At 43.6% G+C, this 72,089-nt stretch overlaps 1 protein-coding gene and 1 pseudogene across 1 annotated transcript; one reads left to right on the top strand and one right to left on the bottom strand.

The window, feature by feature from the left end:
* Positions 1-25,260: 25,260 nt before the first annotated feature.
* Positions 25,261-47,935, top strand: Impact (impact RWD domain protein). The gene is made up of 11 exons (XM_052156037.1): positions 25,261-25,628; positions 26,998-27,126; positions 28,261-28,313; positions 28,753-28,815; positions 34,587-34,672; positions 38,087-38,212; positions 39,307-39,404; positions 41,338-41,411; positions 43,309-43,399; positions 44,795-44,929; positions 45,528-47,935. Exons 1-11 carry the CDS (start codon positions 25,593-25,595, stop codon positions 45,591-45,593), a joined length of 957 nt encoding a protein of 318 aa, XP_052011997.1. The 5' UTR covers positions 25,261-25,592; the 3' UTR covers positions 45,594-47,935.
* A 15,015-nt stretch (positions 47,936-62,950) lies between these two features.
* On the bottom strand, positions 62,951-63,412 carry LOC127664045 (40S ribosomal protein S11-like; annotated as a pseudogene).
* Positions 63,413-72,089: the final 8,677 nt, after the last annotated feature.

Raw genomic sequence — 72,089 nt, 5'->3', positions numbered from 1 at the left:
AGGGGCGGCGTGGATCCTGAGCAAAATAATACTGACTTAATACTGTGAGGAGTCCTTATGAAACAGAAACATTGTCTGGAAGTCCAAAGCTACATTTTTTTAATTTTTACTTTGGTTGCTACCACACTCATGTTAACTTACTTGGCAATTTAAAATTTGCCACACGTACCTCATTTTGTTCTCACACTTCAGAGACTAGCCTTAACACACACAACAGATGTGACCATGGTAAGGTTAACATGTAAAGGTTGCATAGAAATAAGATTTTACAAATTTCCCTCCACTGCTTCTCCACGAAACAATCTCAGATAAAGAACCTACCTTTTCACACTAGTGTGTCTGACCAGTCTAGCCAGAGGAGTTACCACAGTCTATAACACCAAGGTTCAAACTCATATAATTGCATCTTTAAAAAAGGATTTATATGCATACTCAAAGAACAGGAAATTACAAGCCTGTTAACATTTCAACTTTCAAAAGATTGCAAAGGAACTTAACAAAAAATTGTTGTGGCGAAAACTTAACAAGCATCATTTTAAATCCTGAAAGGGCTGAAGTTCTTGAAGTCTGTTCAGGTTTAGAAATTTGTACTGAGTCCCAGTTACAGGCAAGTTGCTCACTAGACTCATTAGAGCGTGACACATCTCATGTGCCTGCCACATATGACAGGTCTTTACCAATGAGGTCTTTGGAGAACTCGAGTTTCAGGCTGACACCTTTTCCTAGTAAAACAGACACTTAAGTAATGCAATGTCTCAATTGCGAAATCTAGTATAACTTCTGCAGTTATATTTGTCTAGAAGAAGCCCTGGGGCTTAAAAAATGCTGAACCATCTTACATAAACATTTTATGGGGAAACTTAAACATATTCACTGCAGCTAAGACATTAACATCAGACCAAAGCAATAATTCTATCAAAGTCCAGCTCCGTGAACTTGACTTGGACTTACAGGAGCAGGAGTTAGGGCTTTAATGACACAAATGTGAATGCCCACAAAGCAGCTACATCACTAAAACCTTCAAGCCAGCATAGATAATACATTCCTCTGTAGTACATAAATCAGTGGTTCTCAACCTGTGGGTCATGACCCCTGAGGAAAACCTCTCTCTTCAAAAATATTTACATTATGATTAAAAACAGGAACCAAAGTGCACTTATGAAGTAGCAACGAAAATAATTTTATAGTTGGGGGGGGTCATCACAACACGAGGAACTGTATTAAAGGGTCACAGCCTCAGGAAGGCTGAGAACCACCAGCACAGACTGACTTGGACACTTGGACAACAATTGATCTTTTTTTTCTCTGTATAGCCCTGGCTGTCCTGGAACTCACTCTGTAGACCAGGCTGGCCGAGGTCTCAGATATCTGCCTCCCAGAGTGTGGGATTACAGGCCTGCGCCGCTACCTCCCGGCTTCTACATATTCTAGCAACATTTGAAAGTACATGTGGCTGGGGCAGAATCACCCACAGCTAGGAGAGAAACGTAGGAAAGAGAGGCAGGGCCTCAGATGAGCATCTGACGGCTGTTCCCGTATCCTGCTCCTGGGGCTGGTTCCAGCTACCAGGATGGTAATGACTGTTGTAAAGACGCTATCTAAAACACAACTTCACAGCCAAAATAAAAGGTAACTTGAAATAATTTCTCACACAATTCCATGAGCATTTCATTTACTGTGATGCTCTGGTGCCTGGAGCACACCGGTGGTCATGTGTAGTCCCTCCTTCACTCTAAATGAACGACCATCTCTAGACCAGGGCAGGGTGAGGCATTCTCTTCTTGATAGGATTACTAACTGTACTGTATCCTCCCATAAAGAATAAGAAAGGGCAAACTTGTTACCTATGTTAGTTACTTTTCTATGGCTGTGATAAGACACCACGGCTAAGGCAACTTATAGAAGAAGGATTTATTTGGAGCTATGGGCCCGGAGTCCAGGGCCGCAGGGAAGTGTGGCAGCGAGAGGTAAGCGTGGTGGCTGGGGCGCAGGTCGAGAGCTCCTATCTCGAACCACAAGCATGAAGCAGGTGGAACAACTGGAAATGGGGGGAATCTCTCTCTCTCTCTCTCTCTCTCTCTCTCTCTCTCTCTCTCTCTCTCTCTGGTTTTTGGATTTGGTTTTTTTGAGACAGGGTTTCTCTGTATAGCTCTGGCTGTCCTGGAACTCACTCTGTAGACCAGGCTGGCCTCGAACTCAGAAATCCACCTGCCTCTGCCTCCCAGAGTACTGGAATTATAGGCGTGCACCACCACTGCCTGGCTGGGGGGGGGGGATCTCTTAATCCCTAAATCCTGCCTTTAGTGACACAGACCTTACTTCCTACTTACTTACTTCCAAACACTGCCACAAACTGGGGACCAAATATATGACCTCTTAGGTGATGCCATCACTTAAACCAACACACTCACTACTCTTCCAGAGGACTCAGGTTCTATTCCCAGCACCCATGTCAGCTGACTCACAACCACCCACAATACCAACTCCAGGGGACTTGAGGCTCTTCTGACTTTGTGGTCACATAAGCTCTCTTGTGAGTTTACACACCCACATACCTGTACCATATACACATTCAAACATAATCTTAAGAAAACAAATATTTTTAAAAGGCTAGGGAAAGATATGCCTTATCATTTTCTTTCTTTCTTTCTTTTTTTATGGAATGTAATCTTCATTCACATCTCAAAAGCTAAAACCTTTCCCAGTTTTCTTCCTCCCCAAAAACCTCCAACCCCTCCTTCCACCCCCTGCCTCCAAGTATATGCCCCTCCACCCGACCCACTCCTATCTCTCCCCACCATTTCCCTTTGTTGGGGCATCTATTGAGCCTTCACTGGACCAAGGACCTCTCCTCCCACTGATGCCCAACAAGGCATTCCTCTGCCACATTTTTGGCTAGATCCATGTACCCCTTGGTTGATGCTTTAGTCCCTGGGAGTCCTGGGGCATCTGGGTGGCTGACATCCTTGTTCTTCTCATGGGGCTGTAAACCCCTTCAGCTCCTCCGGACCACCCTCCAGCTCCTCCACTGGGGACCCCAGGCTCAGTCCAATGGTCTTATCATTTTCTTTATTGGACAGATTTTTAAAACTCAGAATGTTAATATAATAGAATTAATTATTCTAAATCATTGCTTGCTCTGTAACATTTAGAATAATTCTGTTTTGTCTAGTCATGAGCCACCAGCCATATGCAGCTATACAACCCTTGAAATGCAGCTTGTGTAATAAATTTTTAATTTTAGCTTTAAATGTAAGCAGGCTGTTAGGGCTCTAACAGAGAAATTCTCAGAGAAGTTCCACAAGCACAACCACTACGTTGTCCCCAGTTGTCACAAACTCTATTTTGAGAAGCATTTGCCAGATACACACCCTCTCAGCAATGTATGTTAGAATGGAGGAGATGCAGCATATGGGAGAACTGGAAGTTCTGGAGAGATGGATAAAGGACCAGAGAGTAGCTACTCATGGCCATGCCATTCCCAAGCCTACCTGTCCCAGACTGAAAAGTCAACCAGAGAACTCGAGATATCATCATCACCACCATCTCTGCCATCAGCACCAGCACCAACCACCATCAGGGTGGATTTTATGAGAACTGGCATTACCTGTTTCAGACAGGACTCAACTTGAATTCTTCCTTTTGACCCAAGCCACTTGGAAACCATGCTTCTCTACCACTCCCTTTGCTCCCACGTCCCCGTGAGTCTTTCCAGGATAGCCTCCTCAGATCCGGTCCCCACGTCTGAGTCCTTCTGTTCGGCCTTAAATGCTGCAGAATGTCCCTGGTGTGCTGCGTGGTTTTAGAATGAGCCCCTGATGCCAATGTGAAACTTTCCAGAAACATGCCGAAGGCTTCTGAAGTCTTATTAAAAAGAAAGCATTACAGCCCAAGACCTCAGGGGAGGCTGTAGGCCATCAGGGGCCGGAATGCGGAAAAGTAGGTCAGAGGTCCTCAGGGAAATCGGATCAATTGTTGACTTGGAGGAAATTAAGCACCCAGATGCCTCATACAAAAAACTTTTTAGCTAACATTTACTTCTGACTATCAAAATTATGAGGTCTTGGGGGACAGGGAGACTTTTTCTTTTAAAAGGTGATAATTAATTTGGCTTTTTTCCTTACTTTTGCTATTGTCCCAGTTTATTTACTAATTGGAGGAAGCTAGTATGTTTTATAATACTAATTTATTTACGCCAGGTGTAATGGTACATGCCTTTACCTCCAGTACTCTGGAGAGAGAGACCAATACCTCTATGAATGTTAGGCCAGCCTGGTCTATATAGTTATTTTTCAAGCCACCCAGGGCTGCACAGTGAGATCCTATTTTTTTTTAAAGATTTATTTATTATTATATCTAAGTAGACTGTAGCTGTCTTCAGACACACCAGAAGAGGGGATCAGATCTCGTTATGGATGGGTTGTGAGCCACCATGTGGTTGCTGGGATTTGAATTCAGGACCTTTGGAAACATAGTCAGTGCTCTTAACTGCTGAGCCATCTCTCCAGCCTGAGACCCTATTTTTAAAAAGAAATATTAAATAGATATTGAATTGTTTGGATCTGTACTAGATTCTGTACCTGTCTCTTTTCTTGGACTTCTGTCACAGACGTCTCAGCAAAGACCTTTCCAACAATGAGCCACATCGCTGGCTCTCAACGTGAAGAGGCTAGACAGGATCCTCCATCTCTGGCTGATGTGACGAGGCTGAGCTGGGGTGCTTCTTCCGATCTGAGAAAGAGCGAGTGTGCAGGTTTCTGTGGGGACACTGCTAAGGAAAATGCGATCTCTCTGCCTTGCTTCTCATGTTTACTTTCATTCATCACAAGTCTGCCTGGCTTTTCCGGCCATGACCGTCCAGCAAGCAGTGTGCCTAATGGCTTGGCTGGCCCTCAGAAAATCTGCCTGATCACTGTTCTTATTCCTCTGTTCCTTTTTTGACTCAGGATCTCATATAGGCCACTCACCATGTAGCTGAGGACGATCTTAATCCTACTGCCAGCCACGCATGTGCCACCATATCTAGTTTATGCAGTGCTGGGTATTGAAGACAGAGCTTTATGAATGCTGGGCACTCCTCTGCTGACTGGCCGCCATCCACAGCGGCATGACTCCCTTTTGAAGGCTTCCTTATGGGATCTCCTATTCTTAGCCTAGCAGAAGGGGCAGGATTAGGGACTGTCAAAATGTTCCCTTCTTATTAGTCTTAAAGAAGAAGTGTTTGATGTCTGAGTGCCCACCATAAAAGTTCACTGTGGAATAGTGGTGAGTCACCTAGACATATTGGACATATTTGGTTGTGGTCCTCGAGGTATGGAGTGAGGTCATTATCCAGAGCAAATGTGCAAAGGCACAGAGAGAGAGATTGGTGGGAGCAGAGAAAGCAGAGGCACCGGACAGCAGAAGGAATAGGTGATCAGGGCAGCAAAAGTGAGAGCAGGAACAGTGGCTGAGACGCCATGGTGTGGAAACTCTAGGACAGAGAGCTGAGAGGGACACTCACGGGCCAAAGAGTCAAGTGTGGCAGCCACCGCTACACCTCACAACCTGCCACAGCGGCTGCCTGCTCTTGCTCAGTTCTCTGTAGCTTGTAGTAGTCGACACAGGTATAACATGAGTGTTTTTCAACTCCCCAAGCCAAGAAACAGCTTAACACACCACTTTTAACCTGCTTTGTCCTTCTCACCTACCCTATTTTTAATTTCTAACAGACAGACCTGTCAAAACCTCTCTTTTCAGGCACCATCTTGTGATGGTGGATCTTGTTAACTTGCTGGGGTTAGAATCACCTAGAAGAACAACCTCGGGAAAGATGATTACAGCAAGGTTTAACTGAAGAGACCTGCCCTCAGTGTGACCAGCGCTACACGTGGACTGGGAGTCTGGGATGGACAGAGAGGACAAAGTAAGAAGGGTATCAGATCTACGTCTCCTCTTCCTGGCTGTGGATGCAGCGTGACCATCTGCCTCCTGCACCTACCACTATGCTTCCCCTGTAAGGTGATCTCAACCTCGATCGGTGAGGCAAAATAAATCCACCTCAAGTGCGTTGTCACAGAATCAAGAGGGGGCTGAAGAAATGACTCAGTGGGTGAAGGTATGTTGCTACCCAGCCTGTCAAGCTGCATCCAATCCCTGGAACACACATGTTGGATGGAGAGAATCAACTTCCGCAACTTGCCCTGTAATATCCACACATGCTCAGTGGCATACACATACACATTCATACATCCACACTAAATGAGTAATTTTTTAAAACACAAAAAGTAACTTATGCATTCAATTTTCTCAATTGTCTCTGCTATACTCTGTCCTTCTGTGGCTTCTAAAACAAACGTCTTTTCCAGTTCTCAGCTTACACGCACCATCTATTCCTGAGTCATGCAGTAGCTCCGATATAGCCAGGTCAAAGGCGTCACTCTGGGTGAGTTACCACAGTATATGATTTCATTTCATCCACTGAAATCACAATGACCTAAAGAAGAGAGTGTCATGAACCAGTCTTTGGGCCTGGATATAGAGGGTGAGTCAGTCACACATTCCTGGATCTCAGAACTTGCCAATCCAACCTCAACCCAGACAATCCTCAACCACATTCTGAAGAGGTCTCCCCAAGGCTGGGGCTGGGAAGTTTCAAAGTCGCCAGGTCAACTGTTGCAAACAGAAGGAGTCTTAGAATCATTCCTGTTAGAAGTTCCCTTCAGTGGGTTGGGGAAGATGGCTGAGTCGGTGTCTTGCTTACCTCCCAAGCAGGACACCTGAGTTCGGTCCCTGGCACCCATGTAAAAATCTGAATGTTGGGTGCACACGTGCAACACAAGCACTGGGAAGGCTTAGGCAGGAAGTTCTCCGGAACTCACTGACCAGAAAGCACAGCCTAATCAGAGAGCTCCAGGTTTAGTGAGAGGCTGGCTCAAAAGCTAGGGTGGAGAATAATAGAGAAAGACACCCAAACGTCACATGCTCGTTCACACACCTGCACACGTGAGAAAATGTTAAAAAGAAAATGAAGTTCCTCTTACTGAGGTAAGTGCTCATTCCACAGGCCTCTCCCCAGGAGCCTTCACTATACAAATAAAATCGCGATCCCCCATCCACAGGCAATTCTAAGAATTTAACAATAATTAGCCTAAGATATCGTATGGCATTGTCTAAAACTTTCCCTTGTGAGCTTCTGAAAGTAAACAAGACGTCCCATGTCTGGGAAAATTAAAACTTGAAAAATTCCTGAGCGTTGGGAGTTTCTCCTAATCGTTGATTGGCTAATAAAGATGGCAGAAGCCAATCACGGGGTGCAGATATGAAGGCGGGATTTCCGGTCAGGACAGGAAGGGAGGATTGAGGAGATTGAGAGACTAGGCTGGGCAGTGGGTTTGAGTTCCCGATGGGTGGGTTTCTCGGAGCACTGATTGTTTGACAACTGCGGAAGCCAAAGAGGATGGGACAGCAGAATATTCTTCTTCCAGCCTTTAAGTTATCTGGTCATTTTTAAAATATAAAAGTCTAAGTCTCTAGCGTTTTTCTTTCACGGGTCTAAAGGAGGCTGGGTGAGACTGGGACGGTCATTCGTGGTCCGCATGGCCAGCCCCGGGGGTCGGGGGGAAGGGCCAGACGATGGAGCACAAGTAGTGGCTCTGGGCATTCACAGGAGGGACAGCTCGGAGTGGCTTGCCTGAGCCGGCCGGAAGAGTGGGGCACACACACTGGGTAACTAGCTCCAGGGGAGGGGTGTGTGTGTAACAAGAGGCAGAAACTCTGGGCTCCCTCTGTAGAAGGGAAGACACTGAAGCTCTCAGGAGGCCACGTAGAAATGCTCAGTGGGAAAACATGCGGAGTATCAGGAAGGAGTTCCCTCCATCCTCCTAGCGTCCCTGCTATGTACAAAATAAAACAAAGACAGGTTGGTGGGAGAAAGGCATGCTAAATTTATTTAATGAAAAAATTTACAGTGCATAGCAACTTTCAGAAATGCAGACCTACTCAGTGAAACGTGTTTATGTGCTTAGCTTCTCTTCTGTTCCTGTTGTTTTGCGTGGGTGTGATATTAGAAACTGAGCTGAAGCCAGGCCGTGGTAGAGCACGCCTTTAATCCCAGCACTCTGGGAGGCAGACGCAGGCGTATTTCTGAGTTCGAGGCCAGCCTGGTCTACAGAGTGAGTTCTAGGACAGCCAGGGCTACACAGAGAAACCCTGTCTTGGGGGGAGAGGGAAGGAATCAAAAAAAAAAAAAAAAAGAAGAAGAAGAAAAGAAATTGAGCTGAAGGTTTCGCACAACTAGACATTTTGTCTCCCAGCTACACCCCCAGCCCTTCTGCTTATAAGTTCCACAACAAATGACTAGTGAGGCTGGATAAACAAGGCTGATCCAAAATCAAAACAACACTGAGATTCCACCTCCCACCAGTCAGAATGGCTAAGAACAAAAACTTGAGACAGTAGATGCTGGAGAGGATGTGGGGAAAAAGGAACACTTCTCCATTGTTGGTGGTTTTGCAAGCTGGTAAAACCACTCTGGAATTCAGTTTGGCAGTTTCTCAGAAAATTAGACATAGTACTGCCTGAGGACCCAGCTATACTACTCCTGGGCATATACCCAGAAGATGCTCCAACATGCAATAAGGACACATGCTCCACTATGTTCATATCAGCCTTATTTATAATAGCCAGAAACTGGAAAGAACCCAGATGTCCCTCAACAGAGGAATGGATACAGAAACTGTGGCAAATATACACAATCGAGGACTATTCCACTATTAAAAGAAATGAATTCATGAAATTCTTAGACAAATGGATGGAACTAGAAAGTGTCATCCTGAGCGAGGTAACCCAATTGCAAAAGAACGCACATGGTATGCACTCACTGATAAGTGGATGTTAGCCCAAAAGCTCAAAAATAAGTTACAATTCACAGACTACAGGAAGCTCTCGAAGAAGGAGGACTGATATGGGTGTGGTTTGGTTCCTCTGAGAAAGGGAACAAAATGCAGGCACATAAAGGAGACAAAGTATGGAGCAGAGACTGAAGGAAAGGTCATGCAGAGACTGTCCTACCTAGGGATTCATTCTATAAACAGCCACCAAACCCCTACACTATTATGGTTGATAAGAAGTGCATACCAAGCCGGGCGGTGGTGGTGCACACCTGTAATCCCAGCACTCTGGGAGGCAGAGGCAGGCAGATTTCTGAGTTCGAGGCCAGCCTGGTCTACAGAGTGAGTTCCAGGACAGCCAGGGCTATACAGAGAAAACTTGTCTCAAAAAAAACCAAAAATAAAAACAAAAACAAAAAAACAAAAACAAAAACAAAAAAGAACTGCATACCAAACGAAGCATGCCATGGTTGTCTCCAGAGGGGCCCTGTCAGAGCCTTACACATACAGAGGCAGATGCTGCAGCTAACCATTGGACTGGGCGTGGGATCCCCAATGGAGGAGCTGGAGGGTGGTCCAGAGGAGCTGAAGGGGTTTACAGCCCTATGGAAAGAACAATGTCGGCCACCCAGACGCCCAGGGCCAAACCATCAACCAAAGGGTACACAAGGTTCCAGGCAAAAATGTGGCAGAGGACTGTCTTGTCTAGCATCAGTGGGAGGAGTGGTCCTTGGTCAGGTGAAGGCTCAATAGATGCCCCAACAAAGGGAAATTGATGGATGGGGGGGAGGTGGAAGTGCATATACTTGGAGGCAGGGGGTAGGAGGAAGGGGAGAAACAGGGAAAGGTTTCAGCATTTGAAATGTTAATGAAGATTATCACCAATTAAAAAATAAAAATAAGCCGGGCAGTGGTGGCACACGCCTGTAATTCCAGCACTCTGGGAGGCAAAGGCAGGCGGATTTCTGAGTTCGAGGCCAGCCTGGTCTACAGAGTGAGTTCCAGGAGAGCCAGAGCTATACAGAGAAACCCTGTCTCGAAAAAACCAAAAAAAAAAAAAAAAAAAAAAAAGCCAAGGCTGATGCTATGGTGACAGACTAAGTGGAGACCCAGCATGGCCATTGTGTTGAGGTTCCCCTCAATCTGTCTGGATGACAGTCCCCTTTCCTGGGTATAGGATCAGGCTCCATATAGATCAGGGGTCTTATGACCAGTCATAGACAATGATCAGAAAACAGCTCATTTCTACACAGAAAGGCAAGAAAAAATAAATACTATTTCTACATTTTATATCTGCCTTTGGGGAGGAAGGTTCTAGCTTGTGTGTTCTGCCTTCAGGAGGAAATGGGCAGGAGACAGGAGAGTATGGAAAGTCTTGCTTCAGATCCCTTTTCTTCAGGTCATAGTACCCCACAGGCCCGAGTTCTCACAGAAGCAAGTGAAAGGGGGGGACACAAAGAGACAAGGGCGAAGGAGTGGGGAGGGGGCACAAAGAGACAAGGGAGAAGGAGTGGGGAGGGGGCACAAAGAGACAAGGGAGAAGGAGTGGGGAGGGGGCACAAAGAGACAAGGGCATCATGAACTTGTTTGACCAGCAAGATGGTGCAGTTGTCCTTGAATGGCTGGACCCAGACAACTGTCTCCTTACAAGTTGTGTCTGGGATGTCTGGACTCAGTCACCTGTTTACAACTGAAGCTGCTCAGCTATAGGGATATGCCTAGGTCCCCTGTGGTCTGGGACCTTGACTTTAGTTTCTCCCTATGATTAAATGGAGTCGGAAAATGAACCGGTAGTACTTAGAATACGTTTCTTTTGCTTGTTGCCAACAGGTCAAAGGGCACTAAAAACTACCCTAATTACCGACGATGAAAGAGAGAAAAGATACAGGATTTTGGAAATTTGTATGTGAAAAAGAGGTTGTAGGGAACAAAACCATTGTTGAACAAAAGAAACGTCGGGGCTGAACGCTGCGGAAGAACAAAATTCATAACCAGGGGTGTAAAAAGCAGTATTGAATTTTATGACATCGTCCAATTCAAGATTTTTATTTTTATTTATTTATTTTTTTTTTGCACAACCAATCAATGAACTAGGTAGGTGTACGCTGATTAGAATAATTAGTGTCTCACAGGAAAAGTGTACCCGGACGCGTAGTATCGTATGACAACAGCCAAAGAATAAAGCTTCTCATTTTCCAAATTATCTACCCTCTCCAGCTCTCGTTCTTTTTGTAAAGGAAACTGCTCGCCCAAACCGATCTAAATACCTTCAAAAATATTTAAAATCCAAACCAACGCAAACCAACAGAGAACACTTTTGAAACCGCCGCCCTGGCAGACGGTTACGGGAGTTCCGGGAGTTCCGGCAAGGTGAAGAATGTCCCCGCCCCGCGACATTCTAGCCCAGATGTCGCAGCGGCTGTGCAAGCCGGCTTCCTCCCGGTCGCCTAGAGGCCCCAGCAAACGAGTGAGCCTTTCTAGGAGACACTCGAGACACCCTTGCAGCCCCGAGGCGCAGGTAATGGAAGAAGTAACTCGGAAGTAGCCGTCCATGGGTGGATCTGGACTTTTAGTTCCGGAGCAGCGCAGGTCCCTGCTTCCGGCTGTCTTTCCAGACCCGGGCTCTCAGAGGGGGTCTGCCTACTGTCCCCAGGGCTGCAGGGGACCGAAGAGCGACGTTCAGGATGGTTTAGAGAAGTGCCGTTTGCGGATCGTAAGGTTTCAGAAGTTGGAGATTCTTTTGAATGAAGACTCCTTGTGGGCTGACGTATTAGCAGGTAGGAGGACAGATAAAAGTAAAATCCAGAAGTTAGGGAAACCAGCTAGCAAGTTACTGCTGTATTTAAGGGTGAGACAGTGGGGATTGAACTGAGCAGCTGGATGGGTCCAAGGTTACAGGTGAGGTGAGCACACGTGTGCACATGCCTACTGAAGGCAGAGCCGGTGTCGGATCCACGGAACTGGGGAGGATTTGGTGCCAACAGGAGACTGCCAACAGGAAAGAGGATGTGGTTAATAGCGCCCGATCCCTCTATCCCACACTCTGTAGTCTTTCTCACAATCCCACACCCCTACCCTCATTAACCCTTTAAAGGTCTCGTATTTCTGTCCGTGTATTCAGTGGTCTTTGATGACTGTTTCTCTTTGGTAGTTCCTATTGTATGGCCTTGGCTGGCATGTCAGTACCCTAATCTCTTTAATTTTGGGAGCCTTAACAGCTTTCTGAAATTTGAAGAGTTTCTTGGCTGCTTTTCTGTCTCTTGCAGGGTCCCGGAGCCTTGCCTGTCCTTTGGTAAAACCTCTCTTCCTTAAACGCTCCTCAGTTAAATCCTTTGAGCGTGTCGTTGGGTTCTTCTGAAATCTTGATCCAACCAGATAGTCCAGATACGGAGACTGAGAATCCCCCTTTCCTGTCCATGTCCCTATCCCCCCAGTCCCCACCCCCTTACTACATTTGTTAGGGGAACCACGCGAAGACAAGCTGCACATTTGCTACAAATGACTAGGAGTCTAGGTCCAACTCTTTTACTTCTCTGGTTGGTGGCCCAGGAGCTGTGAGTCTCCGCGGTCCCAGGACTGTTGACTCTGTGGGTCTTCAGCCGGGTCCTCAACCCTCCCACTTTCCTCTATCCTCAGCTCTTCCACAAGACCCTCCCAGGCTAAGCCTGATGTTTCACTGTGGTTCTCTGCATCTGCCTCCATCTGCTGCTGGACGAGGCCTCTCAGGAGACAGTTATGCTAGATTGCTGTCTACAACCATGTCAGAGTATTATTAACAGTGTCAGAATGGGTCTCAAGTTGGAGCAGTCATTGATTGGCTGTTCCTTCAGTCTCTGCTCCATCTTTATCCATTGTACATCTTGTAAGCCAGACAAATTTTGAGTTGACAATTTTGTGGTGGGTGGAATGATGTCACTGTTCCTCCTCTGGAAGTCCTGCTTGGCTACAGGAAGTGGCTACTTCAGTCTCTATATCCCCCTCTGGTGGGAATCTCAGCTAAGGTCACCCTTAGAGAGCCCGGTGCTCTCTTCCATCCCAGTCCTCCAGCTAGTCACTGGAGATGCACCCCCTCACAGATTTCCATTCTCACTCCCAGCCCTCTCCTGCCCCTTCTCTCCCCACACCTGACAGCCATCCCAATACCTCCTTACCTCCTCCCCACACAGTTTCCTCTCCATCCACATCCAATGACTATTTAGTTTCCTTTTCTGAGAGAGATCTGCACATCTACCTTTGGTGCCTCCTTATTTCCCAGTTTCTTTGTGTCTGTGGACTGTAGCATGGTTGTCCTGCACTTTACAGCTAGTGTTCATTTATAAGTAAGTACATCCCTGTGGTGGTTTGAATATGCTTGGCCCATGGGAAATGGCACCCTGAGGAGATGTGGCAATGTTGGAGCAGATTTGACCTTGTTGGAAGAAGTGTGTCACTGTGGGGCGGGCTTTGAAATCCTCCTCCTAGCTGCCTGGAAGACAGTCTTCTGGCTGCTTTCCCAATCAAGATGTGGAACTCTGAGCCCCTGCTCCAGCACCATCTGCCTGCATGCTGCAATGCTTTCCCCCTTGATGAGAATGGACCGAACCTCTGAACCTGTAAGCCAGTCTTAATTAAGTGTTGTCCTTTATAAGGGTTGCCTTGGTCATGGTGTCTCTTCATAGCAATAGAAACCCTAACTAAGACTGTAGCTATGACAGGGACTGTGAGCTGTGATAGGCCTGACCATGTTTTTGTTTGGAGAAATATGGACTTTGGGATACTGAACAATAACATACGTGTTTCTGGCTCTAAGCTCCTCACTCAGGGTAATATTCTCAAGTTCTATCCGTTTCCCTGCAAAATTCATGATGTCTTTGTTTTTAATATTCCATTGTGTAGATGTACCAACATTTTTTTTAATTCATTCTTCAGTTGAGGGACATATAGTTTGTTTCGAGATGAATAAAGCTGCTGTGAACATAGTTGAACAAGTATCCGTGTAGCATAGTGGGGCATCTTTTGGGTACATGTCTAGGAGCGGCATAGCTGGTTCTTGAGGTAAAACTGTTGTGAGTTTTCTGAGAAACTGCCGATTTGATTTCCAAAGTGGTTGTACAAGTGTGCACTCCCACCAGCAATGGAGGAGTGTTTCCTTGCTGCACACCCTCGCCAGCACACGCTGTCGTTTTGGGTTCTGGATCTTAGCCATTCTGGTGGGTGTAAGACAGAACCTCAGAGTTGTTTTGATTGCATTTCCCTGATGAATAAGGACACCAATCATTTCTTAAGTACTTCTTGGCTTCTGTGAGAATTCTCCTGTTAGCTCTATGCTCCATTTTTCAATTGTATTATTTGAATTGTTGGTGTCTAGTTTCCTGAGTTTTTATAAATTTTGGATATTAGCCTTCTGTCGGATATAGGGTTGGTGAAGATCCTTTCCCAATCTGTAGGCTGATGTTTTATCTGTTGACCGTGTCTTTTGCCGTACAAAAGCTTTGCAGTTTCATGAGGTGCCATTTGTCAATCGTTGATCTTAGAGCCTGAGCCATTGGTGTTCCGTTAAGGAAGTTGGTTCCTGTACCAATGCACTCAAGGCTATTCCCCACTTTCGCCTGTATCAGACCTCGTGTGTCTGGTGTTATGTTGAGGTGAAGCTGCAGTGTTTTAATACCACATCTTGGAAGCTCTCTGACGGTTTCATCAGCTCAATTTCAGAAATGACTATTCATCATTGCTGGTGTTTGTCCACTGCCATAGATGCTCATGACGTAGTTTGGACCACTCTACCCTCTTTATGAGTGGGTTTCTCTTACCTTTTCTTTTGGAGCCCATGTCCAATAATTCACCTAATAGATGTATTTTCAGTATTTTTTTTCTCAAAACAGAAAAATTTTCTGTTTTGTCCAGGCTGATTTCAGACTCTTGGCTCAAGTGATCACCCCATTTCAACATCCCAGAAAGCTAGACATTTTCAGTCACAGTGGTTGTTAGCATATATTTCTGTAATGGTGTGTCTACATGCACCATGAGTACTGATGTGTGAGGTTCATCCTTCTTTGCCCTCTCTGCTGCTTTTCCCTCCAGTGCCCAACAGCAGTAGCGAGTGGCTTGCTGTAATGCAACATTCCCTCTACAGGCTGTGGTCTTGTGTGAGCAGCCAGCCTGAGGCCTGTGATCTGAGATGTTGCAACTCTTTGGAACTCTTCTGGGGACCAGGACCTGAAGCTCCATCCTCTGGCTCCTCACAGCCTCTTACCAGTGCTCTCCTCTCCGCCCTTCCTGCTTCCATTCCTTTCCTCTGTTCGGCAGCTCCTGTTGGTACCAGTAGCTGCTGCTAGGACATTTTGGGTTACCTGCCTCTCTTGGAATAGCAAAGGAGAGTATGGGATGCCCAAGTACTATTCAGAAACTGAGCAGGGAGTCAGCCGGGCAGTGGTGGTGCATGCCTTTAATCCCAGCACTTAGGAGGCAGAGGCAGGTGGAGTACTGAGTTCAAGGCTGGCCTGGTCTACAGAGTAAGTTCCAAGACAGCCAGGGATACACAGAGAAACCCTATCTTGAAAAAAACCAAACCAAACCAAACCAAACCAAACCAAACCAAAACCAAATAAAAAACAAAACAAAACGAAACCAGAAAGTGAGCAGGGATCAGAATGGCTTAGGGTAGGCAGTATTCTCACTGGCACAGGACGTTCAGAGTGAATGGGATCTCCAGGCCACGTGGGTGTTGGTTTATGGGAGCCACAGATGCACCCAGGCTGCCAGGTCTTTGGCTGCCCAGCTGCAGTTGCTGGAACTTTGTGCCAGAAAGCCAAGAGTTTAGAAATACACACAAGAAACTGGAAACTTGGTGGTGTCTGCCCTGGGGACAGCCCAGGTAGTATCTACTTCAGTGGCACAGGGCTCTGTGACCCCTGAGGTGCCCATAGATCCTCAGTTATCAAGTTGTTCTCCTGTCTGGATGAGTCTCTGTGGCACCTGTGGATCGAGCCATCTCCAGGACGTATGTCAGCTCCCGTGGCTGTGCTTGTGCAGCGTCAGGGTCCTCAGGCTGCTTCATGCCGCCTGTGTTTTCTGAGCTTATTTCCTTGAATTCCAAGCAGGCTTATCCAGCATTACTGAGAATAGTCAAGAAAAGAAAAGGCCACCGGAGTAGTCTTCGACTTGCTGTTGCTATGCCAGGAAAGGTAACACTGGTGAGTTTCCCCAGTAGATTTACTGAGCACCCTTGAGCAGCCTGCTTGCAGTCCCCTAAGGACATTTGGACCTTTCAAAGCCATTGGCCAATCAGAGTCAGGAAGGCTTATGCTTTAGATAAACCACAGCCTTCCTACCAGTCATGATAGTTCCTCACAGGGAATATATGTGTTTGGGAAGACAAAAGCACATCAAAGACATGTATGTTACATAACTATTAATTTATGCAAAGAAAATCACACATGCTGTGGCTGTGAGTAGTGTTGAGGGTATCATCCTTAATGATGAAAAGTCCTTGGTAATGTGTATCTTTGTCCTGAGACCTGAAACATAAGACAGCTACCAGACCTAGGGACAGAAATTCCACTCTGAGGAAAAAGATCACTTTTTTACAATTAACACTTTTATATGCATCGCCCTGAATGCTAAGATTGAAGGGGAAACTAATCCTGTTCTCTTTTTCTTAGTCAACAGAAGCCTTTAGAAGAAGCAAAGGAAAGCTGAGCAAAGAGGCAGAGAAGTCCACCCTGGGAGAACATTGTGGAGTGTGTGTGTGTGTGTGTGTGTGTGTGTGTGTGTGATGCTGAGAAAGGTTTGATCCACGCCCACCCCAGATTGGATACGTGCAATCTGTGTTACAGATCAACAGATAAGTAAAAACAGAATTTTTCTTAGAGAAGTACATTTATTAAGAATAGGTTTTGTAGAAATCTGAAAAAGTTTTAAAATGACATTTTAATTGTGCGGAGGAATGTACTTATGAGCACAGATGTGCACAGGGACGGGGAGGTGGCACATCCCGCAGCCAGAGGTCCAGGTTTTTGGTGGATGCCAGGAACAGAACCCAGGTCCTTTATTAGAACATTGAGCATTTAAAGCACGTAGCCATTTCTCTAGCTCTGTATGTTACAGAAGATTAGATTATTGGAAACCCAGGTCCTCCTTAATGATGAACCCAAAATAGCTCTAACATAGACCTTGATGCGTCATCGCCAGGAGAAGAGGAACACTGACGGAACCTGTGCAAACATGATCTGGCTCGGATATGTTACCCATTGATTGGGGATTGATTGGTGATCTGGCTGGCCAGGCAGGTGCTGCTTTTGCTCCCTCTCTCCACTCCACATGAGTCCCATACTTGCTCAAAGGGGAGACAGAGGCGGAACATTCTTGAGGGAAGGGTAAAGGACTAGCAGTGCTTCCCTATGAGGACCTCCCAACAAGCTTGCAATATCTATTTCAAGAGAATGTAGCTCAGTTTTCAGGAACCCAGGCACATCTAGATGAGTTACTACATGTAGAAGTGTGCCTTTCAATAAACAAACAAGCAAACGAACATCTTCATGCTTAGAAAAGACATTTTACTTATTCTGTAGTTTGAAGCATTTTGGGATAGGAGAAGATTCTGTAGTTAAGGCCTTTTCACAGAGAAAAATGCCATTAATCTCTGATAGATTTATAATATGATATATTAGATTATAAATCACTCTAAAAATTCTGATTGTGTTCAATGTAGTGATCATGAACTTGAGTGACCAGAGAACACCTCTCAATTTCTCTATGTGTTGAGGGACTACTTTCTTTGGAAGTTAGAGTTTTAAGGTAAAAATTACAAAGACTATAATTTAAGTCATACTTAGATGAGGTTCAGTTTAACCTTAAACATCGATTCCTGGCAGAGCATAGTAATTGTTTGAGACATTACATGCCAACTTTTTGACATATCTTTTGAGGTTATTTTAGTTTTCTTTCATTATTTTGGTTAATACATCAGGACCATGGTCAAGGCCATGGAAATCTCAAAACTTCCTGTGAAAGCAGGCTTAACTGTTGGTGGGAGGAGAGTCGGGGAGGGTGGGGAATTGTCTTCAAACACAAATGACATAGTCATGTCATAACGATCTGCTCTCCATGCACTGGACAGCACGTGATCTCGGACAGGTTTGTGTGCCACCAAGAGGGGACATCTCATTGGTTATAGTGGGAAGGCTCTTATTGGAGGTTAGTTAGCAACATCTAGCATACTCTGTCAGGTGGTAGTTTCTAATTGGTTAAGTTTACATTGAGCTGGTCTCAGTTGCTTCTAAAGGAGCATGAGACACTAGATCTGTGCTCTGTAGTTTTATGTCACCATGATACAACCTAGAGTCATCTGAGATGAGGGAGCCTCAATGTTAAAAAAAAAACAAAATGCCAGACGGGTTGTAGACAGGCCTGTGGCACATTTTCTTATTTAGTAATTGAAGGGGAAGACCCCAGACTGTTGTGGTTCTTGCCTTCCCTGAGCTGATGGTCCTGGACTCTGTAAGAAAGCAGGTCGAACAAGCCACAAGTCATATAGAGCATGCCAGTAAGCAGCACCCCTTCGTGGCCTCTGCACCAACTCCCCCTCTAGGATCCTACCCTGTTTGAGTTTCTGTTCAGACTTCCTCTGATGAGGAACAGTGAAAATGGAAGTGTAAGCCAAATAGACCCTTTCCTTCCCAAGCTGCTTTTGGTCCTGGTGTTTCATCACAGCCATAGTAACCCTAACTAAGACAAGGTGTGCATGGCTGTGACAGACCTGACTGCGTTGTTTTGGGAGGACTATGGAAGGACTTTGGAACTTTGGGCTAGAAGAGCCATTACATGTTGGGAGCTCAGAGAGCTGTTTTGTAGGAGCTTGGAAGATAAGAATGTTGAGATCACTGTAGACGGTGGAGGCTGGCTTGTGAAGGTTCAGAGGAAGCAAAGACTGCCAGATTATTTATGTGAAGAACCTGTGGCATCAAGTTAGCTGGGGCTGAAGAGTCAGCCATAATCAAGAAGAGCCCGGCACCACTGAAGTGAGACGTTTGAGTTACTGGGACAATTCATGCTGGTTTGATGGGGCTGAAAGTTTAGCGGTGATTAAGAAGATAGCAGATCATGTGTCAAATTCTTCTGGGAAGTGTTTTCTGTTTCCTGATAGTCAGCACACGTAAGCTGTGTTCCAGGTTAAGGTTGTACCTCGTGCTGTTATCTGAGCTTGGTAGTTAAGAGTCACCCAGGTGGAACTGGTTTTGAGGCATGAAGGGGTCATGAAGAGTGGCTGAGGCGTGTAGCTGCATTGCAGGGCTGGAGTTCCTGAGGAGAGCCCAGCAGAGGCCATTGGTAAGAGTGCAGCCCACTTGCAGCAGAGAGCTCTGCATTGTGGAGATGCAGGTACTCTGGGATGACCTCAAAGGACAGCAGCAACAGTGGAGTGGAGGCAGCTGGAGCTCAGATCACAAGCTGTGTGTGCTGCAGAGTGTAGAGCTGGAGAAGTGACCCAAGCCCTTGGAATATCCCAGAAGATTGTGAGTGGATCCAAGACAATTGCACATTGAGTTGGAGTAAACTATTTATTTTGTATTTTGTAAGAGTCCACAGTTGAAAGACTTTGAATTTGCTGGCCATTTCAAAGGGATTCAACTTATTTTTTTTAAAGATTTATTTACTTTATTTATCTGAGTAGACTGTAGCCGCCTTCAGACACACCAGAAGAGGGCATTGAATCCCATTACAGATGGTTGTGAGCCACCATTTTGAATGTGAGATCTCAGGGGTGAACAAGAAAGGAAAGGTTTTAATAGTGATGTGTTTGTCAAGTTGACCATGGGTCAGTTGTGCTGAAGTTTTATGAATTTCTGAAGATTCCTGTAAGCCATATTCTTAGCAATGGAAGAGAGAGGAGCAACTCAGCGTGGTTTATGCCCACTGGGGGCTGGTGGTCCTGGGCTCTATTAGAAAACATAGTGAGTGAGCCGTGGGGAGCAAGCCAGTAAGCAGCAGCCCTCCCTGGCCTCGGCAGCTCCGGCCTCCTGTCCCTGTGCTGTTGGAGCTCCTGTCTCACCTTCAGTGAGGCACAGGATGTGGAAGAGTGACCCAAGTAAGCCTTCTTTCCCAGGCCGCTGCGGTCCTCACGTCTCAGCAGCAGTGAGTGTAAGGTAAGAGCCACCTGCGCCCAGCGGCCTCCCAGGGAGATAGTTTAATTACAAGAATAGAATTGACCTGCTACTGTGTGTTCTGCAGTGGGCTCTAGATGAGTGGCTCTTAGCCTGCGGGTCAGCGTGGGGCCTCACCAACCCTCCCACAGGACTCCCCCAAGACCACTGGAAAACACAGGTATTTACAGGATGATTCATAACAGTTATAAAGTTACATTTACAAAGCAGCAATGAAAATAATTTTATGGTTGGAGGTCACCACAACATGAGGAACTATATTAAAGGGTCACAGCGTTAGGAAGACTGTGAACTACTATTCTAGATGAAGACTCCAAAATAAATTTGAATGTGTTAAGCATTTTATTAGAGGAAGAAGTATCTGTGAAAAAAATAGTAAACAGCTCTGAAATAGCCCAGAGACAAAGAAAAAGGGGGGGGTGGGTGGGTGGGAATTAAAAGGAAACTGATATACCAAATGGATACGTATATCACAGTGAATAATGCGGAAACAAGAAAGATGATGTTTGTGTAATGTCTACGGGAAGTGCAGCAAGGCCAGAATCCCCAGTCCCCAATCAGAGAAGGTTTATATCTCCCCAAAACAAATTCACCTGTGCGTAGATCCATGATCTTGCGTGAGAGCAGCCCTTGAGAAAGCACAGTGCAGGCACAGTGCAGCCACAGTGAGATCTCAGAGCCCAGTGCATATGGTTGGCCCTTAGTCTATTACCCTCCTTGTCTAAGACCAAAGGGGGACTTTTCCTTGGTCAGCACACAGGGTTCTAAGATTGTAATGTGCATAAACATCTCTGAAAATCTTAAATACAAATCAACAGGGCCTAAGTTTCAGTATTTCTAACAAACTTTCTTAGATGAGATGATGTTCTTGGTTTTTAGACCTTACTTTGTATGAAAGGGGCATAGAGGGACTGGAGATATGGCTCAGCAGTTTAGAATATTTGCTGTTCTTTCAGAGGACCCAGGTTCAGTTTCTAGCATCCGTATGGTAGCTCCCAGCCATCTCCAGTTCCACAGCAACTCTTTGCCCTCCTGTAGGCATGTGGTACATATGCATTAGCACACATTTATACATATACACATGCATAAAGAAGGAACACTTTTAAAGGGCATAGACTCGGTCACACAAACACAAATGCTCAGAATAGGGTCACAGAGCACGCTTCATGGCTTTCATGCCCCACCCACCGGGTTCTCCCCAGCCTGCTGCAGTGGCACAGCACAATTTCAGGCTCTCTGTTTATGTCAATGATTTTCAGTCCCTTGCCTTTAATAACCACAACTAGGGACTCCTTGTTCCAATACTTGCCTGTCCCTTGTTGAGTTCAACAAAGCTGAAAGGAGTTGGATAGCCAACGCGGTCTTTGGCATTAGGCATGGAGATTCAATGTGGACTTTGCCCAGCTAGTTTTTGGTCTTGCTGTGTTCCAATATTTGCTCATAATGCTCTTTCCCTCCTTTTTGGAATGGTAATGTATATACTGTGACACTGCATGTAGGAAGTATGTGATCTGCTTTTTGATTTTTTTTCAGGGGGTTACAGTTAAGAGATTGCCTTGAGTCTCAGAAGAGAGTTTGAACTTGAAACAGTGTTGAGACTTGCAATAGATGCTGAGGACTTTTGAAGTTAGACTGTATCCATTTTTTGCATTATGAAATGGCAACAAGCCCCTGGGGACCAGGGAGTGGAATGTGGTGGTCTGAATAAAAATGGCCCCTTATAGGCTCAGTGTATCTAAAAGTTTAGTTATCAGAGAGTGGCACTACTTAACAAGGAGTAGGAGTTGTGGCCTTGTTGGAGAAACTCACTGGGGTAGACTTTTAGGGTTTAAAAGCTGAAGCCGGGCCCAGTTGCTTTCTCTTCTTGAGTCCTGCCGATCTGGATCTAGAACTTGTAGCTCTTCTTCTCCATGATGATAATAAGCTCAACCTCTGAACCATTCTTGGTGCAGGCTGTTCTTTTTTGTTTTGTTTAACACAGTATGTGCTGCTTGTTTCTCAATCTTAAGTAAAAAAATTTAAGCCACTCATAACAATGCCAGTCTCCAAAGTCCTTCGTCCTGAGACTTTCAGGTACAGTCCGCCATCGTCTTTGATGGAGTTGGCTGTGTGCATCTTAGGACTTCTGAGCTACTACTGTAACTACATGGATGTCAATTTATGTTTAAACAGATCACCTGTCCTTGACTCTAGCCGTATCTTGGTTCAATTTCCTTCAAGTGTCTATTGTGTAAAATAACAGCATTTATGTTTTTCTGAAGATAGAGTTCTAGAAATAACCTAAAAGAAAGTGTTGTAGCTGAAACTTTGGGAGATGAAATTAGAGAGTTGGCTATAAATATCTCTAGTGAGTTAAGGTGTTTAAATATGAACGTGAAAGCTTGGGATAGTAAAGGGCTTCAAAGAGAGAAAGACAAGATCAGAATGACTACATTGGATGAGTCCAGATGGCATCAGACATTAGGAAGGTGGATAATAACTGAACATGAGCCACACTAGTGACTAAGCGTCATCGGGACTTGTTACCTTGTTATACAGAGGTGAGAAAAGAGAAAGAAGAGGGGCATGCTAGTCCTCAAGTTTCAAGCTTACAGCAATGTTTAAGGTTTTTTTCCTTCCTTCCTTCCTTCCTTCCTTCCTTCCTTCCTTCCTTCCTTCCTTCCTTCCTTCCTTCCTTCCTTCCTTTCGAGACAGGGTTTCTCCGTGTAGCCCTGGCTGTCCTGGAACTCACTCTGTAGACCAGGATGGCCTCGAACTCAGAAATCTGCCTGCCTCTGCTTCCCAAGTGCTGGGATTAAAGGCGTGCACCACCACTGGCCAGCAATGTTTAAGGTTTTCAACGTGGCTTTGTATTGAGTTGGAAAGGTTAGGAGGAGTACTAAGATTGAAAAGGGTATTCAGATTGGCTTTATATACATTAAGGGGAGACCCTACAATCCTTTGAGTAAACAGGTGTAGAAATCAGCAGACCCAGGCTTACAAACCCTGCCTGTGTCTAGGATTGCCTTCAGAACCTCGAAAGGCTCTGCTTAGGCCTTTGTTTGAAGTATTTCTTCCAACTAATTATTTACAGGTCTTCAGGTAGTGTTATGTCCAATACTGAAAATTTGCCAAATTGATTTCCAGAGTGGTTGTACCAACTTGTAATCCCACCAACAATGGAGGAGTGTTCCTCTTTCTTCACATCTTCACCAGCATCTGCTGCAACCTGAATTTTTGATCTTAGCCATTCTGACTGGTGTAAGGTAGAAGGAATCTCAAAGTTGTTTTGATTTGTATTTCCCTGATGACTAAGGAACTATACAAAGAATCAACAAAACCAGAAGCTGGTTCTTTGAGAAAATCAACAAGATAGATAAACTCTTAGCCAGACTAACCAGAGGGCACAGAGACAGTATCCAGATTGACAAAATTAGAAATGAAAAGGGAGACATAACAACAGAAACTGAGGAAATTCAAAATGTCATCAGCTCCTACTACAAAAGCCTATATTCAACAAAATTGGAAAACTTGGATTAAATGGATAATTTTCTAGGCGGATACCAGGTACCAAAGTTAAATCAGGATCAGATAAACCATCTAAACAGTCCCATAACACCTAAATAATTAGAAGCAGTCATTAAAAGTCTCCCAACCAAAAAAAGCCCAAGGCCAGATGGGTTTTAGTATAGAATTCTATCAGACCTTCAAAGGAGACCTAATACCAATATTCTTCAAACTATTCCACAAATAGAAACAGAAGGAACACTGCCCAATTCGTTCTATGAAGCCACAGTTATACTTATACTTAAACCACATGAAGACCCAACAAAGAAAGAGAATATCAGACGAATTTCCCTTATGAATATCAATGCAAATATACTCAATAAAATTCTCACAAACTGAATCCAAGAACACATCAAAATGATCATTCACCACGATCAAGTAGATTCATCCCAGGGATGCAGGGATGGTTCCTCAGAAGCTAGAAAGATCTCCCATGCTGATGGATTAGGAGGATTAATATAGTAAAAATGGCATCTTGCTGAAAGTAATCTATAGATTTATTGTAATCCCCATCAAAATTCCAAGTCAATTCTTCAGAATTAGATAGAGCAATGTGAAAATTCACTTGGAATAACCCAAAACCCAGGCTATCAAAAACTATTTTCATCAATAAAAAGAATTTCTGGGGGAATTAGCATCCTGATCCTCAAGCTGTGCTACAGAGCAATAGTGATAAAAAAAAAAAAAACAAAAAAAAAAAAAACAAAAAACCAAAAAAAAAAAAAAACTTCAAGGTATGGGTACAGAGACAAGCAGATAGACCAGTGGAACAGAATTGAAGACTCAGAAATGAACTCACACACCTATGGTCACTTGACCTTTGACAAAGAGGCTAAAACCATCCGGCATTTTCAACAAATGGTGCTGGTTCAACTGGAGGTCAGCATATAGAAGAATGCAAATCGATCCATTCTTAGCCCCTTGTACAAAGCTCAAGCCAAGTGGATCAAGGACCTCCACATAAAACCAGATATAGTGAATCTAATAGCGGAGAAAGTGGGGAAGAGCCTTGAACACGGGCACAGGGGAAATTTCCTGAACAGAACACCAATGGCTTAAGATCTTAATGAGCCTAAGACTCTAAGATCAACAGTTCAGCCTCTTAAATGAAGTGCTCTCCATTTGGTTTTGCATGCCAGTATAGGGTACAATAAGAGTTTTGTAAATTCTGGTTCAATTAATAGCTGCAGGCATTTTAGCAGTGCATGCTTCCTTACACAAGGAAAAACTACCATCATTACGGATGGCAGAAGAGAGAAAAGATACAGTATTATGGAGATTTGAATGTGAGAAATAGGTGGCAGGAGACAAATACATTTTTGTGAACAAAAGAATTGTCTGGGCTGAATGCTTCTGAAGAACAGAATTCATAACCAATGCTGTAGAAAGCAGCATTAAATTTAGAATGATACCATCAAATTCAAAATTTTTTTACACAACGGATCAATGAACTAGGGCTACACTAATTGTAATAATTAGTGTGAGAAAATTGTGCCCAAACACAACCTTGGGTGTATCACTGGACAAAAGTGAAAAAAAGTCTCATATTTTTCAACCCTCTCCAGCTCTTGTTTTTTTGTAAATGAAATTACACATTGAAATCTATCGATTTGCTTTCAAAAATATTTAAAAAACAAAATAGAGTACACAAATGAAAACTGCTCCGAAGGATGGGTATGAGAGTTCCGACTTGGTTCCAATCCAAGCTCTCCCATGGTTTCTGATGGCCTTGAAGCCTCAGTGGGCCTTGCGAAAGGCCTTAGCCCCATGACTTTGCTAGAAACATAATCTGGAGGAAGCCCAGCAGCAGCAAGGGCAAGCTAGCTTCCCTTACGTCACTCCCTACCCTTTCAGAAAGCCTATAGCTTCGGGCCTCAGGCTACACGCTGGTTTGTTGACCCGGAAGCAATTCACGAAGTGGGTGGTGTTACTATACCAGTTCCGGTGCATCTGCATCGCAGTTGCGTTCATTCGTCGCTTGCCAGTCGTCTCTTTCGGACTTGGGCATCTGGAGGTGGCATAGCTGTTCCAGGGCACCATGGCTGAAGAGGAATCAGATAGCAAGGAGAGGCAGGTAAGGTCCCAGCAGGGGTCATCCTTTCCCTATCTTTCCATTCGATTCTTTTTGTTAGCAATTTTGAGCCAGTGCCTCTAGTGTCCATGGATTTCTTGGCGTCACTCCTTGGGGCTGGCTTTGGACTCGTAACCATGCCTGCTGCCTCTGGTGTGCTGGCATTAAAGGCATGGGCTTTCAAATCTAGTCTCCATTTTATATTAATTGTAAACTAAAATAAATTCTTAAGTGGTATGAAATGGGGAAAAAAGTGGGAAAAGGGGAAAAAAAAGGAAAAGAAAAGCTACTGTTCCCGAATTAATAACAACAAAAGAATCTAAAACGGATCCGCTAAGAACTTGTCATTTGGTGTGGGGCTGACCGGTGTTTAAGATGTGTCCTTCCTTGTGTTTGTGTTCGGGCACAGGCATCATAAATGTGGTGCGTAGTTTTGTTCACACAAGCGTGTGTTTATATTCGGGCACGCGAAGTGTGTGTGTTCATGGATACAGTGCTTATTTTCGTTCACACAAGTGTGTGTGGGTGTGTGTGTGTGTTCGCCTGTTCGCCTGTAGTGGGTGTGGCCTCTTTTGCATTAAGGGTGCCAGCTCAGCTGCATTGTCTTAGGAGCAAGCGGGCTTGGGCGCAGCATCACACGAACATCACTAGCTTTGCCGCATTTTCTCAGTGTAGGCAGGTTCTGCTCAGCTAGCCTCGGCTTGGCTGCGTTTTCACATGAGCAAGCCAGGCTAGGCCGCAGCGACATAGGAGCAGGCCCAGTTCTGTCGCAGCACTAGGATTGCTGCATTGTCACATGAACAGGCCCGGCCCAATCGGCTCGGCTGCTGCGTCACATGATCTGGCTCTCTGTGGCTTTGCCGCATTGTCACATGACCAGGCCCTGCCCATTCGGCTTTGCTGATGCGTCTTAGGTTCGGCTGCATTATCACGTGAACAAGCCCGGCTCGGCTCGGCTGCTGCGTCACACGATCTGGCTCTTTGCCACATTGTCACCTGAGCAGGCCCGGCCCATTCGGCTTGGCTCGGCTGTGTTATCACATGAGCAAGCTCGGCTCAGCTCGGCTCAGCTCGGCTCAGCTCGGCTCAGCTCGGCTCAGCTCGGCTCAGCTCGGCTGCAGCGTCACACGAGCTTGCTCGGCTCGGCTCGGCTCGGCTCGGGTCCGCTCGGCTGTTGCGTCCGTGGACACATGGGTGTGTGTTAGCGCACCTTGAGTTCATGACGTTTGCACGGGCGCTCCTAGAGCAGACACTCCAAAGACTCATTTTTGTTCTGGTTAACTATGTTAATTATTAATGCTATAAAAGGTAGCTTGAACAGGCCTTTCCTTCAATGTTTATTTGTTGACTTTATTTTAAAATAAACTTTCAGAGTGAAGAAATCGAAGCAATGGCAGCCATTTATGGCGAGGAGTGGTGTGTCATTGATGAGCAAGCCAAAATATTTTGTATTAGAGTTACTGACTTCATGGATGACCCCAAATGGACTCTTTGTTTACAGGTAATTTATTTTTACATATTTTTTGCAACCACATTCCAGTCATTAGAACTTAATATATAATTGATTCCATTGTCTGTTATGATTATTCCAGTATGAATTGGTTTTTGGATTGCTTTTCTTGATTATTGTGATTATGCAAACATGGGTATTTAATCGCAGATCACCCTCAGATCATGCTTTTGTTGATGGTTGTAATCTTTCTTGTCATAATTCTAATTATTAAACATGTTAATGTTTTGTTTACAGACTTGAGTTACCGCTTTTTGTCACTCTAACCATTAAAAGAAAGCTTAGACCTAGAGATGTCACTGACAATTAAAATGAAGAAGTTACGAGGAAAATTCGTAGAGCAGATACTTGTTTCTTTGTTGAGATTCAATGGTGCTTAGAGTAAATAAGATACATGAAAAAGATGAGTTGTGGTTTTCTGTCTTATTAGTTGTGGCATATTCCACGACTGGTATATTTTCAAATAAAGGATGCTGAGTTGTGGAAATTGCAGTATATTTCATAATATCGATTTTTTTTCAAAAGTTGATTAATTTTATTTATTTGTTGGTTGGTTTACCTTTGTTTTTCAAGCTAGAGTTTCTCTGAGAGGTCTTGGCTGTCCTTGAACTCTCCCTGTATACCAAGCTAGACTTGAATTCAGTGATCCACCTCAAGGCCTGGGATTAAAGGTGCATACTAACCAGCACTGCCAACCCTGGCCTCATGATACAGATTTTAAAAGAGATATGTCTTTTGCAGAGTATCTTTAATGGTATTTCATAGGATAGCTTAAGTATTCAGAAAAATATTTGTAAAATGAAAGATAGTATCAGCATTCATTGGAATCAGGAGACAGGGCTCCTGTGCCCATTTCCTTTTCCTCTTCAGGCTTCTTTATCTGAACGTTCATTCTGTCATAGCTTCAGCCTGCCATCAGCTTCCAGACCACAGCCGCCTCTCTGACAGTGTAGTTTTGTAGAGCTGTAAATATGGAGGAGGGGTTTTTCATCTGTTAATAAATAAAACAATGGTTTGTCTTTTGTCTAGATGAGTTAGAAAGTTGTTCGTTGTCTGGCTTTATAAATGTAGCTGCTTTTCAGCTGTAATCAGTATAAATGGATTTGTTTGAAAATTTTCTTGTAGGTGATATTACCAAGTGAGTACCCCGGTACAGCCCCGCCTGTTTATCAGTTGAAGTAAGTCTTCTCGTATATATATATATATAGTTGTATATATATGTGTGTGTATATATATATTTACTTTATGTATGTGAGTACAGTGTCACACCAGAAGAGACACACCAGAAGAGGGCATCAGATACCATTACAGATGGTTGTGAGCCACTGTGTGGTTGCTGAGACTTGAACTCAGGACTTTTGGAAGAGCAGTCAGTGCTCTTAACCGATAAGCCATCTCTCTAGCCCCTGCCTTTATATTTTATAAAAATATTTTACTGTCGAAGATAATCTTCTATATAGTCATTGTGTTAAATACTTTGTTTAAAATGCATATAGAAATTAAAACCATCTTTTACATTGGCTTAGAGCATTTTACAGAATGATGTGAAACTAATGACTATTTGGAATATATACCTAGTTCGTGAATAATTTTCTTCTATGTTTTATTCAATCTTAGTGCTCCTTGGCTGAAAGGGCAAGAGCGTGCAGAGTTGTCAAACAGCCTTGAGGATATCTACGTGTAAGTGACAGGGAACTTTTCATAAATATTTTCCTATTGCTTTTGCTCTGAGTTTTTCTTAACAGATGCTCGTCCTTCTCCTCGATCTTTTGTTATTTAGCAAAAACATTCACTTTAAGCAAACTTAAAAGGTAAGTTGCTTAACTTTATGTGTATTTGATAGAAAAATATGGAAATATTTAACGTTAGACATAACAATACTTATTAGGCTTCTGAAGTCAAATTTAGAAATGCTGTTCTTCTGTATTCTCATAGAATATGGAGGATAAAATGGTAATGGAAGAATTTCAGCCATAATTATTTGTTATACTTTGATAGTTCTCTTGTATTAATCTAAAAGACCAAGATCCTGCAGAGGCACTGTTCTCCATCCATCCATCCGTCCGTCCATCCATCCATCCATCCATCCTTCCTTCCATCAAACCCTACATGACAGGCAGTATATTAGATCCTAGATATACATGGTTTAGCAAAGCTAGAGATTATCCCTTTCTGTAGCCTTTAGAATTTTCCAGAAGTCCTTACAGCACTGTAAAAGTGAACACAGCTCTGCAGCTGTGATAACTTGTCAGAACAAAGCTGGACAGTGTGGTGGTAATTAACTTTGAAAGGTTTATTCTAATCTGGCTTGCTTGACGAAGAGCTGAGTTAATTAGCTCACACTAATTTTGATGAGAGGCCAGAACATAGTAATGGTGACATGAAATGGGACAGTAAGAGACAGATCAGCATGGCAGGGAAAAGACCAGGAAAGGTGGACAGAAGAATCTGAGTTCTGTAGGCACAGGACTTAACTATGAGAACTGTTGGAAGCTCAAATTTAAGTTGTGGGATAAAAAGTGAGCCTGCTTCTCTGTGGAGATTGACTACAAAGTAACAAGGACTGACGAAAGAAATTTGTTGGGACACTGATTAACTAATGATCTTGTCATTAGTCAAGAGAAAATATGGTTAATTTGGATTTACAAAATATATGATTTATTAAGCCAAGTAGTATTCTGGATTATCAGTTTGTTTTTTCTGAATCCAGGAATTAGTAAGCATTCTATTATATGTTCTAGGTGTCCACCCTGTTTGGTACTATGAGAGTACCCCCTTTATGCATAACCCAGGGATCAAGGCCAGGTTTCTTTTCCTCCCAAAATATTTAATTAGAAAATGGTAAGTCATCATGGAATCCTTATCACTTGTCCTTCCTAAGACACTGTTCTTGGTCCCTGCTTAGTGATTCTTATCCTCAATACACAATTATTTTTAATCACGTAAATGTTTTTGATGCCTGTTTTAACATCACTGGCCATTCCAACGTTGTGTTTCCAACATGTTTCTTTGTATAATCCAATGGCTTTTAGTCACCAACCTGTCTTCACCACTTGCTTACAATTATACATATATACATTATATGTGTATACATGTACATATGCAGTTGTATGTACGTGTATGAAGGTCTACAGTTATATATGTATAGTATGTGATGCATAAAACTATGCTGCTGGTGATCACGTTTAGCTCATCTTTTTTTACTTTTTATTTTTTTAAATCTTTCCACGCTTGATTTCCATCATGTTACCATACTTGTGCCTGCCCGCAGCAGTGCCGAGACCATGCAGAGGCTTCCCACCCACCTGTACATGAGCTCTGTGTACTAAGAGCAGCTTCTTATAGGACAAAGCTTGCCTCTTCAACCTCAGTCAGAGATTTTTTTTTTAAAGCAATTTTCTCTAGAACAGGAGAGAGGGCATCATGCTTCGATTAGGGAAAGTGCTTGAGTAGCAGTTACAGCCTAATGACGGTATTTTCATATTGATAAATAGCAATATGAATTGATGGTTTTTTTTAAAGTTTTATGTCACAACTTTTACTAATTTTATATATCCTAGTCACGGGCATTAAGAGAAAAATTTTACCAACTTTAAAAAATCAGATATAAATGTATCAATATAGTTCTTTTATTAGATATATTTATTTACATGTCAAATGTTGTCCCCTTTCCTGGTTCCCCCAAATATAGTTTTTAATGTTTATATTTTCATAATATTATAGGATCATTGAGTTGTACATGGTATAATTTTGAATGGTAAATTTAATATTTGTCTATTATATAAGAAGATAAACTATATGACTAGTGGTCACTTAGGTAAAAAATATGAATCTTTTGGTAAACATTTTTTATATTCTATGTACTGTTTTTTTGCTAGGAATTAGAGATTTAAAAACAAAGATGAGGAGCTAGGTGTGATGTTACACACCTTTGATCCCAGCACTTGGAAGGCAGAGGTATATAAAGCTTTGTGTGCTCAAGGTTAGGCCAGTATACATATTAAGGACTGCATAGTAAAACTACCTCCGAACAGAATAAGTTAAGGAGTGGTCCAGGATATAGTTCAGTGCAAACACTCTTGCCTGGAATGTGGGTTTAGCCCCCAGCCGCATGCACAAACACACAAATCAAGATGAATGAGATACTAGGTTTGGTTTCCAGCAACACACACATAATGCACACATATATGTATGCACGAACGAATGAAAAAGCAAACACACACATACACATACACACATATACACATGCACACACATGTGCTCTCCCGCACACAGACACACACACACACAATGTGTACCTATAAAATATTAGTAGCCTGGGAGCTTAGTTAGGCTGTATTAAGGCTGTTTTGGTCAGGCCTCTGGAATCAGCTTGTGAACACTATGACTTTCCTGTGTTTATTTTCAGCACAGTAGAATGAGGATAGTATCTTTGTGAGGATTAAATGGCATCATATAATATACTTTATTTAGCACACAGTAGTAGTTTGTTAGCTTTGAGCCATTTTAAACTGTTCTTGAGGTAACTTGCGGAGAAGAGGTTTATTTCAGGATAGAGTTTTGGAGACGCCCATGTATCCTCCCTGCTGCTTCCAACCTGTGGTGAGTTAGCTTGTCATGAAGTTTTCAAAACAAACTCCTGGGATACTGAGAGCATAAACAAAAAGGAAGATGCAGGGACTTAATGGACGAGACTTGAAACTTTTGTCAGTTAATTAGCTTCTGATTCTATAAAGGCTTAAAATTAGAGCAATGAAGAGCAAAATTTGGAAGACCAGGTTTTTTTGTTTTTTAATAAGAGTCATACTAAATGCTAGTTGATAATTAAAACATAGAATTTAATTTTTTTTTTTTGTTTGTTTGTTTTGTTTTTTTCGAGACAGGGTTTCTCTGTATAGTCCTGACTGTCCTAGAACTCACTCTGTAGACCAGGCTGGCCTCGAACTCAGAAATCCGCCTGCCTCTGCCTCCCAAGTGCTGGGATTACAGGTGTGCGCCATCACTGCCCAGTGGTAGAATTTAATTCTTATTGCAAGAGAAAACAAATACATAATAATTAATAAAAATATGTTTTAATGGTAGACTTTGGGGTCAGGTGTAGAATGATTTCTACTTTACCCAGAAAGCTTCGCGTGCACTGTGTCTCCTTGTGGTGCGTTCTCAAGGAACTATCCTGTTAGCTAGAGCAGGTTGGAGCAGGGATGCCGGAAGCACAGAAGTGCTCTCATCTGCTTGCTCATGGGAAGCCATGGTGAGAAGACATTGAAGTGAAGACTGACATTCCTCTTTTGCTGTAGGAAATTACTAATTGTAGAAATTCTTCTAAGATTTTTTTTCAAATGCTGAGTGTGGAGTCAGGTGTGGTGACCCTTTCTCTAAGCCTAGTACTGAAACTGAGGTAGAAAGAACATAGATTCAAGGACTTGGACTACATAGTGAGTTACAAACTATCTTGTGCTACATACAGTAAGACCCTGTCTTAGAGAACAAACTGAAATGTGGATTTGTTGTTAAAAAGGATGACTCTTAGATTTTGAAGGGAAACTAGTGAGTGCTAAGTCAGCATTTTGTACCTCTTGTATACAGTAGTTCAGTCTGAGTGTCACTAAGGTGATGGTGACATGAAGAATTCAGTAGAGTAAGAGTAGGACATAGACTCTCTATAAAGCTCTGATGTTGTTCAGATGATGGTCACCAACACTGTGAAAGGGGTGATGTTACTTGACTCTACCATAGCCCCAGGACCTCAGGCCGTATGTCCTATATGCTGGAGGCCAGAGAGGCATCCAGGTCACTGAGTTTTGCTTGTTTTTTGTTTTTTGTTTGGTTTTTTTTTGTTTTGTTTTGTTTTGTTTTTTTTGAGACAGGGTTTCTCTGTGTAGCCCTGGCTGACCTGGAGCTCACTCTGTAGATCAGGCTGGCCTCGAACTCAGCAATCTGCCTGACTCTGCCTCCCAGAGTGCTAGGATTACAGGCGTGCGCCACCAAGCCCGGCTGAGTTTTGCTTTTTCTTAAGCCTCCTAGATTGAAGATTCAGCTAGGACAGACAAGCCTTAAGCAGCATGTGCATTTGGATTCATACAAATCTATCTCAAAGACTACTACTAAAGTGCCCTCATCATTAGCTGTTTGGAAGGGGAGCAAAATGCAGTTGCTTTGAGCTTTGAACTCAGTTCTTAGTTTTTATTGCAGTGTGAGCCTTCCTAGTCACTAGCAAAGCTGTCAGACAAGCTACCTGGTCTCTGTAAACTTGTTTTCTCAGCTCTACAACGGGACATCATAATGACATGTTTCAAATGTAGTGAGGGTCAGCTCTGCTGGTGTATATAAGTCCTCGAGACTTAGTATATATAGCCATTGGATCTTGCACTGTCCAAAGCAAAGAAGAGTGGATATTGTTTAAAAAAAAATTTTGTCTTTACAAACCTTTCCCATTATCTTCTGTGCTAAAAGGAATGCAGTCTTAGTGCTCAGTTCTACCGACGAGAAGGGCGGGCTGGGGGCCTAAGGGGAGGCAGGGCGTCTCTGCCCTTTGCTCACTTTCCTTCCTTCTCCTTTGTAGAGATGTACTTGTGTATTTATGTACTAAGTGCACTGCCTCTCTTCAGAGACACCAGTTCACTGGATCCCAATGCAGATGGTCGCGAGCCACCGTTTGGATGCTGGGAATTGAACTCAGGACCTCTGAAAGAGCAGTCAGTGCTCTTAATTGCTGAGCCATCTCTCCAGTACTGTTTGGGCACTTCTTTAAATGCTCATCATAGCTAAGATAACGCCACTCTAAAAGTGAAATACTTGGTCTTCATTTTATTGGTATACTATCATTTGACTTCCAAACTCTTTTGCTGAGTGATTTGAGATGAGTTTATACCTGAGGCAGCCAAACGTATTTGAAACAAAACTGAATCAATTATGAGATAGACTAAATTTGTTAAAAAAAAATTTTTGGATAGAAACTGTTGAGCTACATATCTTTTAGATCTCTTTAACTAAATTCCTTTGAGTGTCTTGATACAGTCTGTATATGCCTTGTTGAAGGATTTATGGCAAAACAAGTAGATTGAATTGTTTAAAAAGTGGAGAAGAGCTAATGGTGGGTGGACACAAATCTGAAGCACCCACAGATAGAAATAAGCATTGTCTACAGCTGTCTCAGTTGTAGTTTAGATTTAGATAGTTTTTTCTCTTCTTTGGATGCAATTGTTCATCTAAAGTTTTAAGTAAGATGTGTTAATTTTAGAGTCATTTGGAGTTTAATGGTGGTAAAATGTAACTCACACATAAGTGTTGGTAAAGTTTATCTATTATAGATTTAGAAAAGTCATGACTTGGTTTTATTATAATACAGTGACTTATAATATAGTGACTTAGTGATTTAAATGTACATAAACTTCTTGGATTTGAGTTGCTACAGGTTTTAAATAATGCATTTTGCTCCTGATTTTGTTTAGACAGAACATTGGTGAATGTATTCTTTACCAGTGGGTGGAGAAAATAAGAGAGGCTCTGATACAGAAATCTCAGGTAGCAGAGCCAGGTAAGAATGAATGATAATTCTCTGTGTTCTTTTAATTTGGAGTACTTAAATTTCAGATAATGGAATCAAAATTACACATGAAAACCTATGTTCTGGTTTGTGATTTCTTTTTGCTATCTTCTTTCCTCTTTTTCTAGGTGGGTTGTGTGTTTGTTACTTGTTTGTGTCTGAGACAGAATTTCTCTGTGTAGCCCTGGTCTAGAACTTACTCTGTAGATCATGCTGGCCTTGAACTCAGAGATCTGCCTCTTGAGTGCTGGGCAATGTGCCCAGCAAGGTTTATGGATTCTATGTCATAAAAATAAGTTTGGGCCTGGTGGGGGTGTGTGAGGGGAGGTGGAGCTAGCGGCGGGGTGGGGCGGGGGGGGGAGGGGGGGCAGAGCAAGAGGGAGAAAGGGAAGGGGAAAAAGTTTCTCTTGAAAGTTCACTTACTTACATAGCTACAGTGATTTCTTTCTGTAATTATGGATTCTATTGGATTCTATGGAACATAATTCTGTGGATTATATTCTTAGAATGTAGAATTTTGCATGGAAAGAACTGGAATCTAAAATACTTCTGCTTAAATGTTAAGGTATTATGAACTTTGTAAAATTCCCCATGCATTGGATATATAAATTAATTAGTCTTAAGTAAATCTAGTGTTCATCAGAAAAGAACTCTTGAGGAAGTATTTTGATTTATATTAAGATATAGAATTTAACTTTAAAATAGGCTTTTAAATTGAGATGTAATTCACACACCATAGTTGCCCTTTTTTTGGTTTTTTTGAGACGGGGTTTCTCTGTATAGCCCTGGCTGTCCTGGAATTCACTCTGTAGATCAGGCTGGCCTCGAACTCAAAAATTCACCTGCCTCAGCCTCCCAGAGTGCTGGGATTACAGGTGTGTACCACCACGCCCGGCTCATAGTTGCCCTTCTAAGTGAAGGAATAGACCTTTACTTAGAAATTTAAAAATGACAGCATTATCAGCCTCTTTCTGAGCTGCTGAGATAGGAAAAACTAATAAACAAATGGAGGGTAGAATCTGGACACAAGGTCCAATAGCAACAGAAAGGACTTTAATGGGAAAACTCGTGAGCCCGAGTAGGCTCTTTACTAGGTTTGCCACTCACCGCCAGGCCTTTGAGAAGGGACAGAGCCCCGTAAGCCTGGGGTTGTTTCTAAATTGCTTTTTATTGTCACCCCTGATAAAATTATTTTCACTTTTGGTAGAAAGAATTACGAAAGGGCCTGTAGCTTATAGCAGTTTTAGATAAGGATTGTTTACAGAGAAGTGACTATTTTGGACATTGAACATTGATGGCATGTACATGTGTTTTAGATGACTTTTCCATTTTTCTATAGAAGCAAGTATTACTGCTTTAGTTAAAAATCGAAATAACAGAAACATAAAGGTGCTAATATCTGTAGTATTTTTAAAGTGTTTTCTTTGACTTTGGATCCATGTTACAATTTTATATCATGCAGAGCATGCACAAGAAAGGATCTAGAAATTCTCCAAAAACAAAGTTAATTTGATAGCTTGTCTTGTAGAGTTGAATAGCTATAGATATTGACCATGTACCAGTAGAAATTTAGAATATCAGCAGTGATGCACCACCTCCCTCCTTAACAGCGGCTCCTCACTTTGAAGTTGTGTTGAAAATTACTATAAAGCTTTGGCTTAGAAATTTTGTTTGGGTCTTTAAGTTAAAAACAAAAACTTTGCTGAAGAACTAACTAGGGCAGGAGTTCGTAATCAGGGTATAGAATGAAAATTTTCTTCTCCAGGGTATCTGATTGTCAAGTAATTTTTATCTCAGTATATATATATATATATATGTATATATATATATATATATATATACATATATATATATATATATATTATTTTTCTGGAATAAAATCTTTAAAATTTCAAATATGTCCACACAACACTTTAAATTTTTAAAAGAAATTAGTGTTTAGTTTAAACTTACAGAAAACTTACAGAAGTAATACAAAAAGCTCTTTACATCTTTCACCTGATTGTCTTCTCATCTTGTATAACAGTGGCATAACTACCAAGAATAGGAAACTAACTGTCGAATATCGTTGGGTTAATTAAAGAGCCTACTCGGGCTCACGAGTTTTCCCATTAAAGTCCTTTCTGTTGCTATTGGACCTTGTGTCCAGATTCTACCCTCCATTTGTTTATTAGTTTTTAAATCTCTTCTGTAATTGGCTTCTCAGTCTTTAACTTAATTAAACAGATGCATGAGCATGTACACATGCATTTGTGTGTGTTGATGTGTGTGCAGGTGCGTGCGTGTACACACACACACACACACACACACCCCAGAGCTAGAGAACAACCTTGGGTGTTATCCTTAGATGTGGTCGTCTGTCTCCTTTGAGACAGAGACTCTCATTGGTCTGGCTAGTCTGAACCTCATGGATCTTCTTTTTTGTTTGCTTTGTTTTGCTTTTTGTTTTTTTGGTGGTAAGAGTAGGGTCTCACTGTGTTGCCCAGTCCTTAGGTTGGCCTGAAGCCCTCAAACTCAAAGCTTCTTGCTTCCTCCAGGAAGCTGGGACTGGGGGGTGCTCCTTACGACTGGGACTGGGGGGATGCTCCTTACGACTGGGACGGGGGGGTGCTCCTTATGACTGGGACGGGGGGTGCTCCTTACGACTGGGACTGGGGGGGTGCTCCTTATGACTGGGACGGGGGGTGCTCCTTATGACTGGGACTGGGGGGTGCTCCTTATGACTGGGACTGGGGGGTGCTCCTTACGACTGGGACTGGGGGGGTGCTCCTTACGACTGGGACTGGGGGGGTGCTCCTTATGACTGGGACGGGGGGGTGCTCCTTACGACTGGGACTGGGGGGTGCTCCTTACGACTGGGACTGGGGGTGCTCCTTACGACTGGGACTGGGGGTGCTCCTTACGACTGGGATGGGGGGTGCTCCTTATGACTGTGCCGGGCTCTTCCTTTTCTTCTTTCAGTTCTGGGGATTGAGTCAAGGCCTTGCCCACACGAGGAGTGCACAGCCGCCGGGCAGCTTCTCCATGGCTTGCTGTTTTTTCTGACCCCTCAGGAGAGCTCCCCAGATCCTTATCACCCTGATTCTTACCTCATAGTGATCCTCATGTCCTTCCTTCATTTATTTCTTAGAACTCTTTTGTAGAAAAAATCATGATTCCTTCTGTTGAACAATGGTGTGTAGAGATTAAGACCCAATTCTTTGTTTTTTGTTCTGTTTAGTTTTGCTTTTTGAGACAAGAGTTTCACTCTATGGCCTGGACCTTGCTATGTGGACTAGGCTGGCCTAGGACTCACCAAGATCTGCCTGCCTCTTTCTGTCTCCCTAGTGCTAGGACTCCAATGATTTTTGTAGGTAATTTCTTACTGGCTTCATGGATCCATCCTAACATCTCATTTTCACGTAGGCCCAGATGTCAAGAAGAAAACTGAAGAGGAAGAGGTTGAGTCCGAAGAGGAACCTGTTCTGGTACATCCGCCGGAAACTCCAGTTAGCACAGTAGACCTCAAAATCAGCGAAAGCACATCATCAGGTGTGGTGTTCCTGACTACTATCTTTTGAGAAGAAGGTGCTGATGTGCTTGGGAGGCCTAGAGACTTCATACACACACACACACGCGCAAGGAAGTTGGGGGGCCCTTGATTGTTTCGTTTTTGTTTTTCTAAGGCAGGGTTTCTCTGTGTCAACCTGGCTGTCCTGGAACTCACTCTGTAGAGCAGACTAGGATCTACCTGCCTCTGCCTCCTGAGTGCTGGGTTTACAGGTGTGCGCCAGCAGCCAGCTGGAAGTGCTTGCTTGCTTGCTTGCTTGCTTGCTTGCTTGCTTGCTTGCTTGCTTGCTTACAGATGAGATTTGTGTTTTGCTCCTATAGCTTTTTTGGTCCTTAGCAACTAAGGTAGTTGGATTTTCCATTATAGTTAGTTATAATCTTTTTTTCTTTTTTGAGACAGAATTTTTCTAGTCTTGCCTGTCCTAGAATTTACTCTATAGACTAGGCTGCTCTCAGACTCAGAGATCTACCTGCCTCTGCCTTTCAAGTGCTCAGATTAAAGACTGTTGGGATTACAGGGGTCTATGCACAGCTGTTGCCACCACAAAAAGCTGACCTAGTAATTTTTAAACTTGTTGAAAAGGTAGAATAACAGTTATCATTGCACTTTTTATGGATTAATGGCTGGATATAGTTTTAATATGCTTAATTCTATTATGTAAAGTGGGAACAGTTTTTTTGGAATACATTATATATTATAGCTACGCAATATAAAATCAGATTTCCCACTCCAGAGGTTAGCCTATGTGGAGAAACAAGTAGGTTGTGGTATAAATCTGTTAATTGTTGGCCTGAGTAGCCCTTTCACTCTCTCAAAAACTAGATACTGCCAACTTAAACTACTCCAGAGTCCAGGATTTGAGTCCTGACTGTAGCAGTTTACCTGGCAATGGCAGGTGAAGATCAATTATTTTTCTCTTACACATAATACCTATATGAACATTTTACTAAAAGTTTAATTTTGGTAGGGAGTTACTTGTGCTATTTGTTTAGATTGCCATATAATTTTATTTATATCGCAGTTCTTTTCCTTGATTGCTGATTTTCTTTTTAAAAAAATGTCTTTGACTTTATAGAAACAGAAGAATTGCCCCCAGTTGCTCATGGCGTTCCTATTACAGACCGAAGGAGCACTTTCCAGGCACACGTGGCCCCGGTTGTCTGTCCTGAGCAGGTGCGGTCTCCCCCTTGACCCCAGAGCACTAGTAGACTTTGCAATGACACCTTCCCTCTTACATTAAAGTTTCACATCAGTGATTGGTTCCAGACTCCTAGATTCCTGTGAGCAGGAGAAATTTGCTTGTTTCTGTTTCCAAAGCTATGTGCAAACTTCATTTTTTTGAAGATTAAACTAGGTCATGTGCATACTATAGTCCTGGGTTGGAGCTTACTCTCCAATGGATCTTTAAGGAAATAATGATTACCCTACTGAATATGTGAAACCAAGTCCACTCAGCTGTCCCCTGATGGCGGGGCTTGTCAGCAGGTGTGCTGTGTCCAGTCTTCTGTGTGGACTCTCTTCTCTGTTGTTTGTGTTAGTTCACCGAATTCCTACCAGCAGATATAAATGGCAACTCATTCTTAAAAGCTCTGTTTGTAGGTCCTTGTCACTACTAAGTCTTTGCAGCAGCATCTGTTGTCATTTCTGTGATCTAGCAGAAAGTAATCTATATCGATGTACGAGGTGGTTCCAATTCCACACATAAAGTATGCTGTCAAGTGCAGTTGTTCACCACTGCCCGGGTGGGTCTCCCTTTCTGTGTTCCTACACCACCCCCTTCTTCTAGTGCTGGGAATCAGACCCACACCCCAGCCCTCTAAGCAACTCTGAAGCCTTGGCTCTTAGGAATAAAGTTCTTTTCATAAGGACTTACTCGGGTACTGAGAGGAAGCTTTCTTCTACCTTGGCGTGTGCTGAGGAGCACCGCTTTCCTCTCCACTGACTGCTCTTTCCTTCTGAAATCTCATTCTGTCCTGGACTTTTGCTCATAGGCCTCCAGGTCCTTCTTAGACACTGTTCTGTGTCCGTCCAGGTTCCTCTTTCTGTTCTTGATCGTAGGTGCTTAGGCTGTGTGGGAGCTGAGATAGTCCTCAGGGTGATTGCCCATTGTACTACATTGATCAGAATTTGAGAACCTGAAAGTGGTAACTCAGGACTGCAGATTGCAGCTTGTGGTAAAGTCAGGCTCTCTGCTTCTGCCTTGGGCTGTTTCCAGTATTTTTGAGTTTGTGGCAGTTTGACCATCTCTCTCCCTTCCACCTACTCTCCTCCTTATGTAGTCTTTGCTGGTTTCCGTTGTGTACACGGGAAAATTCAAACTCCTTCCACATAGCCTTTATGTTTGATTCCTAATTCACCGTTCGTTCATGCTGTGCTTTCCATGCCTTGATACGGCAACGTGTAGCATTTCCTCAGCCTCTTGTCCTGTTCCTTGTAGGGTTGACAGAGGACGTGCAGATGCCAGATAAAGCTGCATCCCAAATAAACATTCATGGAACATACTTACTTTTATCATTTATTGTAAATTTATATTGAAATGTATTTGTTGTGGATTTAAAATTTTGTTTTGACTGGAAGGTTTTTGTTGTTCTGTTATTCCTCCAGTCCTCCTATTCTCTGCATTGGCCCTGAGTGAATGTCTTCACGCCTCTTCCTTTCCTCATCTCTTGATGCAGAAAAACTGCCACTTAACAAGAGCTTGGCGCAGGCCTCATCTGTGAGGCCTGCCTAGTTCCTAGAGGCAGTTGTGAGTTTATAACATTTGGGCTGTGCCGTTGCTGTACGCCTGTCCAAGAGTTCGTACATTCGGGAAATCTGAGGGCTAAGTTTCTGGACATGCTTGCATTTACATGGAAAGTTCTCTATTTGGGAAACACATTTTCATATCCTCTGCTGTAGACACAGTTAGTCAGTCTGTCAATAACTAGTGCTCAGCGATGCCATGTCTGTTCTGTTTATGCTATGTCTGTCCCATTGGACTTAAGAGATTCTTTAAGTGACTGTTTTGCTATAAATTTACATCAAATCACTGTAATTCTACTTTTCTAGCATTTACAGAGAAAATAAAAGGTGTATTTGTTTATTTCTATTACTGCTGTTTTTGAAGGTGAAAATGGTTCTTGGCAAGTTGTATGAGAATAAGAAGATTGCCAGTGCTACCCACAACATCTATGCCTACAGGTCAGTGACTGCAGGTTTTACAGTATGCAATTTACAAACAGTGGTTTGGAAATTATGCAGGATTTTAAAGATATAGCTGCTTTTTTATTACCACAGTAGACCTGTGAAGTATTTGAAAAGTATGCAGAAACAAGTAGCTGGAGGAACACAGCGTTTTCTGCTCAATACAGTCATGGTTGGGTGTGGCTGCCTTCTCTGTGAGAAGTTTACTCTTTTCAAATACTTTAACTTGGATCTAGTTTTTTAATTTAATAAAAATATTTTCCTACACTTATTTAATAAAAGCTGTTTTAATGTTGTACAATGTTTACTGAGGTTCCACACTGTAGTTTATTTAACCCTTTTTTCATTGTAGTTTCTTAAATTTTCATTGCATCTTTTGAACATGAATTAAATTACTTCTGCAAGGTAGATTCAGTTGTTTCTTCTTTGTGTGTGCATATGCATATATATGTGTGCACACGTGCAAGCATGAACTTTGTATGGTGCCCAGACCTCAGTGTTGGGGGTTGTCCTCTGTGGCGCTCTACATTATTTCTTGAGACAAGGTTTTTTACTGAACCTGGAGCCATTATTTTACCTGGACTAACTGGCTAGTCTGCTTTCCTCATCTCCTGGCCAATGCCCGGCAGTGCTGCGTCATAGGCCGCCCATCACCATGGCCAGCGTGCAGAAGCCGCTTCCTCCTGCGGTATGCATGCAGCTCCTCCGGAGATGCAGAGAGAATTAAACGGAGGGAAAATGGTTTAGTAAAATTAATGAAAAGTTTTGATACTGTGTACAGCAATGCATACTCCTGTGAGTAATGGGTTAAGAGTACTGTCACAGCATGCCTCCCTTAGGAGTGTGAGGACAAAGGTTTGTTGATTTGCAAATGAAGACACAAAGAACATTTTAAAATACACAAAATAATGAGATTTAGAAGTGTAGGTTAGACCCAAAATGAAACAATATAGATATAGGCACTTGGTGTAAATTAAAATTCATTTGACTATTTATAAAATCTAGATTAGCCAAACATCAAATTCAAAAGACTCAGTTTGCATAAGGGAGTTTCTCTGTTAGTAGGTTTACATCTTAAAAGAGAAGTTATTTATGTGGATGAGTGTGTCCCCTCCTGATCAGTAGTATCTGGATAGAATTTTAAAGTATTCCTTTTTGTCTGTCTGTCTGTCTGATTTATTTAGCTTAGGTGGGGTTTCATGTAGCCTGGGCTGGCCTCAGACTTGCTTCCTTGGCGTTCCTCTCCTCCCACTGTCCTCCAGGGTCGGGTCACCATCATGCACCACTGTGTCCCGTAGTACCCTAAAATACTGGCTTCCGGGGAGGAAGAGCAGGAACCATTCACACACGCCCATCATCTCCCTCAGTGCCCTCAGCTGTTCACTGTCATAGGCTCTCAGACTGTAGTGTGCTGCTTCTCACATAGCACCAGAGTTTCTCTGGATAGTGCTTGGCACAGTATGTTCCCAACTGGTGGCTGTCATTGTCTGCATATTACCTCAGAGCTTTGAGGCTAGTAGGAATTGCATGTATAAATTTCTCTTCTCACAAAAGTACCTCTGGGTCCATAGGAATGCCTTATGACAGAGTTCAAGAAGGATTTTAAAGGTAAATATGCCAATTTGGGAAGTGATCATATTGATGACATTAAATAATTGAGGACTAACATTTACTTATTTTGTTTTTTGAGGTAGGGTTTCTCTGTGTATCCCTGGCTGCTCTGCTCTCTGGAGCAGCTGGGGCTTGACCTCAGAGATTTGTCCGCCTCTGCTGCCCAAGCTCTGGGATTAAAGGCGTGCACCACCATCACCCAGCAAGGACCGACATTTATTATGTGATATATATTTTGTTATATTTAATGTTTCAAAGTATAACCCTTTGTATGTGCTTCTAGGATATTCTGTGAGGATAAGCAGACCTTCTTGCAGGACTGTGAAGATGATGGAGAAACAGCTGCCGGGGGCCGCCTTCTTCACCTCATGGAGGTGAGTGTAGAGTTGCATACTGAAGTTTGTACTTACGTGCCTTAATATATATCAACAAACCAGAGTTCCGCTTAGGAAGAAGAAAGAATTTGAAACAGAATTAGGTCCTAAGCACTGGTTGAGGAGATGTCTTTTTCACCGTGGCTTTAGGTCAGAGTACAAACAGTTCATTCCAAATGCTGTGCTTTTCCGGGAAATAATACAAGAGTGTATTGCTGTAATAATACAGCTCTGGAAAAATGCTTTTTGTGTTTCTGGCAATGGCTTCCCTGTCTTTCTTCTTTCCATCTTTGTGAAACTCTGTCAGTTGGATGGTGAAATATGGGTCATATTCATAGTAATTGTTAAGAATTAAATTGTCTGAGCTATTTTCTTGACTTCTTCCAAAGTTTATGTACTTTAACAGCCTTCCATTTAGTTTTCTTAAGCAATATTCTCTTTTTAGAAATAATTTTCCTTCTTTTAGAAAGTCACTTGCTATGTATATGATGTTTGTACTACATCTGTGGACCATGTACGTGCAGGGCCCCGGGGGCCAGAGAGGACGCTGGGCTCCCTGGAGCTGGAGGTGCATCAGCTGGGCCTCTGTGGTTGCTGGGCCTCTCTACAAAGCTGCACGCATTCTAATGAGCGAGCCATTTCTCCAGCTCCTGTACTTAATTTTCAGTTTTTTTCCTGTTTTCTATTTCTGTTTTTTTTTTTTTTTTTTTAGAAATCTTGTTCAGTTTTTACAGATATAGTGGCTTCTAGATTTTGTCTGGATATATTAATTTGGATTTCTTTATTCAACTGTTCCCAACCTTAAGTTTCTCTAGGCCCATTTTAGTTTATCACATCTGTTTTTTTCAACCTGCAGGGTTTGATCATTGATTGTCTATTAATTTTAAGAGAGGGCTATTGTTTTCTTAGGAAGTTACTATGTTTTCGTCTACCTCTGTGTGTGTAGTTTGCTTTCTAACTAGGCCTTTCTCTTATTGGAACTTGGTTTTGTATAGGCAGCAAGCCTAAATTCCAACAGGCTTTATTTTAAAGGCAGTGTTGGACAGGGTTACAGCTGCTATTTGGGAAGACCTTCTTCTCCTCAGTAGTTTGTTCAGAAGCAGTTATTTTGTGTGTCTGTTTTTGTTTTTCTGCTTTCTGGTAAAAGGCTGCCTAAACTTCGCTTTCTGGTGAGAGTCAGTCAGAGCTGGAACCCTCCCTTCATGGTTTCCTCTCTTGACAAGTGGCTCCAAAGTTCAGAGTTTGAGGGTTCTAGACCACTGCTCTGACGTACCACGGTCTCTTTGTCCTGACATTTCATCCCTGAGTTTTTAGCTGCCTTACTCTGTGGTTTTATACACCAGTATTTTCATCCTTCTTAAAACTGTATGTCTAACTATGCTTGTAAAACAACAGATTTTGAATGTGAAGAATGTCATGGTGGTAGTGTCCCGCTGGTATGGAGGGGTTCTGTTGGGACCTGATCGTTTCAAACACATCAACAACTGTGCCAGGAACATCCTGGTGGAGAAGAACTTCACCAACACCCCTGTGAGTAGCTGATGCTGCAGTGACTGGGTGCTCTCGCTGAGACTGCAGAAAGACAATGAGAGTGGGCGGCAGTGGGGGACGCAGTAGTTGAGTGTAGACTAGGAAGCCGCGGACATAGGCCTCAGTCCCATAATGGGACAGTGTGAGTTTATAGGTCTACAGAGTTTTTATTAGAAAAAGAAAGCTGAGGCCCAGAGAGATGTGAGCTGTCACACTGGGTACATGGTCTGGAGGCTCCCGTAAAGGCCTGATCCCGTTAGTACCAGAGTATCTGCTTCCCTCGCATGTCTGTAGATGTGTTCTTTATATTTTGAGGGTTTTTTTTTTTTTTGCTAATGCTTTACATATGTTCATAACTATTTATTTAGGCTTTATTACATTACTTGGGAGAATGGAGAAAAATGAAATAATACTGAGATTTTTCTCAAGACTAGCCTTGACTCTCATGAAATATTATAGTAGACTACGTCAGAGTGTCTTCAGACCCAGCACTGATATCTGAAAGTATGCAGGCTTCACAGGGTAGAGCATCTGTAGAACTGCTCTGAGGTCCTGTGCATGCCTGTGGAGGTGCTTCATTGAATGGCTTCTCTTCCAGGACGAGCCAACTAAGAATTTGGGAAAGAAGAAAGTGAAAAAAGACAAGAAGAAGAATGAGCACTAATATGTGAACCTGTGTGAAAGGTTAATGTTCCAGCCACTGCGTGCAGGTTCCCAGTGGTCATGGAATCCATTAAGATAGCACACTGACAGCTCGTCAGCCAGTTCATCATGGTCACACCAGCATCGTGTTTCCTTCTCTGGTTCCACCATCTGCCAGAACTAGAGTCTAGAGCATACCCACATGTGTTTCACATTTCTTTGGGAGAACTGCTGTGAGCTTATTTGCCATTTCATATAATGCTAGGAAGTGACATGCGCACAGTGTGGTTCCTGAGCTAAATGTCCATTTCAGTATTGTCATGTGCCTTTGTTAGGTGGGAAGACGTGTCTCCAGAGGACTAGAAATGCCACCTTTCTTGTGATAGAAATTGCCATGCTGTCAAATGAGCATCGCTTTTACTGCTCCCAAGAGCTTGGGGGCGCATTGCAGACGGAGGTCTTGGGGAGTCTTTGTCTTGTGATTTCACAAGATAGCCACACTTCCTTTCATAGTATTCATCCTGGAGTAATAGTTTCTGTGGAAACCCAGGAGCATTCATCTGTGATCATGTGCCAAAGTGATAGTTTACATACTTGCTAGTCCAAGTGTTACTCCTTGGTTTTGTTGCAAATTGGTGATCGTGAAATTTCAAAAAGTTATTATTTTTTAGTGGCTGCCTTTTGTTGTTTGATTCCTGTAGTGACGCAGTGAGCATTCAGGCTCAGTAGTCCTTCTGTCCCTTAAGTGTGCCGAGGTAACATTCCGGTGTCCCTGAATGACCTGGAAGCACTTCCTTGTGTTCTTCCCTGTGCTCTGGTCAATCACTTGCAGAACAAGATGGAGGCAGCAGGACATGGGAGCGGACTGGCAGCACCAGTTAGATACACATTTGCCATTTGAACTCTGGCCAGATTTCTTTTAATTCTGTGACTTTTTTTTTTGAGAGATAGAGGGATAAATCTTTTGACTAGATAAAAAACTCTTTCCCTACAAATTTTTGTCTAATCTCCCTTTTTAACAAGTGTTTTTTATTTAATTTTTTTTACCTGCATATTACTTGTATTAAGACAGAAAAATTACCCTTTGTAGGTAAGCTGTACCCTGTTAGTTTTTAGAAATAATGCCAACAATTACCAAATTGATAAAGTGATCACAGACTCGTTTGACTCCCCTCCCAAGGAAGGGTCAGGTGTTAGGAGATAGCTTTGGGAGAATGCTGGCGCATAGAAAGCCTCCCAAGCTGGGAGATGTTTTTCTCTTAATTTTTAAGCTTGAAAGATCCACATCCTCACTTGGTATTTTAAATAGGAATCCAGTAGCCAGTTTTACACTAGAGTGGGTTCTGAGACAGAAGTCTTATTTTCAACATGATTTAATGTTGTAAATTATCAAGAATTATAGGATGACCTATATGTGTGTATTTGGAACACTTACCTCTGTTTCCATGAAATGCTAAGTATATCCTATGTATTAATTGTTACAGAACTTAGACAGTATTTGCTAAAGATAATGATATAATCTTGACATTTCAGACCTGTGAAAAGTGATTAAAAACACTAAGAATTTTATGCTGCAGAAAAAAGGAGTTAATTTTCCTAGCACACTGGATTAGAATTTCTTTCCTGGTGTTTTGTCTAAAGTGTATTAGCGTTTACAGAAAAAGACAATTTTTTATATCTCTGATCTCATTTTCCTTCACTTAAAAATGTACTTTTCCCTCATTTTACAAGATTACTAACCACATTTTATGGGTTGAGATCCTTAACCTTCTTCACTGCAGGTGGGAGGGGAGATTCCAAATTCTTCAGTTCTAACTCCTGAAATTACGTATTTCACATACCATCAATGCAAAATAATGATAACATATTTTTCTCTATTAAAGTAGAGAAAATCATGTAGAGAATTTTCTAGTTCTCCAAATTATAACTTTCTAAAGCCAGGCATCTGCTGTGGCATTCTCTATATTATATTAGTTGAAATGTTCTCCATATGCCAGTATATACGAGCAAATAGCGTGTACTTAGATGGGCAAAGCAGAAGCTGCTTAGGGAGGAGTCTGGATCAGAGACAGGCCGTCAGAGCACTAATGACAGGACAAATGAAGCAGATACTGTTTACAGGGCAGGTGAGTGATACTGTAATCACTTCAGTGAATTGTAATCACATCCAGTCCACTTAAGAGATGACCATAAATGGTGTATACAGTTTTTATTTTTTATTATGCATGATTTTGTATATATGGCTATTTTTCTTTCCGTAAAAATGGTATTAAAGCGTATATACTGTTTTGTATCCTACATATTTCATATAGAAGTATATTGTTAACATTTTCCCACATCAATAAATATTCTTCTATGGCTTAATTTCTTATGGCTACAGTTCTTTGCGTATCAGCCAGGTTGTTCTTGAGAAAATAAACAGTGTGGTTGATAGCATTCCCAAAGTCCATAAAAGGTGTAGAGACAGGAGCCTATGTACCCATAACTTGGTATTCTCACTAAGGAAATGCATTCTAGACACAATGCCCTTGTTAGATAAATGATTTCCAATTTCCCCTTGAATATGTAACCACCTTCCCATCTTCCTACAGTGCCTGTTGGCAGAGTCGTCCCCCACTACTGGATCCTGAGGACAGGGCCGAGGGCTGTGTCTGCAGACAAGCACCGCAACACTGCGTCACGTGCTCAGATGCTTCCTCTGTACACCATTGCTTGGTGTCGTGTCCAAACACTGCCCAACCTTCAAAGCCACACATTCTTTGTTTAGAAAGGTTTTTGTGTATGTACCAGCAGTCAGTGTTGAGACCTCATCTCACTGAACCTGGAGACCATCAGCTGGGCTCTCCTGCTGGCCAGTGTGTGTCAGTTGCTATCGTGTTTCTGCCCTCCTCCCAACACAGGAAGCACATGTGTGTGCTCTGCCACACACGTTTCTCCACGGGTACTGGGGACCCACACTCATGTTGGGTCTTTATGCTTGTGTGGCAAAGTACTTTACTGACCAAGCTGTAGCTCCAGCCCCTAAAGGTTTGCTTACATTCTTTTTCAAATTACAGTCTCGTGGTTTTTGTTTAGACTCTTCTCATTTCCTGTTGGTTCACATTTCTATAATGTTTTTACTTATTTTTGTGCCTATGTGTGCGTTCGTGCATGCACATACAGAGGACAACTCTCAGGAGTAGTTCCTTTTCCTTTGACCATGTGAGCTCTGGGGACCAAATTTAGGCTATCAGGCTTAACAGCTGGTGCCTTGGCCCACTAGCCATTTCCCGAGCCTCATATGTAGATGTTTCTCTCGGACATATGCTAGATGTGGATTTGCTAGGTCATAGCATGTACACAACAAGTACATGTGTGCAGAGCTTGGACACGCAGTGCCCAGTACTGTGCTGGCTGTGAGGTCAGTGCAGGTTTGGGATATTTCCAAGTTGTTCTCCTTCTGTCCAACTTAAGACTATTAGTGAGGTGTCAACTCATTCCCAAGATTCTTAAAAATACAAGCCAGCTCGAGCATGCTGTTTAGGTAGTAAGCAGCTGTCCAAACAGTTACAGTAGAGTCTGCTCCTGCCGGTGGTACATGAGTTCTCATGTAGTATGACTTCATTTTTTACAGTATGGATAGCATCACTTTGTGGTCTTTGTTTCTGTTTCCATGCTGACAAATAAGGTTAAATACCTTTGGTGACCACATTTTGTCACTTAAAGAGATGGAGTCAATCCTGAAATTAGTAATTAGAAGTGGAAGTGGGGTTACCAAGGTTGAATCAGATATGGAGAAATAAGTTTACAGTTTTGCATGTCTGGGTAGTTAATCTATAAATCTCCACACTCGCCCATTACCTTACTGGCAAGGGTATTAAATATGTGAAATTCCAAGTACCTAACTTGATTCTTCAGTTTCATGAATATTATTCTTTATCTAAATTATTATGAGGATTAAATAAGCTGTGCTTAGTAATGCTTAGAGTGTGACAAGCATTCCTTTACATCTTACCTTGTATTTCGTTTGGGTCTCTTGAGGCTTCCAAGAGTACCTAGAGTCCAGTTAGACATTAGGTTACCATGATCTTCAGCTCCCTGGGAAGGCATTCTGGCTGAGTGAGCAAGAAGTAGGCCCTGGAGGGCTGTACCACTTGCCTCCCATAGTCTAACACAGGCACGGGGGTGATGTCGCACACCCCTACCCTTTACCACCTCTGGCAGTCTGGAAAGCTGCCCACAGGGTCACCAGCTCTGGAGAGCTGGCACTGCACCTCACCAGCTGTAGTACTCAGGAAAGCAGGCTCTGCATCTCCCCTGATCAGCACAGCAGATCTGGCCCTAGTGGCAGGGGTGTGGATGGGAGCTGGTTCCAGTACCCACCTCTGCTGTGAGCTAGTCTGGGTGGTGAGGGGTGCCCTCACTGCTGGCACTGCCCCTCACTGGCTGCAGCACTTAGGACCGAGACCTTACTTGGGCACCATAGTAGTTGTGGCCCTGGTCAAGTGGCTGTGGGTGAGCCAGCCCCAAGGATGAGAAAGCAAGGGTGAGCTGGCCATACCACTCGTCTGCTGTGAGGTGGCGTGGGTACCAGGAGGGATGCTCTCCTCCCCCTCACCAGCTGTGTCAGTGGGAACACTGGCCCTGGGGTCCCATGAGAGAGGTTGAACTGGCATTGTTCCTCACTGGTTGCAGCACTCAGGAGAGCAGGCCCTGTGCCTTGTACCTCACCTGGACAACACAGTAGAGCTGGCCCTGGTGGTGAGGATAATGGGGTGTTAGTGAGCCTGCACTGAGGGTGTGAGCAAGGGGGAACAGGCCCCAGCACTGCTGCAGTGAGGTAACCTAGAGAGGCGATGCCCTCTGCCACCTCACCACTTGAGGCACACGTGGTGGGAGAGCTGACCCCAGGGTTGTGACAGCAGGAGAGCTAGTCCTGCCTTCTCACTGACTGTCAGGAGAGCAGACCCTGTACCTTGCTTGGGCAACATAGTGGAGCTGACCTTGCTGGTGAAGACACCGCTGAGCCAGTCTCAGTGGTGTAAGATCACTTACCCTACCGCCTGCTAAGGGTGGCATTCAGTGGCCTGCTGGGGAGCTTGCCCTAGTGGTGCAAGGACAGAGCCAGAACGCTCACCAACTCAGCTACCCTCTAGGGCCAGATCTCAGAGTCGGAGTTGGCCCACCTCCAAATCTCATCTGCAAACACTTGGGCTCTATATGAAAGGACCAGTCTTACTAATCAGAGCTGCAGGATTCCCGGCGACAACAGGCTAGCTGGGAAGAGTCCTGATGAGGATCCAGTATTGATGGTGTCACAGAAGCCAGAGACCTAGAATCAGACCAGTGACTCGTAACCCATTGCAGTTCACATCTGCAAGTGAAGATGTGTGGACAGAGGGGCACACTGTGACCCCACAACTTCCATGATGAGATGTTTTCTATGCGTTGGTTTTTATTGTTGTTTGAGTGTTTTTTATTTTGGGGGGAAGTCGCAAGAGCTAAGGGCAGATGAGGGGACAGGGAGATGAGCAGGACTGGGTGCATGATGTGGAACTCAAAGAATAAACATTTTAAGAAAGCAGTAGACCATCGAATCTGAGTCTTTTAAGTTTGAATCCTATGACTGCTTCCTACCGGTTTTGAAAGCTTAAGAATGTTATCTCGTGTTTCTACTGAGATTTGGGGAAAATACATAAAGGGATTGAGTGGGTGTTTTAAATAAAACTTGCAAATGCAATCTTGTGTAGGGGTAAATAATTAATAATTTGTACCACCCCACCAAACCTCTGCACCAAGTCCTAGCAGGTCCCATTCAGTGTGATTCTCAATGTTGCCGCAGAGCCAGTCTTTCCCAGCTAGCTCTCACAGCATCCCAGCTGTGTTTCCTCTCTGCCATAGACTTCTGCCCAGCACCCACTCCTTCCAAGTATCCCATAAAACATGACTCTTAAATAGTTAACCAAATATCTTTATGTATATAAAACTCCCAATTACATAATGCCAATTTACAATGATAAAGACTTATTCCAATATTTCTAACCTCTCCAAAGCACCAGATATACTTCTGAAGCCATCTGGATTTCTGTGTCTCCCTGCTCCCCTCCTGTGGTCGCCACCCCTCCCCTCTGTCTGCCCCTCACTTCCCTTAGCTCCTCCTCCTCTCCTCTCTCCCCTCCAATCACTGACCTCTCACTGCCTCAATGTGAATGGATCGGAAATATCTGGCAACAATCTTGGTATTATTGTCAGACCCAAAAGAAACCCAGGACGAGGCTCAGTCGGCACCTGTGGCTCCTCCCAACACTTCTCAGCCCACCCACTTTTCTACACCTTCCAGCCCAGCTTCCCCCTCTCCCCAACTTCACATTTCTATAGAAGCCTGCCCTTTCAGCTCCTCTGGTCCTCACCCCTTGGCGCCTGGCAATTTTAGCCCACTTCTCTTTTCCCTTCTTCCCTCCCCACCCCCAACCCTTTCATGGCCTGGTCCAGTCTAGACCCCTCCAGATGTCTCTGGTTGTACTTCCCTCAAATCTATGATAAAATTCTTCTCCTTAACTGTACCTAGGAGTGGGCATGTCCTCATTTTATTCATTAATTTTTTCTATTGTTATGCATGTCAGCAAAATCAGAGCTTGATGGATAATTAGGAAGATTTAGTTCATATGTCTCAAAATGGGTTATGGTTTGATTTTCAAAATCTGCTTTGTTCTAAACAAAACAAATAAAGAAAAAAGCAAACATCACATCTTGTCAAGGAGTACAGGAAAACTTTTCCCCCTAGATATTAAATATTTGGTGCTTTGTGAGGCAATAGTCTATCATAGGGCTCAATTCTATGGTAATGTGAAATTACCCATAGGAAATATGCAAGCAGTAGTGTGTTATTCTGGTAAGACTGTCTGGAAATTGAAACTTGAATTCCTTATGTCATAAAATTATTCTTTGTAATTCTCTTTCAATCATAGAAATATGAAAAATAGTTCTTAGCCTTTAGACCAAACTATGGTCTGTGAGCTGCAGTTTGCCAACCCCTGGTATAGACCACAAAGAAAAACAGAGAGAAGCCAGAAAGCACAGTATAGTTAGAAGAATTTAGGGTAAAACGGAGAACCACTTCTTCTCTGGGTATTTGTGGAAGAAATGATGTAGCATATAAACTGTGGTTGGTTGGAAGCTTAACATGCAATAAACTGAAATAGATGGTGAGTGTTAGCCATTGGCTACAACCTAAGTCGAATGGGTCTACAATCAATATCGTCTTGGTGCAAAGTGCGGGAAGGGAAAGGCCAAATGATGAGTGAGCTGAGGGACCCCTGCCCACCCCGTGTGCGCCCCCTCTTCAGGATGTGCAAGGTACTGACACACAGGAGCTCAGACTCAGGGTCTTGATCATCCTGAACATTATGTCTTGCTTCTGAACTCTACTTCCAGCCCTGACCTGAGCTACTGATAGTGGAGTTGGAGAGAGTGAGTCTATTTAGTCAGTTAAGCAGAAGAGATTTGTTGGTAGATTTGCCTAATTGGATGCAAATACAGAAGGAGAGAGAAGTGGTACTGGTGGCACCTGGGGAGGCAACAATGCCATTTAAGTCTAACCTGGTTTTCTAATTGGGAAGACATTTCTTTTTCCCCCTTACTTTTTTCCAAGAACATCAACTTTGCTGCTCTACCTTGTTTCCCTGTACTAACTTTTGCTCTAGTTACCTGCTGAGTGCTGGGAGCCTGCATGCCATGCCTAATTTCTGACAACTCAGTTGCATTAAATTGGGCAAAGGAAAGCCAGAGACTGTAGCCGCCAGCAGCTACATGTAAACCGGGTTACCTGTTGAGAGAATTTTGGGGTCATAGGGAAGAGAAGCGAAAAGAACGTACGGCCAAGTCAATGTTCACTGATCAAAGCCGTAAACTTTAATGGCGCCGGACCTTTTAACAGTTTGGGCAAACCCTTCCCCCCAGACTCCAGGCTGAGTTCCGGTGGAAGTTGTCTAGCTTCTCTTGGAGGTCTTCGTCTTGACTGCTCCGGCAGCTGGGTGGGTCACTTGCTTAATTCAGGAATTCCTATACCTGGAGGAACAATGAACTTAACCTTTACTACGTGCGCTCCACCCTAGGTGGAGCAGGATCCTGGCTAACTGGGAGAAGTTAACCTTGACCAAAGTCAAACTCTGACCAAGTGCAAGACTGCCCCAATATGGCTCTGTACAAGAGACCAGGGGAATAATTCTCCAGAGGATAGAAACTTCCTTGAAAAGGAGAGGGGAAGAGAAGAGGAGGAGCAGGAGAAGCAAGAGGAAGAAGAAGAGGAGGAGGAAGAGAGGATGAGATAAGCATTTTGGTATGGGATAGCCTCAAGATAAAGTAGAAGGCTCACTGACATCCAGATAGGAAAGTGAAGCAAGAAGCCAGCTGTGGAAGGGAGGGAGGATGCCTCTGACTGACCGTAGTTCTCAAGCACTGGGCCATGGAGGAAGGTTAAGCAAACTGTGGTATGTCCATCCAGTGGAGTGCTCATGGTGAAAGTGAATGAGGTGCAAATTCACAAAACAGCAGGGACGACTCTGAGGACGTGTCAGGTGAAATCTGCTGCAAAGACCACGTGCGTGACTCGTTTTTCCTAGAAAATGTCCAGAATAGGGAGAAAGTCAGAAAGTGCGTGTGGTCGGACAGGATTTGGGATGAGGGAATGACTGCTAGTTGGAGCATGTTTCTTTAACATTCCAGGAATGATTAAAATGTTACTGGATCTCATTGCTCTACACTGAGGATACTTAAAATCACTAAACTGCATTCTTTTCAAAGGTACATTTTATGACTTCGAATTATCTCTCTGAAAAGTTTGGAATGAAAGTGACTATGGTTGTCACTATCTTGACTAACGACACAGATAGAAAGGCTTGACCATTGCTGTGTTGGTAGAGTGCCTGCCTAGCATGCACAAGGCCCTGGGTTCAAGCTCCAGCTCAGCATTGATTGGGCATGGAGGCTCACACTTACAGAACTTGACAAGTGGAGTTAGAAGACTGTGACATTCAGGGACCGCCAGGGACGGCTACATAGCAAGTGCAAATTCAACCTGGGCTACATAAGACTTTATGTAAAACAAACAAACCAGACATAGATATGAATTCTTTAAATACATTCTTTAAAATGTATTTCGATTAACTTATCTATCACTAAAAGACATTGGTTTGCATAGATAAAATTATACCTATCTGAAATACTAGGGTTTTTTTAAAAAAGTTTCTTTGTAAACTACATTACAAGCTGAGGGACAGAGCAACAGCTTAGTCAGTCAAATGCTTGCCAGGTAAAGCATGAAGACCTGAGTTCAATCTTTATCACCCGGGTTATAAAAAAGCCAGTTATGTGTCATGCCTGCAAATCCAGGGCTAAGAAAGCAGAGGCAGGAGGATTCCTGGGTTTGCAAGGCAACAAGTCCAGCCTACCTGGGATCCTCAGGTTCAGTGAGAGAACCTGCCTCAAAAAATACAGTGAAGAGTGATTGAGAAAGACAATCTACATCAGCCTCTGGCCTCTGTATACGTGCATATATGTGTATCCACATGCATGCACACATACATACATACACATATGCAACCCCAAATTATCTAAAAGATCATCTTAAATAAATATCTAGTTCTATGATTTCATATATAACCAAACATGATCAATTTTATAATAAAAACTATTATAATAAAAAATAATTTCACAATACTTTGGTTGTTTTAGGAAACCAAAGACAATGTGTGTTTGAAGTACAGTAAGCAGATACCAATTTACAAAAGTGATGTTCTGGTCCAAGGTCAGGTTATCTAATCCTTTTCATGTTTGCCAATGAGAGTGTTAATATTGTGGTGTCTGGATATTAACAATTATAATCCAATCTGCAAAAATCAATGGGAAAATGTAATAAGTCAACTAATATTGTAGGTAGATCACAGTTTTGACATTTTTGAGGAAGCTGTTCATGAATACAATTAGAACATTTAAATTTAATAAAACATATTTGTATGTGACAACAGACAGCTTCCACCAACTTGGTCTCTTTAAAGTTCCACAACTTGTTTCGAAATCCTGATGGATACATAGGTGCTATATATCTAGAGCCTTGCACAGGGGTCAGGAAATAGTTGAGATAGTAATGTTCTGGATAGATCAGATGGGGATCTGAACACACACAATCCACATGAAAAAACTGGGCACAAATAGAACACAATGTGGTGATTGGCATTGCTTTTGGTTGTCTCCCCAAAGTTGAAGGTTAAGTCCTCACTGCTGAAGATACTGTGTATTTCACATACAAGACCTGGTGGACTTGAGCTGGATCTGACTTGTAGACTACCTTCCTGACAGCTAGCTTTGATAGTGCAAGGTGCTATGTAAACTTCCAAGGCCGGGAAGCAATCACTAGTCCTACTCAACTGTGACACCTGTGAACCACAAAGATGAGTAGCATGGCATAGTAACCTAAGGGTGCAAGACTTGTTCATATGCTGTTGGGAGCCAACAGATCTCTAATTGGACTTAAGTCCTGCTCAAGAAAGGGAAATTATGCTTGGTACTGAAAACCTAGACAACTACACAGGGAATAGTGAGGTCAAGGGTCTTAGAGAGAACCTGCTAGTATCACTTTACTAAAACATCATTATTCCTAACTATATTCTAAATGTCATTACACCCACAGAGAAGTGTAGTTCTCACCACTCATCAAAGAATCTTCTCTTCACAATACATGCTTCAACCATGATACATCAACAATATGACCGCCTAAATAAGACCTTAAGAAGTATGACATCGATAGACATGCTAACATTGAAGGGGAAACTCTCTTGGAGCCCTACCCAAAGACAATGGACTATAGTCAACTAAGGAATTCTGGGAATGGGTGCAATAGTTTCCCCCTAGGAGTCCCCAGTTGGTTATCCAATACCAAATGGTCCATCCTGACAGCATATACATACAAGCAACATTAAAGGACAGAGCAGGTTGTGTTTATAATTTAGGGATACACACAGGAACAAAAATAGGCCACAATGTTGAGAGGGAGAAGGATTAGAGGGAGGGAGGAAAGAAGGGAAAATGACTCAATTATAGTTTAATTTTAAAAGAAGTTTTTAAAATATGTGGCATGGTGGTACGCACTTGATGAGTCACAAGCTAGTGAGAGAACCTGTCTCAAAAGGACATGGGCAGTATTCCTGGGCTGATGAGCCAGGCATCGTGCTACACGAGTGCATGTAATTGTTTTCAGCAGTTGAGAGGCAGAGGCAGGTAGAGTTTGATACCAACCTAGAGAATACATGGAGTTCATTCCAGCCAGAGCTACGTGTTAAGACCCTATTTCTTTGAACAATAACAACAAGAAGTCATGTTCAAGACTCTGCATGTGTGAAAACTATATATATATAACTTAAAGCTGAAGGTTGAATTGATTTTCTAATTTTTCCACTCAAAGCATACAAATCATTGCTAATGATTCTTCCACAACTGTCTTAAGGACTAAACCCGGGTCCTCATATATGCTGGGTAAGCGAGCATTTCCCTTCACCACCGAGCCAATCCTCTGCAGCTAATCATGTTTTTAATCATGAGTGCCGTGGAGAGACTCCATGTGCTGATCTGCTCAGTCTCCGCCTTTCCTGGTTCAGCTTTCGTTCCTAACAGGAGGTGCCCGAATGCATTCGAATCTTCAACAGCCTCACGGCCCCGCTCGAAAACCGGCTGGTGCTCATGACCAGTCAGTTTTCAAGGCCTTGCTAGTTAAGAGACATATAGTACATGGTTTCTATAACATCTTCATTCCAGCCTCCAACGGAGGCATTCTGGGTGAAGGGGGAAGGAAAAGGAGGCTGATAAACACTTTGTGACTTTGTCCTGTGAGATAAGATTCACAGGCCTGCAGTTTCCGCAGATAAGGTCTACAGGGCGGCTGTGAGAGTCACCCAGAGCGGGGATCAGGTATTTGCTCTACGAACATTGCCTGCTTATCTGCATCATTTTGGATACATTTTTTATAGAAGGGGATTGAACACAGGCTGCAAATCTTAGCCACAAGTTCCAATACCCACCCAGCTACACTGTATACTCTCGTTTATTCTTTGTTTACGTTTTAAACTTGAACTTGTATCTCCTTTGCTTTGAGCTGTCTTGTCTTTTTGACATAATTTCAGCTCCTGAATAAGTCCTAGCTTCTTTTTTTTTAATTTATTGATATATTTATTTACATTTCAAATGATTTCCCCTTTTCTGGACCCCCCCACTCCCCGAAAGTCTCATCAGTCCCCTTCCCTCCCCCTGTTTTCCCACCCAACCCTTCCCACTTCCCTGTTCTGATTTTTCTCTATACTGATTCATTGAGTCTTTCCAGAACCAGGGGCCACTCCTCCTTTCTTCTTGTACCTCATTTGGTGTGTGGATTATGTTTTGGGTATTCCAGTTTTCTAGGTTAATATCCACTTATTAGTGAGTGCATACCATGATTCACCTTTTGAGTCTGGGTTACCTCACTTAGGATGATGTTCTCTAGCTCCATCCATTTGCCTAAGAATTTCATGAATTCATTGTTTCTAATGGCTGAATAGTACTCCATTGTATATATATACCACATTTTTTGCATCCATTCTTCTGTTGAGGGATACCTGGGTTCTTTCCAACTTCTGGCAATTATAAATAGGGCTGCTATGAACATAGTGGAACATGTATCCTTATTACATGCTGGAGAATCTTCTGGGTATATGCCCAGGAGTGGTATAGCAGGATCTTCTGGAAGTGAGGTGCCCAGTTTTCGGAGGAACTGCCAGACTGATTTCCAGAGTGGTTGTACCAATTTGCAACCCCACCAGCAGTGGAGGAGTGTTCCTCTTTCTCCACATCCTCGCCAACACCTGCTGTCTCCTGAATTTTTAATCTTAGCCATTCTGACTGGTGTAAGGTGAAATCTCAGGATTGTTTTGATTTGCATTTCCCTAATGACTAATGAAGTTGAGCATTTTTTAAGATGTTTCTCCACCATCCGAAGTTCTTCAGGTGAGAATTCTTTGTTTAACTCTGTACCCCATTTTTAATAGGGCTGTTTGGTTTTCTGGAGTCTAACTTCTTGAGTTCTTTATATATATTGGATATTAGCCCTCTATCTGATGTAAAGTCCTAGCTTCTAAAACTACAGTTACAGAGTTTACTTTGTAGTTTAAGGACAGTAGGTTTTTAGGAAGCAGATAGTTCTGGTTCTACTGCCTCTGTCTTGTGGCCCTCAACCTAGCAGAGAGTTTTCATTTTACCAGGTAGGGGAGGGGGATGAAAAGGGGGCTGCTGGGTAGTGTGGGGAGTGCAGTCCCTCTTGTGCCAAGGCCCAGCACACTCCAATCTGCTCCCCAGCCAGATGTGCTCTGTACTCATGCAGTTTTAGAGACTGGAGAAAGATAAATAAGCAATAAATTATTGCATAGCACCAGGCCCTGGTTGCTTGAGATCAACCTACTTCAAAGGAAACTTTAGCCCTTGGCCAGAATCTAGAAGATAACCTTTAAAGTTTTGGAATAATTTGCCTGCTGGAAGCTGCCTTTAACCTGGGACCTTTGCAGGCTGTGATTGACTAATAGTGGGGTCTTGGGTGCTAGGATGATAATATTTTAAAGTTTTGTTTTATTTATTCACTTGGCATCCTGATTGCAGCCCCTCCCTCTTCTCCCAGTCCTGCCCTTTGGTAATTTGAGCTCTGTGGAGGCTGGAGAGTGCAGCCCTGTGGGCACGCCCAGTGGATGTTCAGTAAGCACCTAGGGCACTGGAATTCAGACATAGTTCAGTTAAGTGTTTTCCATGTGTGTATGAGAAACTGAGCTCCATTCCTTAGAGCCCCCATTAAACAAGCAAGCAAGCAGGTGGGGCAGGAGGGCCCTGGAGGTCACTGGCAGCCAGTCTAGCTGAATGGGTGGCCTTTAGGTTTAGTGAGAGACTCTGTCTCAAAAAATAGGGTTGGGAAATACTGAGGAAGATGACCAGCATTGACCTATGGCCTACACATGACCGCACGTGCATGCATACCTGCCAGTGTGTGCACATGCAAGCACATAACTCCGGGCATCCAGGCCTGTGTGAATGTCTCAAAAGAGTTGGTGATACTAATGTCATTGTGATTGCTAGGAGAATGAAGGCCTGTGCTCAAGTCCTCACCAGAGAAGACTAATTAAAAACTTATGTCTAGATTCTGTTATACCTTTAGCAAACACAGCTTCTCATTCAGACAGAAAAGGAGCTAGTTTACTCATGAGCCAAATGTGAGCCGTCATGGCCCTTTAAAGATCACAGAATGAGTCTTGGTTTGACAGCAGTTCCTTGCATTACAGCATCATATACCCACATGGACATCCAACAAGTTCCTAGTATAACATCTGCAGTAACAGAAACAAGTTGATATGTCTTCAAATTGTGGAAGAGCTCAATGACACCAGCACAAACTAACCCAAGGCAGTTCTGGATGTGGGGCTAACTTTGTAGTTCTTTTGCCTGTGAGGCTTGTAGCTCCTTGAACTATTGAGTGCACTAGGTACTAATGTGGACTAAATCTTCTTGAAGGGATTTCTCTTCTATGGGAGAACATAAATGCAGCTTTTATTCACCCGATAGAATTGCTGTCTCAGGCTTACTGCCTCCATCTGCTAACCTAGGCCTAATCTTGGAAGTTTCTAGCCTCTGTAGAATCTAACCTAGACCTAGAATGTTTTCAGCCTCTGAGACTTCCTGCTGGATAAGCTCACCCTTTCTAGTTATATCAGAACTCTGTCTGTTTGGTTCACCCCAACTATTTTCACTCAAGACTCCTTTCCAAGATGACTGATTCAATCTGGCGTCTCTCTCTCTCTCTCTCTCTGTGTCTCTGTGTCTCTGTGTCTCTGTGTCAGTCTCTCTCTCTCTCTCTGTCTCCTGACCTGCTCTACTTGGCTTCAAACTAACTTTGGCAATATGTTCTAATCTCCTGGCTCCTTCTTATTCTCTTGCTCATTCTGTCTTTACTGAGTGGGCCTCAGCAAATAAACTCAAAGGGTGGTTGGCCACTCCCACAACACCATGCCACTATTGCACCAGTATACTTTGCAGGCAGGTCACTCACTACTGTATGGCACATGATTGGTGGCTAGGAGTGTTGGTATTCTGTCTAAGCTCCACCCCACACTTACCTGGCCACAGCCAGGTATGCCCCGCCCCATAGACCTGGCCCACTATAAAAGGGGCTACTTGCCCCTCCTCTCTCTCTCTCTCTCTCTCTCATTGCTCTTGCCTCTTGGCACTCCCACCTCTCTGCCCCTCTTGGGCTCTCCTCCCCTCCCCCCTCTCCATGTGGTCATGGCCGGACTCCACTTCTCTACTCTCTCTCTCTCTCTCTCTCTCTCTCTCTGCCTTTCTCTACTTCCACTATACCATTAACTCCCATCCTCTACCCCGAATAAACTCTATTCTATACCATGCCTGTGTGCGTGTGGTCCCTCAGGGGGAAGAGGTGCCTGGGCACGGGCCCACCTGGACACTCCCTTCCCCCCACACTGCCATGCCACACTCCCTAAACCCCCCATTTCTCTCTTTTTAAGCCCCCTCCAAGGAGATACTGGTGTTTCCGTTCTTCCTTTGGCAGCATGCAGAGTGCCTTTCAGGATCATGAATGCTGGTCATTAGGTTTTGATGACATATGTGTTGTCTTTATCAATACAACCTTATGATCAGGTTATGGAGAGGAAGCAACAGCTGTGACCATAACCTGTGGTGTTTGGGAATCCCTGAGATCCCTTTGGCCAAGGCTTAGTATGATGTACCCCATTTCTGACCCTGGAGGTTGGCTTTAATGGTGGCCTAAGCTGTCTAGTTGGGACTGTGTTCTCCCATTATATGGTGACTACATCTTGATTCCTTTTATATATTTATATATTTGATATATATAAATATGTATATCAAAGCTTCTACAGTAGTAGGTTTCTATGTGTTTTTTCCAAAGCTCTTTAGTTGTAGTTATCCCTGCCCACAGTTCTCCTCTACCCTGTGCTTCCATCACCCTCCTTATTTAATGCTTCTATTCTAGCTCCAATTTATCTCTCCATAACACCGCTTTCTATTTCTCTTTCCTTGAGAGATCCTTTCTTTACTCCTGATTTTTTACGAGGCACCCACCATCTATGATTAATTTGATTGTGGCACACAAATCTAAAGCTAAGGTTTACATTTAAGAGAAAACATGTGATATTTATCTTTTGCAGTCTCCATTACTTCATTCAAGATGGTTGTTTCTAGTTTCATCCATCTACCTGCAAATTTCATGATTTCATTTTTCATAACAGCCAAATACTATTCCATTGTGTAATGTACCACATTTCTATCATTCATTCATCTGTTGGTAGACTGTTTCCAGCTATTATGAATAGAGCATCAGTGAATGTGGCTGAGCCCTTTCGGTATATAACAACCAAGAGTGGTATAGCTAGATATTGTGGTAGGTCAATTTTTAGCCGTTTCAGGAAACTCCATGATGGTCTTTGTAGGAACGGAACCCATTTTCATTTCCACCAGCAATGAATACATGTTCTCCCCTCCCCCCACATCCTCATCAGCATGAGCTGACATTTGTTTCATTGATCTTGGCCATTCTCACTGGGGCGAGATGAAATCTCAAAGCGGTTTTAGTTTACATTTCCCCAATTCACCTACAATCTTGAGGTCTAGCTAGCCTGGAGTATTAAGCTGAAACAAGAGAGACCCCTGAGAAGGTTGAAGGAGAGAACCAACTTCCAAAACTCATCTTCTGACTTCTACTGTGCTTACTGTGGCATGTATGATGTGTGTGTCCTTCTCTCTCTCTCTCTCTCTCTCTCTCTCTCTCTCTCTCTCCTCTCTCTCTCTCTCTCTCTCTCTCTCTCTCTCTCTCTCTCTCTCTGCCCAATATCACAAGTTACACACAATAAGAAAGGGAGGTTATCACTCAGACATCAACCCAGCCGGGTTACAAACAGCCTACCCCATTCCTACCACTGGCCATGTTGTGTCAGAGTCTATGACTGCAGGACACATTGTCTCAGTACTTGAAAAGTTAGTTTTTGTCAACTTGACACAAAATAGAGTCACCTGGGAAGAAGGAACCTCACTGTTCTGGTTTGAATGTGCTTGACCCAGGGAATGGCACTATTTGGACAAGTGGCCTGTCTCTTTGCACAGCAGGGGCTCCCAGTGCCTCTGAGCCCAAACTCTTTGTATAGTTCTGAACTGCAGTAAGAACTCCCCACATGGCTTGGGCAAAATCGGTAGCCTACTAAGAAGTCAGTTCTTCCCAACTTCTAATCTTACGTCATGTCGTGTGTGTATTCCATCCGAGAATCTCTAAATAACTTTATTTGTTCTAGGGCATTGGCCAGAGTCCCCTTAGAACTTCTGAAACTGCTTCTTGGTGCCAGCAGCCTTGGTGATCTTGAGCACATTGAATTGAACAGTCTTGCACAGGGGCCTGCACTCTCCAACAGTGACAATGCCACCGATATGTACATCCCTGAAACGGGGGCAGGTGCACAGACATGTTCTTGTGATGCTTCTCAAAGCAGCTGTATTTTCAAATGTAATGGAGGTAGTCCCAGCAGATGATGTTGGTCCTTTGCATCTCATCTTTGTTACACCAGACAGCATCCGACCTCAGATGGAGACATTACCCATCAAGGGGCACTTCTTGTCTATGTAGGTGCCCTCGATGGCCTCTTTGGGCGTCTTGAAGTCTAGACTGATGTTTTTGCAGTACGGAGGGAGTTTTTCCTTGCCGGTTTCTCCCAGCAAAACATGCTTCTCCTTTTGAAAGATTGTAGTCCGCTTTTGGTAAGCATGCTCCATCTCCATGTCCACCGTCTTCCCGGCGGCCTGAGAAAAGCTCTAAATAATTTTTAATAGAGTTCTTGCCTAACATGTTGGGCACCATCTGTAGTGGTGAATAGTTAATCTGCTCTGGCTCCCAGTGGGTGATTGTGCTTCTAGCCACCCACCCAACAGCTCTGGATTCACACACACACACAAACACAGAGCAATATTTTTAATATGACTTACTAGCTTCAGTGGTTGGGCACTTCCTGAATCTCCCCGCAGCTAGCACACATTCCCTAACTGAATCCTTAGTTAACATTTTCTAAATCTATATTTTAAATCTTTGCTGCCCCAGTCCCAGTGGCCCCTGTGGCTACTTACCTTGATTCTTACATTTCGGTAGGGACCTTAAGTCTGATCTCTCTGCTCTTCCATCATGGTGATTCTATCTGTTCTTCTTCCCCTTTGGTGTCTTGCCTACGCAATCTGAAAGTCTTGCCTCTATCTTTCTGCCTAGCCATTGGCTACAGGGCCATTCTTTATCACCAATCAAAGCCAGCTGGGACCAGGGACCCTCAGCATCTGGAAGCATGGCTTTTGGGAGCTGAATTAAGACAAAGCATCAGAACCAACCCCCAACAAAACTGTACTGTGGGCAAGTCTGTGGGGCACATTCTTCATTACTGACTGATGTGGGAGGGCCCAGCTTCCTATTGGCAGGGTTGCACTTGGGCAAATGAACCTGGATTGTTTAAGAAAGCAAACTTAGGGCATATACCCAGAGGATTCCCCAGCGTGTAATAAGGATACATGCTCCACTATGTTCATAGCAGCCCTATTTATAATAGCCAGAAGCTGGAAAGAACCTAAGTATCCCTCAACAGAAGAATGGATGCAAAAAATGTGGTATATATACACAATGGAGTACTATTCAGCCATTAGAAACAATGAATTCATGAAATTCTTAGGCAAATGGATGGAGCTGGAGAACATCATACTAAGTGAGGTAACCCAGTCTCAAAAGATCAGTCATGGTATGCACTCACTAATAAGTGGATATTAACCTAGAAAACTGGAATACCCAAAACATAATCCACACATCAAGTGAGGTACAAGAAGAACGGAGGAGTGGCCCCTGGTTCTGGAAAGACTCAGTGTAGCAGTATAGGGCAAACCAGAACAGGGAAGTGGGAAGGGTTGGGTGGGAAACAGGGGGAAGGAAGGGGGCTTATGGGGAGGGGGGGGGGCCAGAAAAGGGGAATCATTTGAAATGTAAGTAAAAAATATATCGGAAAAAAAAACTAAAAAAAAAAGGGCATGCACCATCACTGCTTTGCATGATTTATTTTTTTTAAGAAACTTTAGAAATATGAATGGCATTTTGACAAAAAAAAAAAAGAAAGAAAGAAAGAAAGCAAACTTAGCAAGTCCCAGAGGGGACGTCAGCAAGCAGTGTCTTCAGGTCACCCTGCTCAGTTTCAGCAGCCGGGTTCCTTCCTTGGCTTCCCCGGAGGGCAGGCTGTGACCTGTAAACTGAAACTCATATACCACAGTGTTTTGTGTCCCTTTTGTTTACACAGTGCAGGAAGCACACTAAAATAGTGCTGACCCCTCTTTTCTGTTCCCATCCTACTTCCCCCTGGAGGAACTTGGCATGGCGTGCTCCCATTTGCACTGGAAGTCTTTGAGTACATTCTTTACTACAAATATCATTTTCCTCTTGACCGTGAGTTCCCTACTCAGCTCTGGATTCTTTCAAGGCTTCCATATCTCAGAACATTAAAATTTGTTGGAGCAACCAACTTGTTGATGTTGAATTCTAATTTCTTTTTTATCTTATTCTATTATATGATGGCTTAAAGGACAGTGTTTGACTAGTGTATTGGCTGGTTTTGCGTGTCAAGTTGACACAGGCTGGAGTTATCACAGAGAAAGGAGCTTCAGTTGAGTAAGTGCCTCCAAGAGATCCAGCTGAGGGGCATTTTCTCAATTAGTGATAAAGGGGGGAGGGCCCCTTGTGGGTGGTACCACCTTTGGGCTGGTGTTCTTGGGTTCTATAAGAGAGTAGGCTGAGCAAGCCAGGGGAAGCAAGCCAGTAAGAAGTATCCCTCCATGGCCTCTGCATCAGCTCCTGCTTCCTGACCTGCTTGAGTTCCAGTCCTGACCTCCTTTGGTGATAAACAGCAATGTGGACTATAAGCAGAATAAACCCTTTCCTCCCCAACTTGCTTCTTGGTTATGATGTTTGTGCAAGAATAGAAACCCCGACTAAGACAATTGGTACCAGGAGTGGAGTATTCCTGTGACAACCTGACCATGTTTTGGGGAGGACTGTGGAAGAACTTTGGAACTTTGAGCTAGATGATACATTCAGTGTTAAGAGCTCTGTGGAAAGTTCTGTAGGAGTTTGGAAGATAATGTTGAGAACAGTGCAGATGATGGAGGCCAGGTTTGTGAAATTTCAGAGGGAAGATTGAAGACTCTTATCAGGGCCATGCTTTGATTGTGAAGATTCTATGGTTTTGGTTAGCTGGGGCTGAAGAATCAGCTGTGATTAACAAGATTCCAGAACCACTAAAGCAAACCTTTGTGTTACTGGGACTATTGACGCTGGTTAGCTGGAGCTAAGAACTTAGCAGTGATTAAGAAGAGACCAGCATCACTGAGATAAAATCTTCTGGGAAGTGTTTTCTGAGAGCACAGAGACTGTGTTCCAGAGATAGCCAACGCTTGTGCTGTGGCTGGACTTGGTACTGTGTGAGTCACCCAGGTGGTACTGATTTCAAAGGCATGAAGGTATCCTGAAGAGCAGCTGAGGCTCAGCACTGTGAGAGGCCGCAGACGGCCATTGGTGAAGGTGCAGCCTCAGTTGCAATTGATGGCCCAGGACTGAAGGGGTCATGGAAAGGAGTTGAGGCATGGCACCATGAAGAGAGCCTATGAGAGGCTATTGGTTAAGCCTAGTTACAGCAGAAGATAGCAGTGTTTTGGAGATGCCAGTAAAATGAGATGACCACCTAGAACAGCAGCAGCAGTGGAGCACAGGCAGCTGGAGCCTAGAAGACAAGCTGTGTGCTGCAAAGTGCAGAGCTGGAGAAGTGACGCAAGCCCTTGGAGGAGCCCAGAAGATCGTCAGTTGGATTCCAGACATTGAACCATTGGAGTTTGAGTTTTGCTTTTGATTGTGACTGTGCCCTGATATTTTTCCCTCTTGAAGGAAGAAGGTATTTTAGTGGAGCCCACAGTTAAGAGACTTTGAATTTTTAAAAGACTTTAAATTTGAAAAGATATTGGACATTTTAAAGTGATTGAACTTTTAATATGTAAAGACAGTGGGACATTTAAAGCTATTTAGAACTTGGGGATGTATAAGAAAGTAAGGGTTAAGGCTTAATAGTGATGTGTTTGTGTGTCAAGTTAACAAGGGGTCAATTGTACTGGCTGGTTGTGTGTGTCAACTTGACACAGGCTGGAGTTATCACAGAGAAAGGATCTTCGGTTGAGGAAGTGCCTCCATGAGATCCAGCTGTGGGGCATTTTCGCAATTAGTGATCAAGTGGGAAGGGCCCCTTGTGGGTGGTACCATCTCTGGGCTGCTACTCTTGGGTTTTATAAGAGAGCAGGCTGAGCAAGCCAGGGGAAGCAAGCCAGTAAGAAACATCCCTCCATGGCCTCTGCATCAGCTCCTGCTTCCTGACCTGCTTGAGTTCCAGTCCTGACTTCCTTTAGTGATGAACAGCAATGCAGAAGTATAAGCTGAATAAACCCTTTCCTCCCCAACTTGCTTCTTGGTCATGATGTTTGTGCAGGAATAGAAACCCTGACTAAGACAGCTCCTAACTCAGGTCTTCAACAAAGGCTTCGGTGAACATGATCCAACGACAGAGAACGTTGTGAGTGTTGGCCCATCTAGCTTCAGCCAGAGCTCCCATCCGCTTGTCTGTTTTGGGGTTCTAGATCATTCTTGGCAGCATGTGTGTTTTTGCTGAGTTGGCTGCTGTAATGTTCCCTGTGGTTTTCCAAAAGAAGAGGTTTCAGAAAACTGTCCCCGAGGCAACTGGAAGAGAGAATGTTACTCTTTTTTTCTTTTCTTTCTTTTTTTTTTATTCTATATATTTTTTATTTACATTTCAAATGATTTCCCCTTTCCTGGCTCCCCTCTCCCTGAAAGTCCCATAAGCCCTCTTCCCTCCCCCTGTTCCCCTATCCACCCCTTCCCACTTCTCTGTTCTGGTATTGCCCTATACTGCTGCACTGAGCCTTTCCAGAACCAGGGGTCACTCCTCCATTCTTGGACATCATTTGATATGTGGATTATGTCTTGGGTATTCTAAGTTTCTAGGCTAATATCTGCTTATCAGTGAGTGCATACCATGAGTGATCTTTTGAGGCTGGGTTACCTCACTAAGGATGATGTTCTCCAGCTCCATCCATTTGTCAAAGAATTTCATGAATTCATTGTTTCTAATGGCTGAATAGTACTCCATTGTGTAAATATACCAAATTGTGTAAATTTTTTGTATCTATTCCTCCATTGAGGGACACCTGGGTTCTTTCTATCTTCTTGCTATTATAAATAGGGCTGCTATGAACATAGTGGAGCACGTATCCTTATTACATGCTGGGGAATCCTCTGGGTATATGCTCAGGAGCGGTATAGCAGGGTCCTCCAGAAGTGACATGCCCAGTTTTCTGAGGAACAGCCAGTCTGATTTCCAGAGTGGTTCTTTACAATGGGTTTTCTTCCAGCAACTTCATACTCTCCCTTTGTAACATCCTTTCAGAAATGAGTCCCAGCCCACTGACTATTATTTCAGTTCCATGAATCCATCTCCAGTTTGTAGCAAGACATTTTTTATCCATTCACATTGAGGCAGTGAGAGGCCAGTGATTGGAGGGGAGAGAGGAGGAGGAGGAGCCCAGGGAAGTGAGGGGCAGAGAGATGGGGTGGGGGATGGAGAGTCCAGATGAGCAGAGCAGAGCGGGAGATGGCGGATTTCTAGATGGCTTCAGACGTATTTCTGGTGTTTTGGAGAGGTTAGAAATATTGGGGTAAGACCTTATCATTGTAAATTGGCATTATGTAATTGGGAGTTTCTTATACATAAATATATTTGGTTAACTATTCAAGTTTAAGAGTCATGCTTTACCCGATACTTGGAAGGAGTTGTGCAGAGGCCTGGCGTGGCTGTACTCTTATTAATTATTGCCCACCAACACCAGTTGCCATTGTCATCCGAGCCATTCCTTCTATATGTGGGTGGAGGTGTTGTTTCCCTAATTGGTTCTTGATTGTGTCAATAAAGGCTGGACAGAGGAGAAAAGGTGGGATTTCCAGGTCCCAGGAGGAACAGGAGAGGGAGGGAGGGAGAGACAGACAGACAGACAGACAGACAGACACACACACACACACACACACACACACACAGAGAGAGAGAGAGAGAGAGAGAGAGAGAGAGAGAGAGAGAGAGAGAGAGAGAGAGAGATAGTACCAGGCTTTGGGGAGAGGAGCAGTACGCTATATAAGGCCTGGGGGTCTTAGAATTAGTGGCAGCCTCGGCCAAGGGTGGAATTCTGACATAGGATAGCTGATGAGTTTAGGGCAATAGATTCTGTGCCCAGCACTTGTGTTATCTGGCTGGTTTTAAAATGTTAGAAATGTCTGGTGTCTTCCATCTGTGGCTACTCAGGTGGGCAGGAGAAAAGGCACAGCCAGGGCAGACACTGGTAGAGCTAGCTGCAGAGTGGTTGGTCAGTGGAGAGGAAGTGCAGTTCTCAGCATTTATGGGAAAAGCGTCAGAGCTAGTGGTTTGGTGGAGCTGAGTGGGACTGTGACTGCTTGGGAAAGCTAGCCGTGGGGGCTGAGTAAGACAGCCATTGCTGCCGGCAGATCTCGGATCACAGCGCAGGCTGTGGCACTGGGCAAGGAGCCAGCATGGGTTTTAAAATTGCATGCAACATCTATAGATCCCTTTGGCTAAGTCACTGTGTGGATAACAGTGCCAGTAGAGAGAGATGAAGTATTCCATGGCTTCCTCTTGGCTCATTCCCAATGGCAAATGTCATCTTGGATAAATACAGAGAAAGAGATATTACCTTCTACTGTACGATCACATATTTGCAGGATCTGACCCAACTTGCCAAGGTGCAGGAGCAGATGATCTAGTCTATCAGTTGGGGTGGAGTTTTTGCATTTAGGTTGAATATGATACACTTAACGTCTTCTGATAACCATGTCTCATGCTGCAACAAAATACCTGGTAAGGAACACGGGGAAGGAAGGTTCTGTGTGTCTGAGCTCTGGCCCTTGCTAAGAAAGGCAAGGGCTGAAATTGTTTAGTCATCTATTTTGGTTTGACTGGGAAAGATACATTTAATTGAAAAAAATTCATACAATATATTAAGGCATTTTTAAAGCAAATGTAGACTACTGGACGGTTTCTTTTTCAGCTTTATCCTTGAAAAACATTGTATCCATTCCCTGTATTTCTGCATAGGCTGTTCTCTACAAGCAACCTGGAGGCATTTGTGACTTTACAGTTTATGTTATATGTCCTGCCACCACCTATATTTTGGATGTTCTTTAAAAAATAAAACAAAACACCTTTTCCATTTTGTTCTGAGACAGCATCTCGTGCAATCTTATCTGACCTTAAGCTTTCTATGTAGCAAAAGATGATCACCTTGAACTTCCAATTTTCCTGCCTTTACCCCCTAGGTTCTGGGATTCAGAGTGGGAACTACCATACCTAGTGTTCACACTTGTGTTGTGTTGTGTTGTGTTTTTTAATTCTATATAATGGTCTTGTATAGTTTATTTCTGTGAGTCTGTGTGAGTGCATGTGTTCATATTTGTATGTGTGCACGTGTTTGTGTGAATGCCATGTGTGTAAAGAGCACAGGCTGGCCTCAGCGGCTGTTTCTCTGGAGCCATCCTCCTTGGTCTGAGAACACAGTCTCTTTCTGGCCTGGAGCTCCCCATGGCTGGCTGCTGAGCCCAGGGGTCTGCCTCCCAGTTCCACCATGTCAACCACTTTTTCTTTTTTTAAAGATTTATTCATTATATCTAGGTACACTGTAGCTGTCTTCAGACACTCCAGAAGAGGGAGTCAGATCTCCCTATAGGTGGTTGTGAGCCACCATGTGGATGCTGGGATTTGAACTCAGGTCCTCTGGAAGAGCAGTCAGTGCTCTTAACCACTGAGCCATATCTCTAGCCCGTCAACCACTTTTTAAAAATTACTTTTTATTGATTCCTTGTGAATTTCACATTGTGCATCCCAGTCCTGCTCATCTCCCCATCCCCTCATATTTGCCCTTTGCCCTTGCAACCTCCCCACCAAAATAAAACATACAAATAAACAACAACAACAAACAAAGCATAAACACATCACATTGTGGAAGCTATAGTGTCACAGTGTGTCTCTCCGTTTACCTTATCAGTCTGGCCTGAGATCTCTGGCTTCTGTTACACCATCCATATTGGATCCTCACCAGGACTCCTTGGGGTCACCCCGCTGCTGCCTTGTGTCATGGAGATCCCACAACCCTAGATCAGCAGGTTCAGATCTTTACACATTCAAAACATTCGCAGATGTTACAGGATCGGGGCCTGCGAGGCAGCTGAGCTGGCCAGCACACTGGCTCTCCCTTATCTGAACCACCAGGGTGATCTTTCCAGCACTTCGCCAGCTAGGTAACCAGATGCGATCATCCTCAGGAGGCAGGGTCAACTCTCCTGCTCTCATGTCCTCTGGAGCCTATTCACCTGCACCCACACTTCAGTAGCCAGCTCTACTGCACCGCCCAGGCAAGGCCAGGGCCTACTCTCCCAAGTGCTGAGGCCTGTGAGGGGCTGGGCCAGCTCTCCTGCCCTCACACCCTTGGGACAGACTCGCCTGTGCCTTCACTATCAGGTCTAGCAACACTTTACTGCCCAGGTGAGTGCTGTAGCCAGTGACTGACAGCACTAGCTTACCTGCTCTCATGACCCTGGGACTAGGTCTCTTGACTGCTGTATGTGGGAGGGGAGGGGAGAGGGTCCTGCCTGAACTCACACCACCTCACAGCAGACAAGTGGTGGGACCAGCTCTCCTGTATTCTCACTCTAAGGCTGGCTTACCCACACATCCTTGACCAAGGCTGGCCCTGCTTTGCTGCCCAGGCAAGATGTAGGATCTGCTCTCCCAAGTGCACAACTGGTGAGGGGCGGGGCCAGCTCTCCTGACTGCCTCAGGTGCTAAGGGGGTGAAGGGATAGAGGGCATCCCCCAGCTTCCCCATCCCCAGACCCATCCACCAAGTGTCAGGGCCAGCTCTTCTGTACTCCCACCATCAGGGTCAGCTCTGCAGTGGTGTCCAGGCAAGGGCCTGTTCTCTGGAGTACTGAAGTTGGTGAGGGGCAGGGCCGCTCTCCCAAATTCATGATTGGAGGCATAAGGGGCAGGGCATCACCTTTGTGCAGTGCCACCCCAAAGCAGATGAGTGGTGGGGTTAGCTCTCCCATACTCATGTCCTCAGGACTGGCTTACCCATGCCCCCACCACAAAGGCCAACGACCACTGTGCTGCCTGGCTGAGGTATAGGGGCCACTCTCCTGAGTGCAGCCAGAGTGTGAGATGGATCCAGCTCTCCAGAGCTCAGCATCCAGTGATGGTTGGGGCTGGATAAGCACAGCCTCTGGACATCCATGTGGTCCCTAGTAGCTGTCCTTAGTG

The sequence above is a fragment of the Apodemus sylvaticus genome, chromosome 13, assembly GCF_947179515.1.
Source record: "Apodemus sylvaticus chromosome 13, mApoSyl1.1, whole genome shotgun sequence".
Taxonomy (NCBI): Eukaryota; Metazoa; Chordata; class Mammalia; order Rodentia; family Muridae; genus Apodemus; species Apodemus sylvaticus.
This window is presented reverse-complemented; position numbering and strand designations above follow the sequence as displayed.

Excerpts from the sequence above, each read along its gene's own strand:
- Impact (XM_052156037.1), top strand. The coding sequence starts at position 25,593 with ATGGCTGAAGAGGAATCAGATAGCAAGGAGAGGCAG. Across the intron at positions 41,412-43,308 it reads CACAACATCTATGCCTACAG|GATATTCTGTGAGGATAAGC; the intron begins GTCAGTGACTGC and ends ATGTGCTTCTAG. Across the intron at positions 44,930-45,527 it reads AGAACTTCACCAACACCCCT|GACGAGCCAACTAAGAATTT; the intron begins GTGAGTAGCTGA and ends CTTCTCTTCCAG.